This window comes from Ctenopharyngodon idella, chromosome 5 (genome assembly GCF_019924925.1).
Source record: "Ctenopharyngodon idella isolate HZGC_01 chromosome 5, HZGC01, whole genome shotgun sequence".
NCBI lineage: Eukaryota > Metazoa > Chordata > Actinopteri > Cypriniformes > Xenocyprididae > Ctenopharyngodon > Ctenopharyngodon idella.
Genome location: NC_067224.1, coordinates 19,385,745 through 19,457,833, shown reverse-complemented (window position 1 = coordinate 19,457,833; position 72,089 = coordinate 19,385,745). Strand labels below are relative to the sequence as shown.

At 38.5% G+C, this 72,089-nt stretch overlaps 3 protein-coding genes across 6 annotated transcripts; 2 read left to right on the top strand and 1 right to left on the bottom strand.

Moving 5' to 3' along the window:
* The first annotated feature begins 2,925 nt into the window (after window positions 1-2,925).
* On the top strand, window positions 2,926-7,563 carry aqp3a (aquaporin 3a). Its single transcript, XM_051895442.1, has 6 exons — window positions 2,926-3,161; window positions 5,465-5,591; window positions 5,731-5,868; window positions 5,960-6,084; window positions 6,272-6,489; window positions 6,638-7,563. The coding sequence occupies exons 1-6, from the start codon at window positions 3,054-3,056 to the stop codon at window positions 6,810-6,812; spliced, it is 891 nt and encodes a 296-aa protein (XP_051751402.1). The 5' UTR covers window positions 2,926-3,053; the 3' UTR covers window positions 6,813-7,563.
* Window positions 7,564-17,187: 9,624 nt separating this feature from the next.
* si:dkey-245n4.2 (uncharacterized) lies at window positions 17,188-21,323 on the bottom strand. Of its 2 annotated transcripts, XM_051895674.1 has the most exons (6): window positions 21,080-21,323; window positions 20,913-20,978; window positions 19,835-20,338; window positions 19,059-19,187; window positions 18,643-18,733; window positions 17,188-18,412 (listed from the first exon to the last, which is right to left on the bottom strand). In XM_051895674.1, the coding sequence occupies exons 2-6, from the start codon at window positions 20,968-20,970 to the stop codon at window positions 18,205-18,207; spliced, it is 990 nt and encodes a 329-aa protein (XP_051751634.1). In that variant the 5' UTR covers window positions 20,971-20,978; window positions 21,080-21,323; the 3' UTR covers window positions 17,188-18,204. The 2 variants fall into 2 exon arrangements, with proteins under 2 accessions (XP_051751634.1, XP_051751633.1); XM_051895673.1 differs by having other exon boundaries at window positions 20,913-21,323.
* Window positions 21,324-30,626: 9,303 nt separating this feature from the next.
* wdr54 (WD repeat domain 54) lies at window positions 30,627-35,158 on the top strand. Of its 3 annotated transcripts, none has more exons than XM_051895463.1 (10): window positions 30,627-30,738; window positions 31,180-31,432; window positions 31,591-31,653; window positions 31,724-31,790; window positions 31,925-31,981; window positions 32,108-32,235; window positions 32,382-32,482; window positions 33,136-33,298; window positions 33,964-34,038; window positions 34,264-35,158. In XM_051895463.1, the coding sequence occupies exons 2-10, from the start codon at window positions 31,199-31,201 to the stop codon at window positions 34,393-34,395; spliced, it is 1,020 nt and encodes a 339-aa protein (XP_051751423.1). In that variant the 5' UTR covers window positions 30,627-30,738; window positions 31,180-31,198; the 3' UTR covers window positions 34,396-35,158. The 3 variants fall into 3 exon arrangements, 2 of the variants coding, with proteins under 2 accessions (XP_051751423.1, XP_051751424.1); XM_051895464.1 differs by having other exon boundaries at window positions 30,683-30,964; XR_007930428.1 differs by having other exon boundaries at window positions 30,682-31,432; window positions 33,503-34,038; window positions 34,264-34,410.
* The last annotated feature ends 36,931 nt before the right edge of the window (window positions 35,159-72,089 follow it).

Genomic DNA, 72,089 nt, shown 5'->3' with positions numbered 1-72,089 from the left:
GCGTTCAGTGATAAAGCCCTCTTCTGTGTGGACTGCACGAGCGCCAAGAGAGCACAGTAGCATGCCACTGATAACCGGCTACATCAACGAACGCTCAGCATAATTTCAAAAACAACACCTTCCAGCGCCAGATCAAATCTTATTTAACGAATGAAATTAATGCTTTGCTAGTCAACTGGAGATGTTTCATGTGTATTAGGTAGCCTACCATTGCGTAACCATGTCTTGAACATTGGGGGGGGATCAGTTCTGTGGAGTTCCGCCTCTTTTTGGGCGATTTCACTCTGGCCGAGATTTGCCCCGAGTGCTCCCATAGACTTCCATTCAAAAAACTTTTTTCTCGAACTGCAGGCACTGCAATGCATTCTCTATGTGTTCCGGGAGGGCTAGCACTAACATGCTTTCGTCATCATACGTAACCTTAACTTGTGCAGCGATTGGTGGGAACGTCTCTATTTATAATCTTTAAGCTAAAGTGACATCTAGTAATTTCCTCAGTGCATAACTTACATTTCACAGACATTTTCTCCATCTGTAAATGTTAGAAAGTCGAGAAAATATTTCCATTTTGCTGTCCAGGAGACAGGAGTGGAAGCACAAACTTCCGTGAACGAGCGCCGCCGTGCGCATGCGCGCCAAACAGACGGAGCGCAATAATTCTGACTAAAATATACATTTAACTAAAATATTTGTTGTTGATTATTTGTTTTTGTTTGCGAACATAAATGTGCCATATGTAGAATTTCGAACCTACACCTAAGTGTATTTTTATGATAGCAGTAACTGTAAAGTGATTATTGTAGGGTAATCATAATAGACTAAAAATTAGTCTGTGCTTTTTTTATTTTCAGTTTTAGTTTAGTGAATGTAACTTCTGCTTTAAAAAGCATTATTTTGTTTTTAGATTGTAGAGTCACAATGTTAGAATGTAGGCCTCATGTAATTTGACCCCTTTTTTGTGCATAATATAACATACATGGTTACATTCATGTTTGTTTTATAGCCTTCAATACGAACATTGTTTGTAGGAAAATATTGGGCAGGATATGAAATAAAAAAAAAAATTAATTAAAAATTTTTTAATTAAATACAGATTTTATATCGCCCAGCCCTAAGGCATGCTTTTAATACTGAGTTTTCCATGTTTTAGATAAGCAGTAGTGATACATTACATCACATTATTTAACAATTCTGCATCTCTAAATCTTTTTTTTCTTTTTTCTTTTTCTTTGTGCCAAAAAAAATTTAGCACCAGCCGCCACTTATGGTGGTTATGGCCCTGTTAGGTACATCCATGCCACAAGATGTTTCAAAAAGTGGTAGGGACAATATCGACCCTGGTGAAAAGTGGTGGGGACGTGTCCCACCCGCAAATTACGCCTATGATAGCAACGTTAGGTTCCAGGCGTGCTTTCCTTTAGAATTATCGACAGGTAGAAAAACTGAGGAATTTGGTTTAAAAATAAAGTAAGATCAAGACACTCACGTTACGTAGAGGTGTGTTAAAAATGCTTGGTTAAATAAATGTGTAATGTTGTTATGAATATTTCACTGAAATTTCAATCAAGACAAGAAAGAGAACAAACAGGGCAATGTCTTAAGAAACTGTTAGCGCCTTCACGATAAAGTTCCAGATGGTTAATACTGTTTTACATTTTAATTGTCATTAAAAATGAATTTGATTATTGCTGTAATGTATGTTTTAATTCATACACGAAGCCAGAGGGAGCCCTCGTGCAGAAAGTACAAGGTAGACTCATAAAAGTGAGACTCATCATCTCAGGTATTTTCATAAGAATAAAGTAGGCTATATTGAGAATGCAATGCTAATCGAAATAGCCTTGATCACAGAATACTACAAAATAGTGTATGTTTGCCTCATTCTGTAATAAGAAGCCTTTTTTTTTTTCTTCAAATGTTGTTTTATATTTTATTCTGTGTGTTACTCTTAATGAAGAAAAAATAAAATATGGCAATATTTAAGCTGTTATTGCAATAGTTTATAAATCCAAAAAGTGTTTAGAAAAAAACTTAGGGCTTTAAAGAACAGTTAATGAACAAAGCTCTAGAGCCAGCAGCAAAGGAAAGAGATAAAATGTATGCAAAACTCGTTAATTTAAGAATTGCACATGAACAGTAAACTATGTGGCCTCACTGTGACCCCTGCTTTTAAAAAATCCTAGATCCGCCACTGAGTATACTGCTCTTTCTATTTTTTTCTTATTTAAAAAATACCATTTATTCAGAAATCACCTACATTATAGTCTATGCAACCAGGTATTTGACTGTGCCAAATCAGTATTTGATTAAATCAGTATAAATGATTAGTAATAGTGCAATTTTGCCATTCAAATAAACAGCCTCTGTCACAATCAATCAAGAAATTATGTAATAAGAATTCTCGTGTTTCAGAATATTAATGGCCTTATTGTAAAAAAACAAAACAATTATATGTTTCAAAATAATGATGATTTAGATTAATTTAGTGCCTAATCAGCTTCATTGGTAACTGAATTTTTTTTATGAATCATATACTACTAAGCAAGTGACCCTGCCCATTCCTGGAGCCAGAGCCATAGTCATGCTTTTTGTTAACACAAAATGAAACTCTTCTCCTTCCACTGGCCCTTTAGAGATTAGTCAAATATACTTCTAAAATTTCACACCCGGGCCCAATTTTAAACCAAAAGCCTTAATAGAAGGTGATGAAGTTTCAGAAGATTTCAAAAATACAAAGATGTGAGAGAAAGGAAAAAAAAAAAAAAAGAAGAACCTGTTCTATAATAGAGAGGAACAGCACAGGAATGCAATGTGAAGGGGTGTGAGTGCATAAGTTAATAGTACTGGGAGGGTTTGAGGGAGTTAATGTGGTGTATAGGTGAGTGTGTGTGAAATAAGGAAGTATGTAAGGGGGCAGGCTGGAGCATGAAGGGCTGGTCCTGATCCAGCGTGGCTATAAGAGCAGAGCCCTGGCCTTCACTTGAGTATACATCTCTGAGGACATACTGGTTGTTTCACACAGTCAAAGAAAGACATCCACACCCGGCTGAAAGATGGGTTGGCAGAAGGCTATGCTGGATAAGCTTGCACACACTTTCCAGATCCGCAACAAGCTGCTGCGCCAGGGATTGGCTGAATGCTTGGGAACTCTCATCCTGGTGGTGGGTATTTCTTCCTAATCATAATTTAGACACTTAATCACAACATTAGTTTTAATAGCATCAAAGCTGAGGTCAGAAGAACTTAATACAAATGCAGTTTGTCATATGGTCTGAAACAGTGAGTTTATGTCTCACATAACCTGTAATAAAAGAAATAAGTTTGGTTTGTAGTGTAATGTTGCTACAGTAGAGCATCAGCTGTGGAATTGCTCAATTGCACACTCTTGCACTTCTTCTCACTCAGATTGATGACAGAGTCAGGCTGTAATGAGTACTTTGGCACTTGCAAGAACTCACATTTTCCATAAGCAAATAACTGAATGATAGATTCATGCAAATTAGCATATAAATCTGTACTATAGATCTTACATTAGCATGTTTTAGTCTCCTGCAGCTGGTCTTCAATCCAAGAGATAGTTCAAAAAGTACCCAAAAATGAAAATTCTTTTCAAATTGTATTTTTTTTTTCTATTCGAAGAAAGTCATTGGGGTTGTTTTCAATCCCATTGTGTGAACAAAAACATTTAAAAACAATTGAATCATACATGATGAACCTATAAAGGAAGTTTACTGCATTGTCTATTATTGAAAGTATGTATGAATGTCAAATATGTCCTGAGGAACTATTCTTAAAGGAAGTAATTTGCAAATAGATACGAAAAAAATGGTAGATAGAATCCTGTTCGTGAGAAAAACAAACACTCTTGACATGCATGATAAACAGAAAAAAGCATACTTGAACATCCTCTCTAATTTAGTGGCAATTTTCTCTGTGACAAACAGCGCACATAGCATTTAGTAAGGCAGCTTGCATCAGGAAAGAAGCGCATACCAAAGCTTTCGATAAATAGCACTTGTGTCATCACTTCCATTATAAAACCACAATCCACGCGTGAGAGATAACATAATATGCTGAGGTTTAATGAATCATCTTAAGGCATTGAGCCAATATCATCAGAGTGCATTTGCCACACGAACAACAAGGATTCATTTTGAAATATACTTTAGTCCATTTTTTCATATTCTAAACATATAAAATCTATATTTTGGATACATTTGATATTAATGCAACCATATTTAGTGTTTAGATAATTAGATATTAACCAAGATGAAAAAAAAAGGCTTATTAACAGATACCTGACAATTTCCCACCAATTTTCTACACAGTCACGGAAATGTTGTCAAACATTGTGCTAAACAGGATGTCTGATTAAAGCATCGCACGCGGCAGACTAGAGCGAAGAATCAGCTGCTGTAAGAGATCAGGGGTGTGTGTGCATGACAGTCATAGGAGGGGTATGAAATTTGACTCTTGTTAAAGAGAATATTGACACCAAACTGCTGCTACAAAATGGTCTCAGGACAATTATGTGATTTTACAAGCACTTCAGTAAAAACTAATTTCAAGAAGTACACTCACAGTTTGCTTTTAAGGTGTGTGGCCCTGATTATATGAGAGATAATACTTGAATAGAGAGGTCATAAGATAACTGAAACACTCAACAGGTGTGATGTTTGCTGTGTGGCAAAAGGTGTTCGATGTGCAAGCTACTTTGAACACAGTCTTTGTCTGTGAAGGTCAGTGTTGTGATATTGACTTTATCAGCAAACGCTCTTCCCAGAGCAGAAACAGGAACCATTTGTCTTTGGTCACACAATGCTGTGGAAAAAAGGTGAAATAAAATGAATAACACAAGGAAATGTATAAGCATTTTGTGGTTACTGAAAACAAAAGGAAATATTTTGGGGGCCATGCTTAGGTCATAAATTGGTTTTGTGAGATGCCATATTTAGGCTTGTGTTGACATTGTTGCTGAGATTTTACGCTCACGAAAGCTCTTCAACGCTCCATGGCAATTACTTGACTTTAGAAAAGCCATAGAGTGACCTGATAATTCAATATAATGTCACAGGTATTTAGGGTCACACTGAGGTAACCTTTAAAATGAAAACTTCAGCCACAAGTCTGAACAGATTCTTATAATTGCTCTTTGTCAGAAGGGACTTGTAATGACCTGTCTGAGATGTTCTATGTGAAGATGTGCAGCCCAAAGTCACTATAGATTTGTAGTGTTCCAACAAAAGGGAATACTACTTATTTTATTTTTAGCAGAGTTTGAAACTGCAACCTGCTATTCTCATCACCAGTGTAAAGTATATGTTGTGGCTCACAATTTAAATGCTGTGAAAGGCCTAGATGGTAAAATGATTTTTCCTAGTGCTGAAAGAAATGGCACGCTTGAAACAATGTGTGGTTTCTCAAACAGTAATTAACGCATGTTCTTTTTTCACATCATTCACAGATGTTTGGCTGTGGTGCAGTGGCCCAAGTGGTACTAAGTGAAGGATCTCACGGACTCTTTCTCACTGTAAACCTTGCTTTTGGGTTTGCCGCTACCCTTGGAATCTTGGTTTGCGGCCAGGTGTCAGGTAGGCAAACTCCTCTAAAATTGCATCTTAAGCTGTTGTTACGCACGGCTATAAAAACAAGACCTAGTTTTTATAAAAGATTTTTTGTGGATGAACTTATTGGATGAAAGAATTTTTTTTTTTTTTTTTCCATCTTTAGGCGGACATTTAAATCCAGCAGTTACATTTGCTCTTTGCCTCTTGGGACGAGAACAGTGGAGAAAGTTTCCTGTGTACTTTCTGTTCCAAACACTTGGATCCTTCTTGGGTGCCGCAATTATCTTTGCTGAATACCATGGTACATGTTACATAGTATTAATGTTCTTTCTTGTCAAAAGTGTATATTATGTTTCTCCTTTTTGACATTTTTTTTTTAAATTTTATTTTAGATGCAATGTATGATTATGCTGGAGAATCAAATGAGTTGATTGTAATTGGGCCAAAAGCCACTGCTGGGATTTTTGCTACTTACCCAAGCCCGCATCTCACCATCTTAAATGGATTTTTTGACCAGGTCAGTAACTGCAAGCTTACCAGCTTGTGATTAACTTAAATGAATAATAAAATCTCTCATTAAACCATCAAACACATGCTCTGTATATACCCCATTTTTATTGATGTTAATAACAATTATTAAAGGTATTATATGTAATATATTTTAGATTTTTGTATATAAATTATAAATATAACCATCTCTCCAGGTGATAGGCACATCATCTCTGATTGTCTGCATCCTGGCCATTGTGGACCCCTACAACAACCCGATTCCCCAAGGTCTTGAGGCCTTCACGGTGGGATTTAGCGTTCTTGTCATTGGCCTCTCCATGGGCTTCAATTCTGGTTATGCAGTTAACCCAGCTAGAGATTTCGGGCCTCGTCTTTTCACCGCCATTGCTGGATGGGGTGGTGAAGTCTTCACGTAAGTGTATACATTTAATTCCCGTGACATGAACATATTATGTACATATTATGAACATATTATTATTAACATATTATGTGCAACGCTTTCAAGTTTTTCCATTCTGTCAGTAAAAAGTAATGAGTGTTTCTATTTTGGTTTGCAACAGTGCCAGGGATTGTTGGTTTTTGGTGCCCATCTTCGCCCCCTTCATCGGATCCGTTATTGGTGTGCTTGTGTACCAGCTGATGGTGGGGTGGCATGTGGAGGGAGAGGCACGGGACAAGAAGAATAAATCTAGGGAAGAGTCTTTGAAACTTAATGATGTCACCAGCAAGGAGTGATCTGCGTGATTTCCATCAGCCCTCCGCACCATAAATCCACATAAGCTTTCTGCTTATGAGTCTCTGGGTTCAATAAATATGTCTTGTACCGCACAAGACTCCCTCTTCTGTTTCAGAGGGGGTTCTGATAGTCTTGCAGAGCATCAAATGGACTTTAAATGCTGAAAATGTCTAGATACCAAACTTTTCTTAATTGTTCCATCAGACATTTTTTTATATACTTTTTTGATTCTTATTTTTTTCTTCACACATTCTCCAGATTCCTCCATTAAGGGAAAGAGGCGTTTCTTTAGCAACACGAATTATATTAATTCACTGTTTTGAAAAGTTAGTAAAAATGTAGTGTAGCAACTATCAATATACAATATTTCACTTTTTTTACTACTATTATCCAAATATGTTGACTTTCATGTTAAGAAGTTGAGCTAGTTGAGCAGTTCTACCAAAAACAGCTACAGTACTTATCTTCTTCTTTTTTTTTCTCTTTTTATTATGTAAATATTTTTTATTCTCATCTTCATTTAAAGAATTTTAAAGATTTTTTCTTATTACATTTTAGGGATTACAACTTAACATGTACGCATTTCAAGAAACTTTACAGTCGATAGTAATCCTGACAATTGCATGACATTGCAGTCTTTAGGCTTGTATTGTCATCCTCTCATGTATCTGTTCGTAACCATTTTAATTTTGTGATTCAATGTTTTGAAGCAATTGGTTGTTATCTTAATAAAGTTTTTTTTTTAAAGAAGCCTCACAATGTGATGTTTTTTCATTTTTATTTTGTTTAATTTGAAACCACCCTTTGTCTTTGTACAGGATGTGCACATTCATGTACTCTTCCTGAGGTTGTTGGTGTTAATCAGTAGTAGGATTCAAAACATGTCAAAGCCAATCAATATCAAAGATATCTCCAGATGAATGTAACAAGTAATTAAGGCCTTATGAAACAATAGGTGTGGACATCTGGAGGCTTAAATATAAGCATGAGAGAGTAAGAATATTACCAGTCTCTCTCAGATTCACATTAATTCATATTAAGGCTACTGGGAAAACACCTGGGTGTGTGCATGTTCAAATATAATACATTCCACCTTCAAGAAAGAAAACAAACTTAAGTGAATTAATACAATTGCTTCAACCAAGCCACAACATGTCAGGTTAAAGTTCTCAGAACTCACTTCTAATAATTATTATCTCTGATTTATTTCCCAGAACCCTACAAAAATAGTTGCTAACAACACAGTGTTGTTGACAGAGCAATAACTCACTTTTGTTACATTTCTAAAACCAATTACAAAACAAAGGAAGACCAGCCTTCTATACACTTAAATCAGTGCAATAACTGAAGCTTGTTGATTGATGCGTTACGGTGTGGTTGAAGGAATGTCAAGGACTCAGACACAGAGTTCTATGGGCTTTTTATTTAATTTAAAAAACAAAACAAAAACAAATAAAAACTACCCCGTAGGGGAAAACACACAATGCAAGGCAGGGTAGGACACGGCAGGGCAACGCTGAATACACTGGGCAATACTGAACTAAAATGTGTTTTAATATCACTATTAATAAAGATAGTATGATCATTATATAATATCAATCTTTAAATGCAAGATATTTAAAGTGTACCTAAAGTACTTGCAATAGTTCCTTTTTAGTATAATCAAATATACTTAAAGGGTTAGTTCACCCAAAAATGAAAATTCTGTCATTAATTACTCACCCTCATGTCGTTCCAAACCCATAAGACCTTCGTTCATCTTCAGAACACAAATTAAGATATTTTTTGATAAAATCCGATGGCTCAGTGAGGCCTGCATTCGATTCATAAAGCTCTGAAGCAGTGTTTTGAAATCAGCCCATCACTATATTGTTGAAAAGTCGTTATTTTGTTTTTTTGGCACACAAAAAGTATTCTCGTCGCTTTATAATATTAAGGTTTTTAAATCTCCCATAGAAAGCAAAAAAATTACCACATTCAAGGTACAGAAAACTAGTAAAGACATCGTTAAAATTGTAAATGTGACTACAGTGGTTCAACCTAATTTTATGAAGCGACGAGAATACCTTTTGTGCGCAAAAACAAAACAAAAAATAACGACTTTATTCAACTATTTCTTCTCTACCCTGTCATTATCCTACGCTGTTTACATTGCAGTAGACACATTGCAACGCTTCCGGGTTCTACGTCAGATTCAGTGTTTATGTTCTGAAGATGAACGAAGGTCTTGCTGGTTTGGGACGACATGAGGGTGAGTAATTAATGACAGAAATTTCATTTTTGGATGAACTAACCCTAAAGTATATCTTTAGTTGGATCTCAGCACTACTTCCAGATAACTAAAGTGAAACACTTTCAAGTAAAAAAAAGCCCAAGCTTTACTCACCCTCAAGCCATCCTAGGTGTATATGACTTTCTTCTGTCTGATGAACACAATCAGAGAAATATTAATAAATATCCTGATGTATCCAAGCTTTATAATGGCAGTGAACAGGATCAAAAAGTATGAGCTGAAGAAAGTGTCTTCATTCACACCCATCCATCATAAATGTGTACTCCACACGGCTCTGGGGGGTTAATAAAGGCCTTCTAAAACGAAGCAATACGTTTGTGTAAACAAAAAAAAAAAATCCATATTTAACAAGTTATGAAGTAAATTATCTAGCTTCCGCCAGACTGCCTTCCGTATTCAACTTAGGAAGAAAGTGCAACGCCTCTCTCAGTTCAAAAAACTTACGCTACGTCCTACTCCTTCCCTGTTCAACTGACAGAAAAAGTGTAACTGACACAACGCCAGTTCCGTTTTTTCGTAACTTGAATACGGAAGGCGGTCTGGCGGAAGCTAAATATTTTACTTTATAACTTGTTGAATAAGGATTTTTTTTTTTTTTTTACACAAATGCATTGATTCACTTCAGAAGGCCTTTATTAACCCCCCGGAGCCGTGTGGAGTATGTTTATGATGGATGGATGTGGATGGATGCAGATTCTTCAGCTTTATACTCGTTGGTATCGCTCACTGCCATTATAAAGCTTGGATGCATCAGGATAGTTATTAACATATCTCCGATTGTGTTCATCTGAAAGAAAAAAGTCATATACACCTAGGATGGCTTGAGAGTGAGTAAAGCTTGGGGTAATTTTCATTTGAAAGTGAACTAATCCTTTAAGTACAAAATTAGTTGTTCCAGTTTAGCATACTTTAAGTATATCAATTTAGTATACCAAAAGTACAGTTGCAGCATATTTATATTAAAGGGTTGGTGCAATGCTATTTCATGCATTCTGACTTATTTACACTGCTAAAGAGTTGCATTCTCATGCTAAACATGGCCAAAGTTTCAAAACACAAGTTGGACGTATGACGGAGTATTTCGGTGCCAAATATACTACTTCCAGTTGTGGACATGTTTAGCCGAATTTTTTTTTTTTGAGTATGGCCTTTATCACATAATAAGAGCGGAAGCACTTCTCCGTGCAAACACACACACCACCCAGAACAAGAGCAAGAGCACGGCCATCAACGCGCTTCATTCGGGATACGGAAGCCGAGAGATTTTTCAACAATGACTGTGTCCCAATTCAGGAGCTGCATCCTTCGAAGGCTGCATACATCATCGAGGCAGTCGCATTTAAGAAAAATAAGCGTTAGATTGCAAAGTAAGAAAGAAATTACAGTATTTTACACCTCACAATAAATATCAGTCAATTCTATTACGGTTACTTTTCTTAAATATGACATCTTTAATGACGTATGCAGCCTTCAATTGCAACCTCCGGAGGACGCAGCCTCCGGAAATGAGACGCAGCTCCTGTCACCAAAGGAGTGTGTTTTTTGTTTTTATGTGAGGAAAAGATTACCCTTTTCAACTTCCCAACGAACCCAGCATTGAGGGAACAGTGGATGAAGTTTGTTTTTCCAGGGCAGCAACGAAGTTGTGCACGTACAGTATGTTTGTTTGTTCCTGGAATTTCGGTGATGAATGCTTTGTAAACAAGTCCCAGTTCGGCCCTGGATTTGCAGATTGCGGGTGGTGAGTAAAACTGCATCAAATGTCTGTGTTTTTTTGGCAATCGGTGCACAAGTGCATAAAATGTAAAGAACACAAACGTTTTTGTTCCCTTTTTATTTATAATGATGTCACAGCTTGCAGACGATATCTACGTAAAAGCTGCGCATGCTCGTGACTCTTTAGCTCTGCCCACGGCACTGACGGCAAGCACACCTCCAGGAGCTCGGCTTTTTTTGGAAAGACTCAGTACAGTGTATCTATCTTTTATAAAAATGATAAAACTAAAGCCTTTTTGGAGATATGAAGGATGCACTACTAGGTACTCAAGATTAACATGAGATTGGCAGAAACTGTGTGTGATAGCCCCCTTTAAGTAGATAAATATGTAAATGAGTTTGTAGTATAGGTACTTAGCATAAAATAAATGTATTTCAAATACATTTTGGTATATTTATTTTTCACTAGGGCTGTCACCTTTAATCAGTTAAATGCATCCTTGCTGAGTAAAAGTATACATTTCTTTTTTAAAAACGGTATGTAAACCTGAATTTTATTAATCATCCATATGATTCCTTGACATGTACATTCTGCAAGTTAGATATATCAGGAAATCTTCTCAGCTAGCTCATATTGCACACCTTTACAAAACCCTCTCTTTTCAGTAAATATGACTCCCTTAGCCATTGCATCCTTTTTCTCCTTTGGGTACATGCAGACTGTTTCTCTGTGTCTGATGCACTTTCAGAACCTGGACTAATTTTTCAGCGAAGAAGATCACACGACAGCTCCTATCCTAATTTCCACTCAAACAAGTTTGAGAAACAAGTTTAACAAATACCAAGACAAAACCCATGCCCTGTTTAGACTCTATAAAGCTTAGTGCACTGGTATCCAGCGCTGGCTTGGAGCCCACACACCTGCATGGAGGTCTCCGAACACATATTTCATTTTAGGTACGGCGCCCCTAAACATGCGTTTAGGTAATGCATGCCAACTTTAATGAGGTGTGAAATCTGCAGTAATTTCAGGGCTTTTGCTCTGTTTAAATTGCTTTATGAACATTTGGCTTGATAACACAAAGTATTGTCCTTGGGTGTGGGGTTCTTACGTAAACAGGAATCTGCTGAGCAATTACAGCATGTGTCCTTGTCCAAATCAATTTCCTGTGTACAAAATTTGAGCGACAGAGCCACACATTTCCCATGATGGCTGGCATGGAAAATGCAAAGAGAAGGAATTCGTTTTTTGGTTTCTAGTTCATCTTCTAAACAATAAATTACCTTCTTTGTGTAGCACTTAAGACTGTTTAGTAACCTGAGAAGTCAGACAGTGTAGACTTCAACTAAGAATGCAAGTGGTTTTAATAAAAAACCCTATGGGATGACGCCTCTTCTTTTTTCCCTCCGGAGAAACCTGTAATGTACGTGAAAGTCCTCTTGAAAGACTTCACGGCTGTAGCTATAAACACTGGCCTCAGTACCACATGTGATGTCCAAAAGAACATGTCTTTTCATCTTTACACTGAGCAATATGTGCATAGTTTGTAGATTTATGATTTTTTTTTTTTTTTTTTTTACCTTAGCCAAAACTGTGTTGTTTTGGAGCATATCTCCACAATATTCTCAAACAAACATGATCTGTCTGGTCAAAATGTGCAAGTCATGATTTAGTCGCACTCTTTGAGGTCCACAAGTACTTGTAAAGGACATTCCCAAGTTTACTATGTTGTTTCCTTTTTTCTGATGCACCAAAAGTGCCTGAAGACATGCTTTTTAAAGGGTCACTGCTTCTTTTGCTGGGAGCTAAAACATCACAGCACCCAGATACCTTTAAGATGCTGCCAACCCATATGCTGCCCACATGTGGAAAAACAAGCTGAGAGGAATCCATACTGATGACACATTTTTTCAGATGTTTTTCAAAGAAATTGCGATCGGATCGTAAAACCTGTACCTGATTTTAAATTTCTTGTGTTTTGTTTATAGTGCTCTAGCTGATTAAAACATAGATACATAGATAATATAGCACACTTTAACAAATCGTGATCAAAATTATGTGAATTGTACCACATTCTGTGTAGGATGATTTAAAACATGACTAAATGACTTAAATTTTTTACCTTACAACAACAACAACAAAATCTCTTTTTCTTTTCCAGTGCATAAAAATAACTTGTTAATATGCCCATGATTAATTTTTTTATCCTCTGATAACACAACAGTTATTTTTACACATGAGGTGCTTTGGTGTAAGGTGAAAAGAGTGAAACAAAAAGAAATGCTAACTGTTCATATCCCTTTTCCTCCACAAGACATGGTTTATCTGTTACAAATATGACCATCTTTCATAGTTTAAATGAACTACAAGACCTCTGTTGTCAGCAATGTTGATCTGACTATCATATGTCAGTCTTACATTGGCTTTTCAGATTCTGTGTCCTCAAAATTGTTCTAATGTGACAGTGCACCGCACAATGCTCTTTTTCATGTATGACCTTTTGTGCTCATCCTGTCAAACAATAACGTATTGTTTTAGAGTTCCTGTAAAAAAATAAATAATAAAAAAATGATGAGAGAGAGAGAGAGAGAGAGAGAGAGAGAGAGAGAATTGAGAAACCACAAATCAAATCTCTTCTTAAGAGACACAGTATTATGATTTTACATTCCGTACAAAACAGAGCATCATTTAGAAGTTCTGCACAGTGTTTTGTCTATTTGACCTTCGTTCAGGGACTTAAGCCTCATTAAACAGATCTTCTGTTAGGAATCATCTCATTTATCTGATCCTCCCTCGTTTCTTCAGCTCCCTGATGCATTTTAAAGAAGCAAAATACGTGCAGTTGGTGCACATGACCATTACGACTAATTTCCATAACTGCATGCTTGTGAGAGGACAGAAAAGGTTGTGATCAGAGATACAAATACACAACCAATGGAAAGAGGACGGCAGAAACCAATCATGCTCAATCATGCATCAGGGTGGGGACATCCTCTGTTATCCTGATAGATATCCTATGGGAGAGCCTCTGCTTATACAAAGACAATTACAAGCATTTTCTATGTATATGATACCTATACTGCATGTGTGAGAACAGAACTTGTGCTCCATACTGTATGTTTTGAACTCTTCAACATATTTGGAAGGAAACAGATGAAAGATTGTTATGGATACTGTTATTTCAGGGACAGTTGTCACAGGGACTAAAATACTCAGATTGTAGCTGTTGCCTTTTGGTTTATTTGCATAGCACACAATGATAACAGAACAATGCAGATGTAAGATACATTCAATGGAATAAAATGCTGGTCATTTTAAGTTGTCTTATCTCTGGAACGTATCTGACACTGTTATTATGCCACAGTGACCTGGCTACTATCCAAAGATATCTATATTATCAAATAATGATAATGATTAACCACATACACACACACCTACACACACACACACACACACACAAACACACACACACACACACACACACACACACACACACACACACACACAGGTTTGTTTTGCTGTCAAAGTGAGGACATTCCATAGGCGTAATGGTTTTTATACTGTACAAACTGTATATTTTATCCGCCTACACTACCCCTAAACCTACCCTTCACAGAAAACATTCTGCATTTTTACATTTTTAATAAAACATTTTTTAGTATTTATTTATTATTATTATTATTTTCAAAGCTATTTTAAATATGAGGACTCATGAAATGTCCTCATATTTCATGTTTACGTCATAATACCAGTGTAATACCCATGTCATTATACAAATTTGTGTCCTCATAAATCACAAAAACACACACACACACACACACACACACATTTTTTGCAAAACACACCTATCGCACCCCATCACTTGCACAGACATGTCTTCCACTTCTTTGTGGTTACCTTTTCCTCTTATCTTGTTTATAAGTTATATGAATGTTGCCAATATGCTTAAATGCAAAACAAAACCATACAACTAAAACCAGTCCCAGAGTACCACAGCATTACGATGGAATGCAAATGTGTATTTCTTCTGGAGTACTGTAGGTGAAAACTGTTAAACGAATGTATCACACTATAGGCTGTATCTCTGTCATCTGTGCTACAATGGCCTCAAATCCTTTAAGAGGTATTTATTTGCAAAAACAAGAAAATAACAATAGAAAAAATAGTTATAAAATACTGTAAATAAAACTGTAAAATTTTTATTGTATCTTTTGTAGATATATAGGGTGAATTTAGTATGATTGGGACACTTTTTGCCATCGAGATGAAATGGAAAAAGTGTCCCTGAATTCACCCTATATATATATATATATATATATATATATATATATATATATATATATATATATATATATATATTGTACATACGGTATGTGGTATGCTTCAAATTCAAATTTTACACACACACACACACACACACACACACACACACACACACACACACACACACACACACACACACACAGAGAGAGAGAGAGAGAGAGATGTCTGGTTTCTATGTTTTATGGGGACTTTCTATAGACATAATAGTTATTATACTCTTTAAGCAGTATATTCTATCCCCTAGCCCTAATCCTTCCCCTAAACTTACCCATCACAGAAAACGTTCTGCATTTTTACATTATTTACTATGATTTATAAGCTGTTTTCCTCATGGGGACCAAAAAAAATGTCCCCACAAGGTCAAAAATGATTGGTATTACTATCTTTTTGGGACATAATGTATAGCACACACACATATTAAATATTTATTAAATATTTTATATGCATGTTGTGAAGTTGTGACTGGAGTGTAAAACTAATCTTCCACATTGTATCATTGTATTGTGTTAATTGTATCATTTATCATGATGCAATGAAACATATAGAATTGTGTGGACATCACTTTTTGTGTGGTCATACCAATCTTGCACTCATTACTCCCAGCCTATAATTCAATAAATGATGTGGCAAATATTATTACATGTTATTTTGTGGGTTTTAGTGAAAATGGCCAGATGGAAGCAGCCATCCTCTACAACCAAGGAGGATATTGCTGAAATGGCTAAAGTCCATTCAGTTTTGGATATTGCTCAGCACAATGTGACTACCAGAATATAAAGTGCTGTGGCTGGTCAAGGAAGACTAGTGGACTGGTAAAGGAAAACAGGAGGATGGAAATCACCTGAATGTGGGGCCACCTCAAAACTGCTTCTAAAGACCTGGATGAGACCTCCAACCTCCAATTTCATCTTGAACTGTAAGCCAATGGCTACAAGAGGCTGGATTGAGAGGTTGGGGACACATGTCTGCAACAGGTGTTGGGAGGATGTACAATGTTGCTGGCATTTTGAAAATGGACCAATACTTGGGAATCCTGCTGAACACAATGTAGCCAAGTATGGAGGATCTGTATTTTCCAACATGATAACAATCCCAAACACACTGCGCATACAACAAATGTTGTGCACAATAAAATTGTTCATGCTCAGCATTTTGAAATCAAAAGTGGCCTCCTCAGTCACCTGACTTTAAAGCCATTGAAAACCTTTGGGAAATTATAAACCTGAATTGTGATAAGTCATGCAGGTCTTCCAATGAAGCTTAACTTTGGGAAGAGCTTAAGGAGGATTGGAAAGAAGTAAAGCACGACACATGCGCAAAGTTTAGCGAGTCAGTGCCCATGGGAATGGCTGCTGTAATAAAAAACAACAAAATATTAACTGATTACATTGTAGTCACTATGCTTTATTTCCTGTGAACTTTTTGTTTTTCTATTTTTGAATAATACAACAAAACTCATATTTAATTATGTTCTGGAGCTTGCCTTTTTGCCAAAAATTTTAATACCTCAACCAAGTTTAGTGTATATTTCTTCCCAATATACATTACTCCTCATACTTTGATTGTTTAATTGAACCTGAAGTGTCATTAAAAGAAAATATTGTGCAAATATCCCCTCAAATTAACTATCCCCTATCATATTAACACTGATTTATTTATTTAATCAAGTACATGTAGGCCTATACTGTATATGACTATTATTTAGACTAAAAGTGTGAACAAAAATATCACCTACTTTTCAAAGCAGGAAGTGAGAATGTGCAATATCGTGTTTCTGGCTTTACCATATGTGTTTCTGGCTTAAATTTTCATGCTTGCATGTCAACCTCACATTTACTTCTCTCTCCTCCAAATACGTATGCTTTACACCCTAACAACACACTTGCACAGACATGTTTTCCATTTCTCCGCTGTTGTCCTCGGCAGAAGAGCTGTACAAAGCAGTTTGTCAAAAGAAACAGGTAAAGTTAGTCTGATAATAAATCTGGCAAAACAGTTAAGGTGGTGCCCTTCCACCCCTTCAGTACAAGTTACAACAAAGTGTGCATGTCAAGAATACTTTATTGGAAATGTTAAATGTAACTATATTACATGTGATTTACATTTGATATTTAATAATATTATTTTTATACAAAAGGTTTTCTTATATTTTACATTAATTTCTAATCACATTAATAACAACCGTCTTCAGGATAAAAAACTATTTCAGTTAGGCTTATACAATTCAAAAATAATCTACACAACTGCTAAAAAAAACTGCTGAACACAACACTTGAGGCTTTCTTCAATGCCAAATCAGTAAACGTATTATTGTTTTCCAAGAAAGAACATTCCTATTTTACACGCACATACCCAGATGCAGATTAGATAAGCAATCATTGTTGATTATACAGTATATTTTTTGTCAAGTTTGATCAGTATTTGACCTGAAGTTACCTTATATCTTTTTGGCAAGGTACAGATTATTTCCTTTGATCAGAACCCAACCTCAATTTTTCAGAATTCAACAGAGGGATGGCATTCTGCTTGCAGAAGCACAGTAAACCCAGCAGATGTCTATGATTTTTTTTAAAAGATGTTGGATATGAAAGGGATAACGTACAGTCAGATAGTCATTATACCGAAATAAATCGTAAAACTGAAAAAAGCACATGAAATATTGATTTGATTTTGAATGATTTTAAGTGAGAAGACAGAAACCGCAGAGCATCCAAGAACACTTAGAGTCCGGTTGCATAAGCCGCTAAGACTAGTTTTACAAGTTAGTCATAATTTTTTCTCTTTAAATCTTTTTATAACTTTTATGCAACTGGCCCCTGATCAGTATGTTGCTGTTAAAGTTGTGATAATTTCTTGAAATAACTAATCCACTGCTACACAACAAAGTTGGCAGTTGGCAGTGATTCCTTGGACAGTGGTCATTATCAAGAAATATTTGCAGAATCAGAATCAAGAATTCAATGTAATAAGTTAATAAAGCCATCAATTCAATTCTGTCAGTTTTCTTAGGCATAATACATAAGTTACTCTCACTAATTTCTTCTATATATAATGCCGTTTAGTCAGTTAGATATGTTTCAAACAGTGGGGTGATTGTTCCATCTTTCCATTCAACAAGGATCTCGCCTCGCTGGATAGAGGGGGACTGAGCAGGTTTCATAGGGTGTCGGGTTAGAGGGGCTCTCTCACTAGGCACCGGAGAACCTGGCTGACTGGCTTCTCCTGTCGGAGTGTACGATTTCAGCACCACAACAGTCTTCTTCCTCCTGAGCGTGAAGATAAGAAATAGATCAGCCACTCACAAAGGAGGAAATCTTGTTATTGAGCCTTTCCTTGTTATGAAACTAATTTCAATGCGGATGTTCACATAGATCAGTTTCATAACACGAAAAACAGATCATTTCCTTCTCTACTTCATGTGTAAAATTAAATGCTGGCATTCAGAGTTACAAGATCTTGAAGGTTTATTTTTTACCAAAAATGAGAATAATCTTACCTGTTCTGGTAAATGTTAAGAGTAAGGATCACAAGCCCAAGTAACAGGGCAAAACTGCTTAGAAGCAACATTGTCATTTTCCAGCCTGTTCCTGTTATTAAAAAAAAAAAAACATTATAGAACATCACCAACTAATATTCTTCCTTTTTACCCATTACCAATTAGCCATTTTCTGTATTTTTACTCATTTTCTGTCATTAAAATTCAGTAATCTTTCGTTGGCTCATGACCAAAGGCATGACACTGTGTTTACGGTTTCCTCTCCTCTACTGCCCTCATGTGGACATAAAGCAAATGAACTATTCCAGGAGGAAATGTAATGTTTTGAATATTTGATTGTTTATAGCCTATTTCCTGACCGAAAAGCATTTAACTGCTAAAACGAATCAAACTTACTGAAACAGAAGAGAACTTACCATAGTCTGTTGTAAAAACATTAACAGAAGGTCCCCCAGGCTCTACGCTACTTTGAGGTTCAGCCAATACCTCTGAAGTCCGTGTTGCTTCAGTGGACTTTATTTGGGAGGTCTGGCCATTATTCCCAGCTAAAATAAAGAAATAAAATTTATACAAATTATGCAATATAGCATAGTCATTATTGAAAGCAAAACAGACAATGTACACAGGGATCCCGCCCTTTTTGACCAATCAATTTCCAGTCGTTTATGACTGCTGCATAAGTATATATTTTTTTTTTTAAATACAGAGATTTTTGGGAAGGAATTCCATTTTGTATGTCAGATACCAATCCTTAGAATTAAGATATGTAAATAATTCATTTTAATTAATAAAATGAATAACTTATTTGTGTCAGCCTGAGATTTGAATGTGGCTCATTTGAGAATTCTGCTTTCTGAACCTTCTAACCAAAAAATCTCTATGATATTTTATTACACTTCCATGACTTTTCCATGCCTGGAATTCACAATTTCTATATTCTGTGATATTTCTAGGTTTTCCAATACTGTGGGGATCCTGGTACAAATTTAGTATGACAAGATGAGAAAGTAATGCACATGACAGAAAATGCAGGTATGACAGGAGTAACCTTCAAGAGACGCTCGGCAGAATTCTGTGGAGTTTTAAATGAAGAAGCGGATGAGATGTCATTAATTAAATTGATGGGATGACGAAATGCAACACGAAACACAGACCTATCTTTATGAAAGAACTCCTAATCTAACTCTCTTACAATGCCAATAGCGAATTTGAGTGAGGATTCGGGGTCCAGTTGAAAGTGTTTGCTGAGACTCTTGCAACACATTCTGGCCGTGATGTGTGCTGTCAGTCTCCTCGCATACCGTTTGATTAGCCATTGTCCTCCACTTGCTGCCTTTCCCACGATCTTTAGAAAGGAAGACCTTGGAGGAATCGTGACGTACGCTCAGATGCAGACCCTTGCCGTGTAATGTCAGGAGACCCTTTTTAGAGCAGCTCCAGGTCTGGCCCTCGCGATCCTCCTCCTCAGAGCTGCAAGCTTGTAGCCAAACACTCTCTTGCTCATGGATCTGGGGTGCAGTTAGACACCCTCCGGTCTGCGGGTTGCTGAGAGAGCGTGTCTCTGGGTTCCAGTGCCACTCTTGCAGAGCTAAATCTGCCCTGCACTCTTGCAGGGTTAACCTGCTGCTGACTTGACCTTCATTTACCTGTACACACTTTCTCAGCTCTTCATTCCTGATCATGAGTCCTGTAACTTCTACAAGGGGAAAGAGATATTATTGTAGCATATAATACATAAGTTAGGGTAACATATATTATAGGCACAAATTCATATTGCAAATATGGACAGTATATGATCTTTAATAATGCATCAAAAACCTCACATACAGTATCTGCTGCTAATAGCACTACAAAAAACTTGAGATAGATGATCTGTGCATAACAACAGTCTTGACAAAGTTAAAAAAAAAAAAACACCCTTCCCTGTAGCCTAATTTGTCTTAAAGTGTGAGTAGTCTGGGCTTTATTACAGAAACATCCTCAGAATCCTATCCTATCTGTTTAGTAACCATCGTATTTCATGAAATATAACTTTTTAAAATCTTAAGTCAAGAATTAAGAGAGGAAGTTTCTGAAATACAGCCAAGTTAGCGACTCGAGTCTAGGCTGTAGCCTATTTGATGACAACATTGTTTATCAACAAATGAAATTTGTTCTTTTAAACACTAAAATATAGATAAAGATATCTTTTATTTCAATTTAAAAACTGAAGTAAAGATATCTGGTTGATATTTAGTATATATATATGCTACATATCACATGCTCGTTACCTTCAAAAACAAGTGTTGTGAGAACAAACGTGCAGAATCCTCTCCAAATGGCATCCATCACCGCGGCTATGTGGCGCAATAACAACACTAATTATAAAATATAAGACTTCCAGATTACAGTTATGACCTGTTCTGATACAAATCGCGAATCAAGTAATAATTCGCACCGCTCCTGATATCCCCCTAAAGCAAAGCAGAAAGTGAAGAGCGACAATGTTGATCCACCCGATAGTTGACACTGTAGCACAACAAATTTTCACTTGAGAGAGGACTGGAAATTTATGGCGCATGAAGCACAAGCGTTCAAAGAGTGAGTGTAGAATACTAATTAACAAAAGACGATGAAAGGCAATTAAGTGCTCTGCTATGTTGGGGGAAAGACAGTAAACTTAACTAAGGAAACACGACAACAACCAACCATACATGATCATGAAACTCGAGTTTGCAAATTAATGTAAAAGACGTGTATTTTCAACATCATCAAACAATAATAGTGAGGAAAACTTAACTGTAATTTACAGAAGATGTACAAAGAGAATGACCATTTTATGAGGCTCAGCAATTTGAATGACATTCCATTCAAGCTGAGATGACAGAGCTTCTGTTCCCGTTGCTGTGTTGTTGCTAAGTTGGTGTCGACAGTCAGGCGGTATTTAAAAAGAATGGGAGAGCGAGCAAAAACACTTACAGAACGTTTCCACCTGTTTGTGTTTCTAGAGCCGACAAAATAAAATAATGCTACAAAATTCTACTTTTCTAGACTACAAACTGTGCGTTAAAAAGTTTGCGTAGTCACTTCAAAATGAAAAGGAAATTACTTTTACTATAAAAGCATATGCTCTACCTGGAGATGATTTATTTTTGTACAACTTCTATTATTATTTGCTAACAAAATAAATTATGGCTGACAGCAAGTAGAGCATTTCTGCAATGGCATGATGCTGCATCCACACCATTTCAGTATAAGTCCAATACAACTGTCATACCAGTATATTTGTCTATTCTGAGAGTGGAACAAAACTTTAAAGGGATAGTTTACTCAAAAAAAGGGGAAAATTCTGTCATTAATTACTCACCTTAATGTCGTTCCAAACCCGTAAGACTTTCGTTCATCTTCGAAAAACAAATGAAGATCATTTTTGGTGAACTCTGAGAGCTTTCTGTCCCTCCATAGACAGCTACGCAACAACCACTTTGACGCTTAAAAAAGTTCATAAAGAGAGCATAAAACTAATCCATATAAATTGAGCATTTAAGTCCAAATTTCTGAAGAGACACAATTGCTTTATATGATAAAAAGACTGAATTTAGGCTTTTATTCATATAAAATTTCATCAACTCACATCAGCTGTGGTAAACGGAAGCTCAAGCATGTTTGCTTGATGCGTGCGAGAACCAATGAGGTTCATTCTTGTGTGTTACGCAGCACTCTGAGCTACCGCAAGAGATTTGTCCTCGCGCGTCATTCAGGTTCGGTTGAGCTTTTGTTTGTTTGCTGATCAATGTTTGTATGTGAATAAAAGCCTAAATTAAATCCGTCCATTATATAAAGCGATGTAAATAAAAGCCTAAATTAAATCCGACCATCATATAAAGCGATCATATCTCTTTAGAAAATTTGGACTAAATCACTTATTTTATATGGATTAGTTTTCCGATCTCTTTATGAACTTTTTGAAGCATCAAATTTGCAATTGCGTATAGCTGTCTATAGAGGGACAGAAAGCTCACAGATTTAATCAAAAATATTTTCATTTGTGTTCTGAAGATGAACGAAAGTCTTACGGGTTTGGAATGACATGAGGGTGAGTAATTAATGACAGAATTTTTATTTTTGGGTGAACTAACCCTTTAAATTAAGGGTAACACTTTAGAATAATTAGTTCCCTTTCGATACTACACTACATACTGCGTTGTCTGCCTTTTTAAGCCGACTTCTGAGGCGCGGGGTCTTTAATAAAACGAACCAATGGCGGCGCGGCAAGACCGCGCGAGCCATTGGCGAGCGAGCCCACACTTGAGCCCGCCAAAATGGGCGGGGTCTCGGGCTATATAAGCGGCCATCTCGCCTTGGCAAACTGATTAATTCTCCTTCAGCGACGCAGATCCAGGCGCACCGTTGACACGGGGGACAGGGGGGTCAGGACCCCCGCAGTTTTGAAAAGACAGAAATCGACCCCCCCTACTTTTGATAAGGGCTGCTTCAATCAGTCACACTATATCATCTTTTAGCTTTGTCAATCAAGCCAAACCGTCCATTCAGAAACCGAGAAATTTGACACATTAAGGTAAGGAGGCTGATCTCTCAGGTTGACGCGCGAGCTGGCTTGACTGAAGTTTTCGTGAGGATTTATAGTTTATGGACTGTTTTGATTTCGGTAATTACATCTAGAAAGGTAAAAGCATTGATGGCATTGATAAAAGAAATATCTGAAAGCGAAACAAAAGTGATTATTGCCTCGACCAGCGTCGCAGTGGGGAGGACGCACGAGAGGAGACCTGCGCGTTTAATTGGTATGAATATACTGTAATACTGCATTTACAATGCTTATCGGTGGCGTGCACTTTGATCGCGAAAGTGAAAGTGCCCTTTGTGGTCGCATCGCGGTGCCCCCGCGTTCCCGGAATGCGATTTCTACCACGAGAGATATCTGGGCTTTAGCTTACAGTTTGGTCCCCCCCACTTTGAAAATGTCTCCTGCGCCCCTGCGCAGATCATATCTCTTCGTTGATCCCGAGACTTGAAGCCACCTTCTTCCTGCAAGCAGCTGGAATTTGCCGCTGATCAGCTCGCCGCTCTGCAGCAGCAAGATCAGCTCGCCTCTCCTCTGCTCGCCGTTCTCAAGCAGTTCGCCGTTCTCGAGCAGCTCGCCGCTCTCGATCAGCTTTATTTTCACTTTCAGCTGGCCGCTCTGCCAGCTCGCCGCCCAGCTCGCCGCTCTCGTGCAGCCCTGATCAGCGCACCGCCTCGTCAGCAGCTGGATCAGTTCACCGCTCTCAAGCAGCTCTGTCCTCCACACCACTCTCAAGCAGCCTGGTCAGCGCTTCGCACCCGAGCCGCCCACAGCGCCGAGCACGTGCTTACGGTGTTCTTCCTTCTACAGCCGCAGTTGGAAGCTGAAAAAGCATTTTTCTTTAAGCAAATTTCCTGCGGCATTGCACCACGATTGTGGCAGGTGCAGAGCCCCTCTGCACTCTGATGACGGGCACAGTGAGTGCGTCCAATGTCTGGGCAAGTCCCACGCAGAAGCCGCGCTCACTGGATCAACCTGCTCTCATTGCGAGAGTATGAGTCTCGCCTCTCTGCGCTCGCGGATAGGGTTTTTTTCAGAACGTGACTCCGCCCATCGTGCCATCCCATCCGAGCCTGTGACAGTGGCGCAGAGGATCTCAGCGCTCGGATGAAAGTGAGCTCACGTCGGCTCAGGTCCCGCGTGCCTCACTTTCTCCACAGAGAGAGACTTCCCCCATCCACTTCTCCCGCCCGGACCAGCGCCCCTCTGCCATCGCGAGCGACCTGGTCTCGTTCAGGGGATCTGACAACGAGCCGCTGGATGACAGTATGTCCCTAGTGGCCTTGGATGCTGAGGATTGGCGGGACTCACATCTCGACTCCGCCCCCGTGCCATCTCTTGAGCTGATCGAGCCAAGAGAGCGAGCTTCACATCAACCACCTGGAAATGATAGCGGTGTATCTAGCTCTCCAATCCTTCCTCCCTCTCTTGGCGGGACACCACATCCTGGTCAGATCAGACAATATGACAGTGGTGTCCCTCATAAATCGCCAGGGAGGGCTTTCATCTAAGCCCCTCTTCACTCTAGCGAGATCCATCCTAGAGTGGGCCCAGCACAGCCTGCTTTCACTCAGAGCAGCGCATATTCAGGGCATACTGAACAAAAGGGGCGGACATGTTGTCCTGGAGCAACCTTCCCTCGGAGGAATGGTTGCTCCACCCCCTCACGGTTCAGGAAATTTGGGATGTCTTCGGGAAGGCAGAGGTCGACCTCTTCCCCTCAGAAGACAACTTTAATTGCCCAATTTTTTTTTCAAAGACCAAGGATGCGCTGGCCCACGACTGGCCCAGCCTCCTCCTGTACGCTTTTCCCCCGGTCGCTCTGATTCCCCAGGTCATCAGACGAATCAGGGAAGGTGCCCACAAAGTCTTCCTGGTGGCTCCCCTATGGAGGAGCCAACCATGGTTCTCAGACCTGTCTCAGCTGGCGTCCATGGAGCCATGGCCAGTTCCCCTGAGACGAGACATCCTCTCCCAAGCGGGAGGGACGATTTGGCACCCAAAACCCGAGCTGTGGGATCTCCATGTATGGCTTCTAGACGGGAGCCTTCAGACCTTCCTGAAGATGTCCTGAACACTATCTCACAAGCTAGAGCTCCGTCAACGAGACATCTCTACTCCCTAAAATGGTCAGTCTTTGCTGCCTGGTGTACAGCCCGGGACAAGGACCCATTTACTTGTGACATATCTTTGATATTGACTTTCCTTCAGGACTTAATGGATAGGGGCCGTTCTCCCTCTACCCTTAAAGTCTATGTAGCAGCCATAGCGGCCTCCCATGCTCCTGTAGCGGGACAGTCGATAGGGAAAAACAACCTTGTTGTTCGTTTCCTAAAAGGGGCTAGGAGGCTGAACCCTCCCCGCCCCCACACAGTTCCCACATGGGACCTGTCTGTGGTTCTCAGGGGCCTTAAGGGCCCTCCCTTTGAACCGCTCCAGACTGTCGACTTATGTCCTCTGATGCTAAAAACCGCCTTATTGCTAGCCTTAGCATCTGTAAAGCGAGTCGGAGATTTACAGGCACTCTCCGTGAGCCCCTCCTGTCTTGAGTTCGGGCCTAAAGTTGTCCTGAAACCGAGACATGGATATGTCCCGAAAGTCCTATCCACACCCTTTAGGCCACAAATGGTCATTCTCTCTGCACTTCCTCCTTCCCAGGATGATCAGGAGTTGAACCAACTCTGTCCAGTCAGGGCCCTGAGGACTTACATCGATTGTTCCACCTCTTTTCGTCAGTCAAAACAACTCTTTGTCTGCTTCGGTGGTCGTACGAAAGGTCTTCCGGTCACAAAGCCCAAGTTATCCAGATGGATAGTCGATGCTATAGCGCTCGCTTACTCATCTTTGGGCCTACAATGCCCCATAGGTGTTAGAGCACACTCCACAAGGGGCATGGCCTCTTCTTGGGCATGGTCCACTAGCGTGTCCATTGCGGAAATTTGTGAGGCGGCCAGCTGGGCCTCGCCATCCACCTTTGTCAGACGTCCCCGCATTACAGACGCAGGTTCTCTCTGCATAAGCCTCACTAATGTGATCAGCTTATGAGTACTCATTTATGGCCCTGACCAAAGTCCAGGTAATAACATATTTTTTTTCCCTTTCCCTGTATATGCTCTAGGCCTCAAGGGAGCTCCTAGAATATATAGAAATGGGAGGATGGCTATAGTGTCCCCAAGTCCCCTATCTAATCCGGGATATGTTACGCTATGTGCATCCGTGCGAGCCCTCCTCATTGCTCCGCTCGGATGCTCTGTTGTTCCCCCTTCATAGCACGGCGTGATTGTATAATCCCTGTTGTGTCTTGCCTAAAAAGGCAGTATGTAGTGTAGTATCAAAAGGGAACGTACTCGGTTACTAATGTAACCTCAGTTCCCTTAGATACGGAACGGTGTACTGTGTAATTTGCCGTGCTATTCGTAGGATGCCTCATGCCATGGCTTCATCAAATTAAATCAGTTTGCCAAGGCAAGACGGCCGCTTATATAGCCCAAGACCCCGCCCATTTTGGCGAGCTCGAGCAGGCTCTCTCACCATTGGCTCACGCGGCCCTGCCGTGCCTCCATTGCTTCGTTTTATTAAACTCCACGAACCAATGGTCATGCAGTTTTACTGCGTGATTAAAAAAGGCTTCAGAATCGCTGAAAACAGGAGTTTCCTCGTTGCGTCTTGCCTAAAAAGGCAGACGACGCAGTACTCCGTTCCGTATCTAAGGGAACCGAGATTACATTAGTAACCGAGTACGTTTTTTACTTACTGCATAACTAATAAGTAATTATTGAAGAACTAATAGGTAATTCTTCATTAACACTTAAGTCACTACTGTTAACTACTAAGGAAGATGTGTTAACTAATCAGTATGTAATAGAATTTTATGATTATGTTAAGTAACAGTTAGCTTATCAATAACTAATGAATCCTGTCATATCTCCTGAAGAACTACTATTAATTATCTACTAATTAATGTTCAAGAAAAATAACTATGAAGTAACTATAATGAACAAATACAATTACATTGAGTTGTGACCCTTTCTTTACTAATGTTATCAGTAGTAGTATTATGAAAAAGCAATATTAATAAAATACAATACATTTTATAGAGGTTTTTGCCTGTGTGGTAAATTATTGTTTTGAGTGTGTTCTGTAAGAAATCAACTTCGGAAAGGAACCCAACCTCCACTCTAAATGCCTTGCCATAGCCAACTTACCTCAGATTAGCTTTTATATTTCATACAGTAGCCTACTGTAAGTGTGTCTGTTTTCCTCAGCATATCACATTACCATTGACTAAATTCCAGTATGTAAGGCAATGACTGAAGGAAAGTGAAAATACAGGTAACCCATTAGTAATTAATAAAGAATTATCAAGTAATTCTGCAGGAATTACTTAGAACCTGAAACAGTATTCTAAAGTGAAATAACATGGAACCCATTAGTAATTAATAAAGAATTATTAGATAATTCTGCAGGAATTAGCCTAGAACTTGAAACTATTTTAAGGCGAAAATACAGGGAACCCATTAGTAATTAATAAAGAATTATTAGATAATTCTGCAGTAATTACTTAGAACGTTAAACAGTATTCTAAAGTGAAGACTTAGGGAACTCATTAGTAATTAATAAATAATTACCACATAATTCTGACTCAAATCAAACGTACACTCTGAAAAAAATATAATAATCTAAAAACCTTTGTAAAATACACGACACAACCTATAGTTCACACAATCTCCTTTATTTCAGATGAGAACATTTCTTAATACAGCATATTTTATTCCGTTTTAACATGTATACAATACTTACATTTAAACTTGTTTAACAACATTTTAGAATCAAAAGTTAAAACATTTAAAAGCAATTCAAGTGTAATCACCCTGCTGAAAAAACCAGCATATGCTGGTTAAGGTAGGTTTTGGAGCCGGTATGCTGGTTTGAGCTGGTTTATGCTGGTCCTATGCTGGTTTTATGATAGTTGGGATAGTTTTATGATTGGTTTTATGATTGGTTGGATAGTTATGGCAAGGCAGTGGGGGTGGGGTTCCTTTCCGAACAATAGTGATGAGTATTTTTAAGAGTGCAGCATATTATGCAGCATATCAATGCATATTTAATTTCCAAAATAATAATAAGTGGTGGACTGTGACAAAGTAGTACAAAGTAGTTGTAATTTTACTCAAGTAACTTTGAAAATGAATCATTTTCTGTTCATTAGTAGTTACTTCATAGTTATTTTTCTTGAACATTAATTAGTAGATATTAATAGTAGTTCTTCAGAAGATATGACAGAATTGATTAGTTAATGATAAACTAACTGTTACTTAACATAATCATAAAATTCTATTACATACTGATTAGTTAACACATCTTCCTTAGTAGTTAACAGTGACTTAAGTGTTAATGAAGAATTACCTATTAGTTCTTCAGTAATTCCTTATTAGTTATGCAGTAAGTAAGAAACAGTATTCTAAAGTGTTACCAAATTAAGAATTGTGTGACAAGTTGTCTTACTAATCGTTTACACTGCCGTAGCCTTACAAATCCTGCAGATGATGAGTTTTCTTGATGAATGTTCTTAAAGAATCTGAGTTAATTGAGACCATTTCAGATTGAGGTCAGCGACTGTAATTTGGGAGTTTTCTGCCTGCAACTTGGCCATTGTAAAGCCTCTGTTTATCACATTGTCATCTCTGCCTTCCCTCCCTCTGATGCCCATCTCATTATGGGGCTCATGCTAACTACCTTCACAAACCCCATAACCACAACCTCTCTGCAGGCCTCTTGTACACCAAGTCATTCATTTGTTCCTTTCACTTGCTGTCTTCAAATTCATACATATACTTTGGTGAGCAACTGAGGTTATTGTGTGTTTTGTTACATACTGTAGTTGTATTACTGCTAACATTTTCTATTTTTATTCAAGGAAATTTCAGATTTTACATTTGATATTTTGGTTTAGGAAAATGCTTTGCTTTTCACTGAGAGGATTAAAGAAAAAACATTCTGCTCAGGTCTTTCAGAAGGAGGAACCTTTGTACCTCCCACAGAATGCTAACAATTAGATCTTTCACAACTAAATATCAAAAGAGATTTTGATATCTGTATTATGTAGGAGGGTTACAGGCAGCTTCTTGTTTGTCAATGTGCTACAAAAAGTGAAATGGGGATAATCTTTATTTTTTTATTGGCAAACAAAACAAAACAAAACAACAACAAAACCAAATAATATGTGGTTTTGTTCATTTGAAAAACCCAATCTGTATATTAAGAAAAAAATCACCAGAAACAACAATAATATAATATTTTATAAAAACGTAAAAGCACTTGTTTTGTATTTTGGGGTAGGGATTTTATTTACACAATTCATTTTTATATAATATTATAAAATATAAAAACACATTTTGTATCTTCACTTAAAAAAAAAAAAAATCTAATTCACAAGAGGCAGATTGGTGCCAATTCTTTTGGTAGCTCTTCACTCAATTTTCTTCCACAGCACAGAAAATGTACAGCGTGTTGTAAAACAGTGCCATAGGCCAACGAGGTGTCTTCTGTCTACATTTGGGAGCTCTGGCTTGTTCCTGCACACAGTTCCAACCATGGTCAATTTTCTCTGAAGAAGCTCTGTGCAAAGGGCATACGGTGTGAAGAAATAGTTGGATGTTATTGTGTGTCCCTGGAGAGCAGTTGTCACATGGTGTACAATATATGTCAGCCCTGATTTCTGCCCTAGCAATTTTCCTTTGTAAACTTGCATATTCCAGGCATAGCTTCTACTGGCATGACAGACTGCCAAGATTTTATTTCAATATTTGATAGGTTTACTTGTATTATATATTAACCGCAGTCTTTCCACCCATTTTTTTCCATCTGTCACTAACAGTTTGTTTTCTCGCCTGGCAGATATTTCTTTGTCATCAAATCGGATGACCCTTGATAATTTTTTTTTAACTTGCACAGTGGTATGGTGGCCCGAAACATCACTCTCCCTGATTTACCATAAACTAGTTGTGGCTTCATTGTGAGATTTGTAGACACCAGCAAACATGAGCAGACCGATACTTGTGTATCAGTCCAGTCTGCATCCATATCCTTGTCATGTCAACCATCTTTTGAATCTTTTAAATTTTATTGAAAAATAATTTGATGACTTAAATGGTCATGAACACACCACATTTTAGCACTGCTGTTTCAGAGCATTTGTTACAACAGGTAACCTACAACAGACAGTTATCATTATATTTTACAAAATATTGTTTAGCAGGGTAATTATATATTAATTATAAATCTAATATTTTCCCCCAAAAAATATAATCTATGAAACGATTCAAATGATAGCATTTGTTTGAAACAATATATGGAAATTTTTTAAATTTGTTTGTTGAACATGAACATACAGTGATATAAGCATACAGAACATAGAGAGAGAGAGAGAGAGAGAACCGTGCGTCACTCCGTGCACCGCAGATAATTGTGACGTTCTACACACGTACACATGTCTGCTCCGTCACTATGGCTGCAAGAGACGCGAAATGGTGGTGAGACCTTGCTTGAATACAATTAGACAAAAATATTCATTATACCTCTTATCTGACATCGACTGGTCTAATAACAGGGGGAACGGCGTATGTTATTTCCATACGAGAAGCCATTTTATGTTGTATTTTCACTGAAAAGAAGAGGATTAGCAGGAGAACCCATCAGTTGCCTTCATTCAGGCTTGGTAGCTGTTAGAATTATGTATGCATCACGCCCGATTACATGGTAAATAATAATGCCTGCGGTTAATTGAATGTCAGTGTGTTGTTACTGGAAAAGAAGACGTATTTTATATTCCATATCTTACCGCGTTAAACCAGTCTGGACATACCGCTAAAATCCGATTTAGTGTTGGTACAGCACCGCATTCTCTGCCTCAATAAACTCAGGATTACCGCACAATTGTCCATTTTGTTTGAACTGATTTCAACGTATTTCAGAAAGAACATCCTCCAAATAATGTCGAAAATGTACCACAAAGAGAAAAGCATTCCAATAAAGAGCAGCGCGTCCGCGCTCTACAACAACCTGAGCGTCCTGCGCATCGCGCCGCGCTGCCTCACCTATTTCACGGTGGTCCACGCCAACGTGGTAAACATGGTCAGCGCCTCCTGGGACGGGCTGAACTATTCCCACCGACAGCTGCAGTCTAAAGAAGGCAACGTGGCCACCAGCTCCTCACTTATCATGCAGGTAAGACTAAAGTACCGTTTGAGTACAGTTTTGCTTACTATGTTTTAATGCTGTCACTATTTTAACACCACAAATTAGTAAACTGACAGTATTTTTTACTTTTGATTGTTTTAACATTTAACCCAATATCATATAAAACACTATTTTTTGTCTGACAGGCAGCCTGGTGTGTCCTGCCCTCAAGAGATCTTCTTGTTCTCACTTCTCAGAAAGGAATCCAGGTGGGTGAAGTGTTATGCCATGCTCTTTAAGTGCATGGGAAACATGACTTAAACTATGTTTATTCATCAGATGTATGAATCAGATGGATCCATTATGGTCTATTGGCATGCCCTGGACACACCAGAGACCCCCACAGGTCAGTGCACACCTCTGTCTCTGTAAATGGGTTTATTCTTTTTCTTTTATTAACTTAAAGAAAGAACTGTGTGAAATTTGTTGTGACTGACTGCGTACTTCATAAAACTGAAATAATCTGTTGTAATTTCCCAGCTAAAGCAGTGTTTGCCCGAGGGATTGCAGCGGTGCGGGAAAAACACATTTGTGTAGGCAAGTGGCTTCATCTGTCAGCTGTGGATATATATTAAATATCTGTCTGTTCTAAGTAAGCCATTTATGTATTTCCTTATTATGCATACTAAAAGAGCCCCTTTCCATTCCTCGCACTTTTTTCAGGGGTCTCCTCTGGCTCAGTGCTGGTGTTTGACGTTCCCAGTAAAGGCAGTAACATCACCCTGTCTGAGGTTTTGGAGGAACACAAAGAGGCCATTACAGACATGGCCTCTGAGTGCTCAGGCAGTCTGGTATTAACTTATAGTAACTTTCCTGTTATATTTGTAAACCATATAGCAAATGCTATTTTATGTGTTTTATTTGTTATGTTTGGTTCAGTTGATTTAAATTACTGGTGGCTCAAATGTTTTAATATTCAATTGGCCTCTTTTTGCAGGAGTGCATTGCTGATTTAGTTAGCGCTGATGACTCTGGCCTCCTCTGTGTGTGGAAATCAGGAGAGGATTTTCAACTGCTCAACAAGATCCCTGGTTTTGAGTATGTTAGAAAGTAACAAGAGACAATGGGATTCATTCATGAAACTTTCGTAAATATATGAGTATATTCTAAATAATTTGAATGTAAAGTGGACCTTCCCAAAAAAAACCTCTCCTCTGGAAACCTGAGATTTGATAGTTAATTGAATTGCTATTGAATTCCAATAATTTATAAACAGGTAGTGCATATAAGCTAATTTTTAATTACTGCCCATGAATTACAACTGTATGAATTATGTGTACAGGAATCCTGTGGGATCTTTTGGACTCTCTTCTTAGGTTTGGCTCCAGTATATTGCATAGATGCAAAATAATTAATTAATTAGCCATATTTTTAACAAAAGCGATTCAGTAAGTGTTAAGCTTGCTGACAAATGCTGGTGCTCAGCTTTACATATAACCAATTGAATAATTACTACTAATTAAACTAATTAATTTTGTAATTATATTTTGTTTTGGTAAGTGTTATCAAAATGCAGTGTCATCAGTTTTCCTAAAAGAACAGAAAACGCACCATTTCACGAATCCGAAAACTTACATCAGAACAATTACACCAAAACGTTTCATGAAAGAGGCTCACTATAAACATACCAGTATATTATACAAGAATATTATAGTACATATATTTTTGAAATGTGTATCTTCCTCTTTCAGCACAAGTTGTTCTTCAGTAAAACTGTGGAAGGGCACAGTCATTGCCGGCTATGGGACGGGACAGATCCGTCTGTATGAGGCAGTCACGGGTATACTGCATGCAGAGGTCAATGCCCATGCACGCTGGATCTACTCACTGGACATTGCCCCATTCACTGGCCTGGTGAGAGAAAAAATGTATACTGTCTGAATAACTTACAATTAATGCATGGATCAGCACATACAGTATGTGCACTCTGAGTCTAATCTTATTATTTACATCTGTTTTGAGCAGAAATAGGCTTAATTAAGAAGTTTTCCTAATCAGATGTGTTCTTAAAATGGTAAATGGCTCTCATATACTGATCTCTATACCTGCTTCTGGCAGGTCACGTCAGTCAAGCTCACATCAGCTGACTCCCAGATGACTCACGTCTACCTATAGGAATACAACGCCTATCACGGCATCAATATATAAGCTCCTCTGTATTATCAGTAGATATCACATTTCTCAGGAGCTAATTACCCTCCTCCATCCCCAGATCCTCCTCTCGTCAGTCAGGATTTGGCCTTCTGATTCCCCTTGAATCAGACTAGTTCTTGAAAAATGTGTACATGTTAAATTATTGACATGAATGATATCTGCACATTTATGTTGGTTATGTTCTGTTACCCTAAGGGGGGTTATTGCTGCTCTCCCTGCTCTTATCCATGCTAGGCTGCATGGATGCGCAGGGAGTTCTTGTTCAGAACAGAACCATACCGCTAATCCAAACTTTATGCAATTATCAGTCATATTTGACAATAGTGGTCCTGACAGGAATTGTTTTCCTTTGTTTAATGCAAAAGCTGCTCTCTGCAGCAGAAGACTCTTGGGTTAGAGTGTGGCATCTGAGCTTGACCCCAGAGACTAACAGTGTAGAGGTAAAATCCTTCACAGACACATACACTACCATTCAAAATTTCAGCTTTTATTTGTAAGATTTTTTTTATTCAGCAAGATGCATTAAATTGATCAAAAGTTACAGTAAATAAATTTATGTTAATGTTATTTCTATTTCAAATAAATGCTGTTTTTTTGTTTGTTTTTTTCACTTTATGCGTGTTCAGCTGATTTCAAACGTACTTCGCTTTTTCTGCCCTTTCTAGATTGAGCACATGTACAATGAGTGTGTGACTGACACACAGATCTGTGGAGCCAAGTTCTGTGATGGGGACGGCTACGCATTTGCAGTGACCGGCTATGACTTGAGTGAGATCATCCGCTACACGCAAGCCTAGTCAGGAAAACATCATGCATTCCCATTGGTCATGTGAGGATCACCTGCAGCAGGAAGGTCATGTCTTGACAAAATATCGGTGAATAAATTGGTGTGCATGATAGGCAGGGTCAGGGTAGAGTGAATATTTTCTTAACTGTATAGATACTACCTGAAATTGCCTAAAAAGCCCCACTTGAACACCAGGTGTCTGTGTTAAGTATGTCTACATGACTGACGGTTGTACTACTGACTACAAAAATACACTTTTGTGCTCTGATATTGAGGTAAACTGTAAAACAAGAGAACATACAGATCCCCTTCTAATCTGGATAGAGAAGTATCAATATAAACAAATGTTAGAAGTGGTAGTTCTGTTGGTGTTTTGCTCCTCAAATAATTTGTTTAGTAAATGTACTTCCTAAAGTGTTACTGAACATTTTCTTTTACCTCAATGAAAAACTTGGGGTCTGCAATTGAATCAAATGACATGTAATCATATTTGTGGTTCAGAAAACAGAAATTATCAAAATAGTTTTTATTTAATATGTTATATTATAAATATTAAATACTGCAGAGACTATTTTTTCCAAAGGGAATTATAATGTTCTTTATATTTGTCTTATAGCCTTAGAAATAATCACATTGTATCTAGATAGTTATTTCAGCTTGATGTTAAAGCAAATATTTTATACTTTGTGTCGTTGTTTTGTTATTTTCTGTTTCATTGTAAGTAATTGTCAGTGACAATTCAGCAAACTATTAAAAAATAAATGTTTCACTCATTTACTGTGGCTTTTATTGCAATTAGAAATGTGTACCAGTAGATGGCAATAGATCTTATATCTTTAATGTTTTTTAAAACATTTTGAACATTTGTAACATTTAAGATCATAATTAAAATATTTAACTCAAGCATATTGATTCATAAAAAAAAAAATAAAAAAAAACATATCACAGACCTTAAGGTACTAATATGTACCTTTTAGGAGTAAAAAAGGTACAAAGATGTCCTTTTAAGGGTACTGCCCCAGCAACAAGCTGTTGTACCCCTAAGGGTACAATTTTAACACATTTTTTTATGTGTGCAGAACATATCCAGCACACATTCTTTTTCAAAATGTAAAACATATCAACCATAAGTTGGGGTAAGAGTCATGTGTGCAATGGGTTTTTATTGTCTTCAGTGGCATCTCTGTGAAATCTTAAGGCATGAAGTGACCTCAAAACTTGATTAACTTTATGACATTTTACATGTTTTTGAAATTTTTTTTAACAAGAGCAAATTTGTATTTAAGCAGCCTTTTCTTCCCCGACTATGTTAATATATTCATCACTATTAACTTCAGTCCCTTTGTGTCTCTCTGTTTGCCTTTAAAAGACAGAGAGGAAGACTTTGATTGTCAGACATGTCCTTCATGAACCTGCCATGAGGCCCTGATGAGTCCTTGTCCTTGATTTACACCCTGTTATCATACTGTAATGTTTTGTTGTCATTACATCATTCATCTGTGTAAGTTTCTCTTTTTTAGGTCAAAGCAGAGAGGAATGTGCATTATCACGTCAAGCTGTTTTATCAGTGATCTGTTGAAATATATTTTATGCTCATTTGACTGTATTTCCCCCATAATATTTGTGCCCATAATTCTGTTGTTCCCTCATAGTATTATGCACACATGACCTCCCTTGCCAGCTTGTTATTGATAAAACACCCCATGCTCTCTTATGTAAGACTTTTACCTTTGTCCTATGAATGACACTGTGTGTGCCCCATATCTGTTATTAAGAGAGAGTGAATATCAATGACACATAGGGACAGACCTAATGGACTGAGAATAGAGCGCTGACCATCAGATTTGATGGTGGACAGAGAGGAAGAGAGTCCAGAAAGCGTCGATGAGACATCCATTGGCTGTGGGTTTAATGGAATTATGTAACGCTGCCGTGCGGCGTTGGAGCACAGTGAGATGTGTTTAAGGTCAGGGATCTGTGGTAATAAACACTATGGCTGGTTTACAGGATGTGTAAAATTCAATAATGCTCTCCAGACACATCAGATCTGTGGCCTCCAGGGGATTGCAGTGTTTTTAGATGGGGACCGCCAGTCTGGGTGGCACAATGCAATTCCAGTGGACACAGGAAGCTTGTTTATTTTTACACTTCTGTGCTTTCTATGCATGTTGTGATGATTCTTCAACTATGAGCACTTTTATGTCCAAGGGATTGATTTTTATTTTTTCAGATATCTTTATGTATAGATTTGTATTGTACACTTGATTCAGAACCAGAAAAATCAACAAGAGAATGTTGCTGTGCTTCATTTCCATTCAAGCTCTGATTTTGTCAAATTATGCAAAAAATATGTTATTGTAACATGTACTGTATGTTCTGTTTTGGTTTAGTTTTCACTGTTTCCTGTTTTGGATTGCCTGTGTTCATTGTTCACTTTGCTTATTAGTTTCCATGTTTGGTAATTGGTTCCATGCACTTGTTTCTGTTCATCTTGTATATTTAAAGGATTAGTTCAACTTAAGCATTAAAGTTTCCTGATAATTTACTCACCACCATGTCATCCAGGATGTTTATGTCTTTCTTCGGTCGAAAAGAAAGTAAGGTTTTTGAGGAAAACATTCCGGGATTTTTCTTCATATAGCGGACTTCACCAGGGTACAACGGTTTGAAGGTCCAAAATGCAGTTTCAGTGCAGCTTCAAAGGGCTCTACACGATCCTAGTCAAGGAATAAGGGTCTTGTCTAGTGAAACCATCGGTCATTTTCTAAAAAAAAAAAACAGAAAATGATATACTTTTTAACCACAAATGTTTGTCTTGCACTGCTCTGCGATGCGCCACGCATTACGTAATCACGTTGGAAAGGTCATGCGGTAGGGCAAAAAACTTCTCATTTTCTCCTCCAATTTCAAAATCGTACGACATCATTGTTTTACCTTTTTTTTTGTAAAGGGCATTTGACTCAGTATTTGCACATTCACTTTGTAAACCTTTCCAAAGTGATTACGTAATACGTGGCACATTGCAGAGCTGTGCAAAACGAGCATTTGTGGTTAAAAAGTTTTTTTTTAAAGAAAATGACTGATTGTTTTGCTAGACAAGGCCCTTATTCCTCGGCTGGGATTGTGTAGAGCCCTTTGAAGCTGAACTGAAACTGCAATTCAATCCATTGTACCCTGTTGAAGTCCACTATATGGAGAAAACCCTGTAACGTTTTCCTCAAAAAGCTTAATTTCTTTTCGACTGAAGAAAGAAAGACATAAACATCTTGGATGCCATGGGGGTGAGTGAATTATCAGAAAATTTTTATTCTGAAGTGAACTAATCCTTAAGCCATTAATTCTCCCCAGTGTTTTGTCTTGCGTTAATGTTGCGTGTTTGATTAGTGTTTATTATTGCTGTATTCTCCTGAGTGTCTATATATAGTGAATATATATTGAATTCTTTGTCGTAGTGTTTACTGACCAGCAAAATGTGACAGTTATATTGTGTACAGTATTATATTGTAATCTTAATAGATAAAATACTTTGACATTTTTTTGGGCCTCTTCATTTTTAATCAAAATGTCATACCTTGATCTTCTGTGATGTATTCAGGACTTCTCCAATCATTTAGTCCTCTTAAACCCCATCCTTTCCTACAACCGATGGCAAGCTCTCATTTAGTTCTGCCTCCATCTAATTATCAACCAATGGATGGAACCAATTCCTTACTTTTTTTCTTCTTCTCTTTTTCTTTAATCCGTTTCACTTGGCTGTGCCTCACAATAAAGAAGAAAAGATCTGTTGCTACTTCAGTTTCATCTTGACTTCAAATGTGTTTTATATTTTCTAAAATCCCACAGGGTCAGAAGTGCCCATTAGTTGAAGAAACACTATAATAAATGAGGGACTATCATACTCATTTTTACTTGACAGCTACACACAGACACATCGTTTTATCTTTAATTAGCCCTTGGGATTTAAATAAACATGCATTAGTTGTTTGCTGGCTTTCGTACTTTGTATTAGCCAATGGAGACCATAAGAGGCTCTTTAGTCTGACTGGAATAGGTTTTAATACAAGATGTTACATGTTTATTCATGCAAATGAGATGGAGAGAGGGTTTCGAGGACGGTACAGACGCAAGTGACCACAATCATAATACTCTGCAGACGCACGTCTTTTTATTCATGAAGAAGAGATTGAACTGGCTTTGAATTGTGGAGAATAATCTGTCCATATAAAACATGACAGTTTATTCACTTTCTGTCCTGCCTGTTTGTCATAGCCGAACCTAGTGACCCGGCTTTGATGTTCAGCAAACAAAAGCTGCTGGACGCATCCCATTAACGTGAATGATTAATTTGGAGACATTTAGATGGAACATGCAGCACTCGCTCTCCCTTCCAAAACTTCGAAAAATCTACCAGCCTTAGCGCTGAGCCTGCTGGGAAAGCTTGGCCACACAGGGATTGACAAAGTAATTCCTCACCAGTCTGGAGCTCAGGAAAAAACAGACACAAAGAGGAAATTAGGGAAAAGTGTCTCCTGAAATTAGTTCATATAAATAGACTGGAATCAGCAAGAGGGGGAAGAGAGATCAGACACACAGACAAATACTGGATGAGAGAGATTGGCCGGAGACAGGGAAGGATAGAAAGTGCAGTGAGAAAGAGGTTGACACCATGCTGATGATTCATCTGGTCATCTGGAGAGTGAGACGTGTGCACACTCCACCCGCTCCAACAGCTGCTCCCATCTGCTCTGCTGGGTGCTTTGTTTAAGAAAAGGAAACAGAGAGGGTGAGCTGTTTTAAAGATATGTCCTACCTTTTGTCTGCACCCAAAAAAAACCCAAAACATCTTAGTCATAGAGTTTCATGGTCACACCTCGAGTCTGACTTTATCACGTAGCCTATTTCATTATGAATCAGACAGACAGTGGCTACCGAAGCTTGTTATGATCAATCAGCTCTCAAAACTCATGCTTGAAATAAAACAATCAAATTTAACGAAATAGGACTAGAAAATATTGTTACTTTCCTTTATATTTTTCTCAGCATTTTATTTTAATATTGTTACAGATATCATACAAGACATAATTGATGATCAGAAACAATACTAATGTAGTCACGTGAACTCTAAAGTAATTTTCATTATAATCTTCTCATGAATTATTTGTCATAAACTGACTATGTGGCAGCTCTGATGATGACCGGATGTAATTTCAGGAAATTCAAAACAACTTCTTGTTTCAAAATGAGCCGTCCGATGATGCACAGTGACCAGTGTTGGGGAAGGTTACTTTTAAAAGTAATGCACTACAATATTGCATTACTCCCTAAAAAGTAACTAATTGAACCTTCGCCAGGAGTTTGATTGACAGGCGATCTAACCAATCATAACGCCAAATCTGCCATTTTGTCCGACAAAGCAGTCAGGGGAGTTAGTAGATTAACGTAGGTGGACTTGAACTTGAAAAATGGTGTGTACTGACGTCTTTCCGCGATTGAAACAACATTCCTTATGATGTTCTTTCCTGTTTATTTAATGATAAATGAACTAGGAAGAGATGATCGGTCCACGAGTCGCTTGAACTGAGGAGCTACAGAGATCTGTCACGACACATTAAAGAGCCACAAAACGGTATTTATTGTTTAAATTTCTTTAAAAATGACAAAATTTCAAATTTGAGACTTTGTTTCATATCAAAAGTAACCTTCTCTGCCTTTGTCAGTGTCCTCTTTTCTCCACAATGTATTTTTCACTGTGTGAGCATGATGTGTGGCGAGAGATCGGCATGGCTTGTCGGACATAGCAACAGTAATTGTCAATTGTGTTACTTAGTTACTTTTATGTAAAGTAATGCGTTACATTACTTTCGCGTTACTTTTTCTCATCTGGGCTGGGCTGTTTGTTTGTTTGTTTTTAGAACAACAAAAAAGTTATATTTTTGGCAAATGTAAAGGCCCACCAAAGGTGAAATGAATAAGCTTCAGACTGAAAGAAATGCAAATTCATGCCTGTACAATAGAGGGCGCAGTTCAAACAAACAAGCCTTTCAGCTGTGCTGCCATTCTGGAATACAGAAGAATAGGATGCAGGAGAAGTAGTAAATGATTAAATGTATACTGGCATTTAGTCTAGAAATAGTCTAGAATAACCATTATGTTAACACAGCACACCCAACTCCTCTGCACTTACTCCCGATTTCTCTCAACATGGGGACAGGAGAGGTGTCAGTCAAAAAATGGGAAAACAAAGTAACTCAGATATTTTGTTGTAAATTTAAAAGTAATGCGTTACTTTACTAGTTACTGGTTAGTAATCTGATTACGTTACTCACGTTACTTGTAATGTGTTATCCTCAACACTGACAGTGACCCCAAAAAGAATATGAACACTTTTAGTAATTTTTCCCCCATTTTTTAATTTTTTTTTTATAAATTTAATTTCATTAGATATAAAATATCAAACCAAGTAGCACCTGCTATTTATTTATTTATTTATGTCTGTCAATGTGATTTCTACACAGGTAACCATAGGTGTAAACCACTTGTCAGTATCATACCTGAGAAATCAAGGCAGACAGTGAATATTCCACATTTATTAACCTCACCAGTCCCTCTTTCCCATTGTAGCTAATATTAAAAGGTTTGTTCACCCAAAAATGAAAATAATGTCATTTATTACTCACCCTCATGTCGTTCCACACCCGTAAGACCTTCATTCATCTTCGGAACACAAATTAATATATTTTTGATTAAATCCGATGGCTCAGTGAGGCCTGCATTTCCAGCAATGACATTTCCTCTCTCAAGATCCATAAAGGTACTAAAAACAGTTCATGCGAGTTCAGTAGTTCTACCTTAATATTATAAAGCAACGAGAATATTTTTGTGCGCCAAAAAAACAAAATAATGAGTTTTCAACAATATAGTGATGGGCTGATTTCAAAACACTGCTTCGGAGCTTTGCGAATCGAATCAGTGATTCGGATCTCCTATCAAACGGCTAAACTGCTGAAATCACGTGACTTTGGCGTTCCGAGTCACTGATTCGATTCGCAAAGCTCCGAAGCAGTGTTTTGAAATCGGCCCATCACTATATTGTTGAAAAGTCGTTATTTTGTTTTTTGGCACACAAAAATATTCTTGTCGCTTTATAATATTAAGGTAGAACCACTGAACTCTCATGAACTGATTTAAATATGTTTTTAGTACCTTTATGGATCTTGAGAGAGGAAATGTCATTGTTTTGAATGCAGGCCTCACTGAGCCATCGGATTTAATCAAAAATATCTTAATTTGTGTTCTGAAGATGAACGAAGGTCTTACGGGTGTGGAACGACATGAGGGTGAGTAATAAATGACATTATTTTCATTTTTGGGTGAATTAACTCTTTAATTGTCTGACTCAAGAAACATCCTGGTAGCGTTGCCAGGCATCATGAGGTCAGTTTTAACAGACTTCAAAATTTCTGTTACATAGTATTTAAATGTTAGATATTCAAATAAATTACATACCTTGCATGAGAAATAATCACGGCTTTTTAGATCTTAGCTACTGTCATGCATGCTAATATTCCAATGTCTATGTTTCATCTGGTCATCCTTAAGCTCAGCTAGAGACAAGCATGGAGCAATGCCCGCTGGTTTATCTCAAAGCTTCATTAAAGAGGTAATTGTGTATAAAGATTAAATGTGTTTATTGTCATCAGGCTGAATTTGCACCTCAATTATCAGAAATGGACATCCTGAGCCAGGTGTAATCAAATGGCACAGCAGGATATGGCACAAGGGCGTGAGTTTGGCTCAGAGAAGTGAACAGACAGCCTGAAGGCTTGGCACTAGCAGGCAGGCATCAGAGATCAACACGTTAGCAGGGGCAGAGCACTTGACGATGGAGTGCTGTGTGTTTGATTGCTGGGGGCGCGTAGGGGGACTCGACCATGACCTCACACATTGACCCTGAAAAGTGAGATAACACACAAGTAGCATGTGTAAGTGTGTTTGTTTGTGTGTGAGAGAGTATGGTCTACAGGCTGGAAACAGTTAAAAATGTTCCAGAATAACGTTTGGAAACTGGTTCTAAAAAAAAATACCGGTATGGTGAATAATCAGGTCTCATGCTCAGTCGATTGTTCAGCTGATGAAATATCATAAGACATAATCTTCAATAAAACACATTTGAAAGTTGAGTTGTGAAAATTTCATGTGATCTAGGACCTGTACAGCACATGACAATATAAAGACTGTTAGTCTATCCTTCACAGCCTTATTTTCATGCTTGTAAAATTCATTTTAATGCTTGTAAAATTCATTTTATCTACTCTGACTAAAGTCTATTGTCAGAGTTTCCTGAGGTGCTTCTCAATTGGAAGGCTGTGACCTACAGTAGTAAGGCTGCATATCTCAGATGCCATCATCGAGCTCTGTCGAAGGATGTCTCAATTTGAAGGATCCTTTGAAGACAGCCTTTTTCACGTCCTTCATTCGGCTTATTGAAGGATGCATCAAGTGTATCCTTCACATCCTACAATCACCCACAATCCTTTGAACACATTCTAATTCATAAAAAAGAATTAGCAGAAAATGAATTGGCACTGAGCTCATCCAATTTCACTATGTAATGGAATACAAGTAATGATTTTGGAGATGAAGGCATTGTTTTTGTTGTTGTTGTTGTTGTTGTTGTAAATGAATCACATAATGCTAAACTATGTGTGATGTAAACCACTGGGAGACCACAGACAGTTGTAATTACCTGTACTGCATTAATAGAAAGTCAGGTAATATAAAGATTTTTAATATATAATGTATTTTAAATTAAAATTTTATAATTTTGATAGTATTTTCGCACCATGACATTTGTGACGTAGCCACGAGCACTTACTAGAATCATTCTAGTGGATAATGCTGAGGAGGACTCTAGCCTACAAGCCTCCGAAAGACTGGACTAGGAAGGATGCAGCCTCACTAGAAGGAAGCCTTCCATTTGAGAAGCACCCCGTACTCCTTTTCGGTGATGCCGCGAACTGATTGTGCAGCGTAAGCAATGTAATCCGATTACTAAACTAACGAGACAATTCTTTTTAGCGTGCCAGAAATGTACAGCGGGAAAATTGTAGTAGCCCGATTCGTGAACGAATTACTGTTGTGTCAATCGAAAACATCCAGCCCAACTAGTCTGATTTACAAAGGAATCATTAGAATGAGTCGGTTCTTTAGTGAATCAAACTGTTGACACCTGATAGGTAGGCTACTGACTGGTTGTTCATATGACATCTAAAGATACACAGCATTTTGTCAGAAGTATTGTGTAAACATTAGTGAATGAAATATGTTACCACATTGTTTAATATTTTTATAGTTAAGGCCAATTATTGGATTGCATTTGACACCTCTATAAATACTGTAAGTCATTAAATGTCTCTGTAAACACAACTTTTGCAAAAATTGTTTTAAATATATTTGTTATTGAAATGACCTCATCATTTGGCAATGGAATTGCATTTCACCTCCAAATATTACTTAAAAAGTACAAAAAGAATCATTCATGGAACTGTTAAGGAAATGGAATCGTTGAGAGGAATTCGGAATCAATAAATTCTTTATTATTCTCATACCTATTCACATTTTCAGTTCAAACAACAAAGTATGTTCTCAGGCTTGAATGCAGCACTACACCCTTTTGAACTTAATGTTTTAGTTAGATATTTAGTTAGATAGTCACTTCATGATTATGTCAACTAATAATGTTTGCAAAGCAGCAAGGTCTTTCCAGGGAGTTCCTGGTATGTTTTTCACAGAGTGTTAAGACCTGGTTTCATATGTCAAGTTTTAAAGTCAATATATTTTGATCTGTATCACATGGGAAACCGGTGACTTCATGGCACAATCAAACATACACTTAAGATTTAGATCTAGAGCAGTTACATGTAATCAACCATAACAGACTTCAATAACAAGTGTAGTTTTTGATGAAATTTCAAAATTTGTCCAAAAAGCAGGGCTAGTATTTGTTGACTCAGGAACAGGACTTTGACATAGCAGTGTAAGCAATATTTTCTTGTCTCAATAGTTCATGCAAAGATGTTTGTTATTTTTTCTTATCAGCGTGCTTGTGCAAACATTCACTCACTGGCTAAAAATAACAGAACATTGTACAGATATTGCCTCAAAGGATGTAGATTTGGCCAATGTTTTAGCATGCATATTAAAAAATTAAAAAACAACGACAGCCCCAGTGAACTGGCTGCAGGCCACAACAGAGATATATCAATTACATAATATATAATTACCATGAGCAAACATGGGAGTACTGTGGGTTATTTTCTTCTGTGTGTGTGTATGTGAGTATTTGTATGCTCCAGCTGTGCTGTCACTCAAGGAAACCCACTACACTCGTAACACACACTGTGGCCTTTGCCCTCAGAGAGGATCTAAATTTGCTGTGCTGAGCAGAAATTTAACCTAGTCATAATTACGTGCACACTAAAACACAAACCTGACCCCAATCCTCTCAGCCCCCCTAAAGACTCTATAGGCTTGAACTCAGATCTTTAGTCTGTTTTTCCATCCAATATACAACACAAAACACTGCAAATACAAATTATGTCAGCACTGATACACATGAAGTCAGATTTAAACTTGAGCACATTACCAGTTAGTGTTTACTATTCCAGACATCACAGTCACAAGATCCTAGAGGCCGTGACATCGGCATGCCCTGTAAATAGAACACCTATACAGGGAATTCTCCTCTCGACTGGGTTTATATAGGAGACTGGGTTGATGGACCGTGTGGCCTCCAGATGGGCACTCAGACCTGGACAGCGTGATCAGAGGTGAACAAATGCAGAAATCTAAATGGAGCAGAAAGACAAACATGGCAGTCTGTTCATTTAGTCTTTCCAGACAGTTAATGAGGATGGACACAAAATGAAAGTGGTCAAATGAAGTGCACAATTTAAGCCTTAAAAAGTGTAGGAGGTTGGCTTTAATGGTAAACTTTTGTCTTATATCATATATTCTCTGGGATTTTCTGCTGGCAGCACAAGTAGATTCTATCAGTGAACTAAAGTTAGTGAATAATCCACACATCAGAGAGATGCATTCACTATGCATTCTCTTTTCATATTTGAAAACACAATGCTATAATATAATATAATATAATATAATATAATATAATATAATATAATATAATATAATATAATATAATATAATATAATATAATACAATATAATATAATATAATATAATATAATATAATAAATATAATATAATATAATATAATATACAATGGCAACAAAATAATGAGTGAGTCATTGAATAAATAATTCAGTTCATTCATTCATTCAAACATCATTGTGTTGCTTGGAAACGCACAATGGCCGATTTTGACTTTGTTTGGATTTTTTTCTTTCATTGGCGGCAAGAAAATATAAAAAGAAACAGCCAATATTGTTTAAACTGTAAGTAGCTACTGGCTTACTAAACTGTTGTAGCCAATAAAAGCAATCCCACGTTATAATCATTTGAAATCATGCTGTTGGTCTGAATAGACTCTTTTCATAAACTACGCTTCCATGATGATTAACGTCATATATCTAGTTTTTATAGGGAAAGACTGGGGATGGTTGTAACATTTTTGACATTTCTGTGTGTATCTTGGAGTCCTTTATGCCAGTGTGTTCAAAAACTAGTTACAAGTGTCAGCTGTTAAATGACATATCTGTTATCTTTGCAGCACAAACAGAAAATGTGTGATTTAGTTTCAAACCGGGTAGTGAAATGTCACAATTCACCCAAAAGTCTGGGTTAGTTGTAACAGACCCTGGGGTGAGATGTAACATTATGAAATAAGGATTATAACAAAAAATCAGTTTTAAAAACTTTTTATTCACTCAGACATTTTAACATAATTGGTGTGTGCGTGTGTGTAACAAAAATGAATAAAATGAGCAAATGCTCATTTTACATCCCTCAATTTGTCTTTCTCTTCCAAGACTTAGGCCAGGGGTGTCCAATCCTGCTCCTGGAGAGCCACCATCCTGCAGAGTTCAGCAACAACCCCAAATTAAACACACCTGAACCAGCTAATCAAGGTCTACTAGGCATACTGAAAACTTCGAGTCAGATGTGTTGAGGCAAGTTGGAACTAAACTTTACAGAACAGTGGCCCTCCAGGACACCCCTGACCTAGGCATACTGAAATAATAATAATAATAAAAAAAAAACATAAATACAACTAAAAGTTTACTTGGGGTAGGCTGTAGCATGCTTTATTGATTTTACAACTATCCCAGGGTCTTGTAGCCATTGAACTATCTCACCTTACAGATAACAGACAAAACATTGGCACTAACAACATGCATGTAAAATATCTACACAGACACACAATAAACATAATTTAACTTTGATGAGTTTAATTACAAAGCAGGAATTGCCATAACAAAAATAGATGAAGTAAAAAAAAGTTACTTTCCTATATCAAAATTAGTTTTTCTCCTCTAAAATCTGCTGTGTCTGCCACAGGTCTCTACTCTCCCACATGTGAAATTAAGGACTAAACTGAGCATGTGTGAAGTGAATCAGGTGATTTGTAACTTGCTCCTGATTGGAGAAATTGGAAGTGTTACAATTAGCCCGTGTTACAACCATCCCCAGTCTCCCCCTATTTCCATAAAAAAAATAATGTGCATTTATAAGACTTTTTGTTATATTATCCTGGCATTTTTAATTTAGCTGCTTATGGAGTGACTGTAGCCTACATTTGACTTCTTGGATGTTGAATTGTTTCTTTTGTTGTTATCTTTTTGTAGGCCAAAAAACGGAAACGAGTTAGCATTTTTGTATCATCGTCCTGAAGTCAATGGCTGTGTCTGAAATCACCCCCTATACCCTTAAATAGAGCACTACTTGAGGGGACAGCCATTTGTAGTGGTTCCGAAACCATAGTGGACGTTATCGAGTGCATTTATTCAGTCCCATAATGCCATTAATCATAAATCCCATAATCACTAGTTCGCTTTCACTGCCTCAATGTGTTTATAAACTCAAACTTTCAGGAAAAATGTTTTTAAATGTAGACTGAAAGAGTTGTCAGAAGCTTATGATGGTGATATTGCAGTCATGCAACATGGGTGTTCGTTTATAGCCTAGGTTTAGCTTTTGAGTTCTACTGATTGTATTTACACAAAATTTCATACAGTTCATACAAAATTTCATAAATGTTGTGTTCTTTGAAGATTATCATGATGAACAAAAGTTGTAAGAAGAATCATAAACTTCTTTTAGTTGCAGACCTAATTTTTTCCAATAATCCAAAAGCCTTTGGAAAAAAATTCTATTGGGTTTTGGCAAAGGAACCAGGGTTTTGCCAACTTCCGGTGTTGTGCCGAATTTCGACCCCCTGCCAAATTATTACCCCCCTCGTTGAAGTCGCTACCTGATTGCTTAATCTTAACCCCACCCCTAATCCTAATCCCTCCTCCACACCTACTCCTAAACCTACCAATACTAGGGGATAATAATCTGGCAGGGGGTCAAAATTCGGCACTACACCGGGTTGGCCTACTAAAAGTAGGTAAACTCCTTTGACCCTCAAATTTTAGAGGAAGACACTAACTTATAAGGGAGATTAGGAAGTAAACGTGCAATGTTAATAATCTTGAGTGGGCATGATATGAAGATGTCAGAGCAGAGTTAGCTCTACTTGTCCCTGTTTCCATGACAACCCCACAGTGCTGCTCGGAGGTGTGGCGCTGCTCGAAGTGTGGTATGTGCCAAAGCCTACTGCTTATCCCTCGTTCGCTAAGTTTCTATTCATAGTGCTCGATGGTGAGCCATGCTGAGGATGGGCATGTGGCGGGTACAGTTGGGCTATGCAGACCAGCCCAGATCAGACCGTATCATGCTGATTTTAGAGAAACGCAGGGTAGAACGCGAGGGGGGTTGGAAGAGCGCAGGTGTGTGGATAGGCTGCCTGCAAAACCTCAATTCTCAGCAGCTCAGTTCAAGTCTAAGTATCACCTGCTAACAGTGATGGGCTTTAGTGACACAGTTTTCACTAGGATATTTGTATTGAAATATTCATTTTAGTCATGAACAAATATGATCTGTTTCATTTTGACTGTGCTTTGCATTTATTGAAGAAAGGTTTATGCCCACCTTTACATTTCAGTCTATACCTTGACATAATTAATTGCAATTTGCACTGCAAAAAAATATATTTTGAAGTTGTAAATAAAATAAAATTTCACATTTAATTAAATGCTACTTGCCTTTTTCTTTAATTAAATGTGAAATTTACTACCAATTTCAGAATGAAAATTGTTTTAATATAAATCCTACACCATTTTGTTTTGTGTGTGTGCTGATTTTTTATTGTTATTTTGTTTTATTATGATTATTATTAATATTTGTATTATTTGTAATAAATAATAAAATAAATATTTGTATTATTTTATTAATATTATTAGTATTCTTTTATTATTTGTAATTTTTTATTATGTATAACTATCATGAAATGCATTTACGGCTCAGTGATCTCGACTCTGTCTGTGACGGGACCCAAAAGTCCAGTCTCACACAGTGAGGAGAGCTCAGCTAGAACCGTCACTGGACAGTTTTTTTTTTTTTTTTTTTTTTTTTGAGCAGAGTGGTTGGGCCTGGGGACAGAATCTATGTAAATAACAGCTTTTGTGGGTGATTGTTCAAGCTCAATTGGCACCTCTGTAATGGGCTTTTGTAAAGTGGATCAGTGAGGAGAATGGCACAGCTCTATGCCACAGAAAACAAGCCATTGTGGGCTCTGCCTGTTCAGTGCCAGGGACACAGAGAGTTGCTGAGAGAAATTGATCTGGCCGGACTTAACCCCTAGTCTTTCATGTGTCTATGGCTTTGGCCAGAATTAGCTTTGTTAGATTCAGCCTACGCAAGGTCTTTCCGACCCAATGATCAGCACTTTACCCCCCTGGGAGAAGGGAGAGAGGCAGTGGACTGCACCGAAGCCACCTTTATTCCCCATTGTGCCCATGCACGGGTACATCAATAGTGTTGGGTAGAAGCCTGAGCAAAAGAAAAAAAAACTGCTGGGAAAGACACTTTAGAATAAAAACCCAGGGGGAATCAGCAACAGCTTGTTGTTGTATAGGCTGCCTATACATAGACAACACCCTAAACAAACAATATTACCAGTTAATGTAAAAAAAAGAGTGTTTGGATTAATGAGTGCTTCCATTGCTATTTATGATACACTGTTTGGATTTAGAAAACACTGCAGAACCTATGAGTTGGTACAATACTTAATCATTTCGAGATAATAAGATGAAGACAGATTTTTCAAATGCTCCAGGGACACTTCATATCTTAACTGAGAGGGACGAGTCTGGACACATCCTACTGGCCTACTTCAGACAGCACTTTGTGGAACAGAGTAGCAAGCATGAGGGAGCTTTTTTCTTGGAACAGATCCCAGGATGTCTGAAAACCCTGGTGAAATCGCCAATTGCCACAAGGTTAAATAAACTGGGTCGTTTAGTTTGGACAGCGACTGGTATTTTAAATAACCCTACCTGAAAATACCTCCTGGTCTATATACGTTTGTCCTAACTCCATTCACACCAAGCTCAAACGACACTCTTAAAAACAACGGCTCCAAAAGGGGGTTTTACAGCGATGCCAAAGAAGAACCTTTTTTTTTTTCCCTAAAGAACTTTTTAGTGAACAGATCTTAAAAGAACCACTTTTTAAAAATCGAAAGAATCTTTTTGCACTATAAAGAACTTTTTGTGGAATGGAAAGGTTACATGGATGTCAAAGTTTCTTCTAGCATCGATGCCAATAAAGAACCTTTATTTTTAAGAGTGTAGTGGGTGAAAATATCCTGAGCTTCAAATATGGACACTGATTACCAAACTTTATAGACCTTATTCACAGCAGCGCCATCTTTGATTTTTAACGGGAATGAAAGCGAGGCTGTGAGTGATCGACACAGATCTCTTCAGTGAGTTGTACTATTATTTAATGTGTTTTTGGATTGTTCTGCTGACGAAACATTGCAGAGTTATCTTCCATCGGAATAATGATCCAAAACAAACATCTAAACCAACACAAAAATGTGTCACTGAGCACAAAATGAAGCTTCTGCCATGGCCATCCCAGTCCCCTGACCTGAACCCTAAAGAAAATGAGTGGAATGAACTGAAGAGAAGCACCACCAACATGCAGCTGGGAATCTGAAGGATCTGGAGAGATTCTGTATGAAGGATTGGTCTCTGATCTCTTGTCAGGTGTTCTCCAAACTCATCAGGCATTTTAGAAGAAGACTTAGAGCTGTTATCTTGGGAAAAGGACATTGCAATAATTGGGTGCCAATAATTGTGGCCAACGTGAACTAGAGAAAAACATTTATTTCATAATGAGCATTTCCCCCCATTTTCAATTGTTTAACTTCAATGATAGGTTAGAATTTTGTGATTTTTTTTAATGAAAGATCAAAAGGATAAACAATGCAGATTTATTTTCATAGCCGCCTTTGCTCATTTTTACTATGGGTGCCAATAATTGTGGAGGGCACTGTATATGTATCATTCCAAACAGAAATTAATTAAACAGTTTTTTATTTGGAGCTACTGTTTTTAAAGAATTAAATTAAAACCAATATACAGCCCTATATAATATCATAACAAATTGAGACCATACATAAAAAATGCATTATGAAAAATATTTGGTACAAAATTTTTCTGATACAAAAAAAGCTTTAACAAAGATCTGTTTTAAAAAGTTAGGGTTAAAAACATTAAAGGGATAATTTACCCCCCAAAAATGAAAACTCTTTCATCATTTACTCACTCTCATGTTGTTCCTGTATGACTTTCTATCTTCTGTGGAACATAAAAAAAAAAAATATTTAGAAAAAATGTCAATTTTTTTTTTTTTTTTTTTTTTTTTTTTTTTTTACCATACAGTGGAAGTCAATGGAAACCAAAACTGTTTGGTTACCAATAGATTTCTTCAGAATTTCTTCTTTTGTGTTCCACAGAATAAATAAAGTCATACGGGTCTTGAATGACATGAGGGTAAATGAACAATAACCAAATAGTTTTAGTTTTCATTTACTACCATAGTAGGAAAAATAAATACTATGGTAGTCAATGGGGGGCGAAGAACAAAGAACAAAGAAATTCATACAGGTTTGGAACAACTTGAGGGTGAGTAAATGATGACAGAATTTTCATTTTTGGGTAAATTATCCGTTTAAGGGAAGTTCGACTAGAATCCAATACTACAGTTTGCAAGTGGCAAAAGACTGTCCTAACTAATAATACATGGCTTTTACTGTTGAATAGCCTGATATGTTTCTGCCACACTGTTCATCTGTCATTCAGACTCAGCAAAACCAGTGTGCGACATAATTATTCAGAAAAACTCAAAGGATGTTACTTAAGAAGAAGAAGAATTATCAGGTCACTTCTCAGAAAGTTCTAAGATCAATGAACAGTAAACAGCATCACCTAATGATGCTCATTCATTATGGAACAGTGTACTGTTTTGTAAACAGAAGGGAAAATCTTGCTTGTCAGTGCTGTGACAGAATCTTTTATTAAAACAAAAAAAAAGTTTGGAAACATTTTGGGACTTTCTGAGCTGTTAGTTATTAGCATGATAGTATGATTTCACATCTTTAAAAAGCATCTTTTAGTACAGATTAAGGAATTCTCCCTTTATTTTTGTTTGTACGGGGTTTCCCAATTTTAATTTTTGTTTAACTTTTTTATTATTCATATATGCCACAGTTTAACATTTTGTATTGATGAGCAAATATTTTTCCAAGAGTGTTTATTCAAGTTTAAGTTTTGCTTAAGAATGGATCAGTCTCAGTCTCATGTGGGAGTGAAATTTCATGTATTCGCTGAAATTTGCTGAAATGTTCTAGAATAACAAACCCTGCTGAATGTGCCCCAGGTGTGTTTGTAATGAGATGGAGCTGCATGTGTGTCACTGATGTAGGCCATATGTGAAGCGTCCTGACAGGTCCAGCAGAGCCAACCACACAGAGGTGAGCCTACTGCACAGTTTAACATGCTTTATTCTCACTAGTGAGTGTGTCCCCTGTGGGTCTGTACTATGTCAGTACTGTTTTGTAAAATGCAAAACATTTTGTGAAAGATAACAAAGATACAAAAGGTATTACTCATGAATATCCCTGTCAGTTTTCACAAAAGCAGATAATGTATTCTCTATTTATTTTCTATTTTATTTTATTTTCTCTATTTATCTCTATCTATAAAAAAAACTGATTTGTTGCACAATGATTGTCTTATAATAGAACACTGCTTCTCCTTTGCTGAAAGATATGAGACATTGTGACTAGTCAGCAGACTAAAATGGGAAGTGTGGCAAGCCATTGTAATACTTTCTGTGTAAGACATTAAGTTAAACCATCAATATTCAAGAAGAAAACCATTACTAAAATTAAATAAATTTAGAGTTAGAGTGAAATAAAATCCTTAGCAATGTTTTGTTTATCCTCTTTTTCATATTTTGATAATAACAATTATATTTATATTTTAAATATTTACATTCCTTTTATTTATTTTGTACTTGTACTGAAAATATTTACCTTCATGCATTCTTTGAGAGGAAGTCACTGATTATATGGAAATAAATTCATTGACAGTAATGTTTACCTTATTATTAATAGCATTTACTTAATCACATTACCGTGAATCCATTAGCTCTTAGCTAAATATAACAATTCACATCTATTTTTAGAACACATTTAAACACACGTCCCATTCCATCACTTGCACAACTTTAACCTTTGAGTGGCATGCGCCGTGGACTGTCCACGCGCTGTAGCACGCGCAGTAGACAGAAGCTCTCGCGCTCCACTTTATGAATGGATGGGAGTGGCGCTGTAGTGTCAGTGTCAGTGTCGTCACGCTGTTAATAGGAGCTGGCGTTCGTCAGTGGACTTCACAGGACAGCAAGTGGACAGCATATGACAGCAGCCAGAGCGAGACAGAGTCGGGCATTAGGGGGAAAAGGCGACTGGAGGCGATACGGTGAGCACGCGACTGTGACAGACAGGGGCAGTTCACATGTTACAGGGTGGGAGGATGGGATAGGGGAGACAAAGGAATAGCAGGCATGTAGTTTTTTTGGCCGCTCATAGACTACTTGGACGCGTTTACGAACTGAATTATAAGAAAAGTTACATTCCTTGTTATCACGCTGATGGTCTCACACGATTCGCAGCGACTTTTTGATTCGCGGGATTCATTTTTATCCCAAAACCAATTGAGAGAGCTGCTTTATTTGGTCTTTTTTTGTGTGTTTGGTATACGTTGCTATGACTGGATATCCCGAAGTGCATTCCTACAGAGTTGTGGCAAAGTAGAGAGACAATTGTACGAATCTCTTTTCAAAGGCGTGACAGAATCAAAAGGGCGAGACAGAAAAAACTCGCATCAGCACCACGCGAGCACACTTCGTCTCGTCTGTCTGGGAGAGACTCCGAACCAAAGCCCTTCGTTACAGGATCTCAGAACTGTTTGTCTGCATCTGCTGTCCCTCCCAAGAGTTTTGGGCTGTCCCAGCTCAATGACTAACTCCCTTTTCTTTTATCTTTATGGAAGAAGGACACAAAACTGTAGGCTACGGTTTAGTAAGTAGAAGGCAGTGAGCACTTGACTGAAGCGCGTACGGCGTAACCCGAAAGATTCACGAGGCGAAATCACATTAAAGGTAAGTAAGGTTTTTATTTTTGGTACAAACACAAAACTTTTTTTTTTTTTTTTTTTTTTTTTTTTTAAATAAGTTTTAATGTTTTGTCGCCTGTACTATTTAGTGTGATTCACTGTTTTTATCCCATATGTGTATTAGTTTGCAGAACAGAGTTTTTCTCAGTTTTTAAAATATCATTTCTTGTCTTGACTGCATGAAGTCAATATGACGACAAGATTCGCATTATTTTGCTTTGAAACACTGCAACCTATTACAATTGTTCTGAAATTCAGTTTAATTGTTGCCTTAAATTTTCAAAGGAAAAATCAAAGTGGTGCCAGGTGACAACCTGCAGTTGTGTTCTTAGCACTTTTTCAACCACATGAAATTAATCAACGATAAAGAAAATTGAGTTGAATTCCGAAAATACAGAAAAATTGAATAGAAATTAAGTTATTATGACAATTAATGATTGTCAGAAGGTGCTGTAAACATAACGATGAAAACACCCATTTGCAGTGTAAAAAAGGACGACCATAAGTGTACATTTGTGAAACTTTTACATTTTAGTCATTTCTTCGTGAGTTTACTGTCCGCTATGGGGACTGTTCATTTGTTAATATACTAGGGCTGCAGATGCCTAGACCATATTTCCTAGAAAAATATTGCTGGCGCGAATGATGCCCATTAAATATGTTTAAATATAGGCAGCTCAATAAGTTTTGAGATACAGCCAGTGTTTTGTAAACAGACAAGAAGTCTCCTGAGTAATCTATATAGGGGTTTAGGATTCCACTCAGGGTGTTTAAGTAGGGTTCCCTAAAGGGGGTCAGTGGGTCATGGCAGCCCAACTATATCTAATATTAATTTTCTAACAATCTGTTAAACATTATAATGTAGTTCATGGGTTATAAGAGTCCGTCTAGAAGTCATTGGCGCTGTAAAGATTGAAAACTCCTCCTCAGCTAGAGGAACACGTAATGCACGTTTACAATTACAGAAATCTCAGACCTTCCCTTCTGAATGAATGTACATGGCACTTTATTTTGCTTCCACATTTCACACAGCTGAGTAAACACTGACTGTCCGGTCATAATCCACACCGCACCCTCACTGCTGTGTTAATAATGAACGCATGATAATAATGATAATGATACTTGTTGTGGGAAACACCCAATAAGTATATTTACATTTGAAAAGATACAAGACCAGTTAGAGAAGGAAACTCTGTGTCATTTCACTTTGATTTGTGAATTAATAACTTTTTATGCCATGATGCATATCTAAGACTGAGTTAATGGAACTTGCCATGACAAATGTTTAAACTCAGATTCATATATGCAAACTTGACACACAATGAGAACAATAACTACATGATTACTGGCAGTTGAAAACAGTTAAGGGCACAATTGCATATTTTTCCACCCATTTGTTATCTGTCATGGAATTAAAACAAATGTTTTTTGGGTGAGGCAGATTGTGGAACATGTGTCCACCCTTTCTTTCTTTCTTTCTTTCTTTCTTTCTTTCTTTCTTTCTTTCTTTCTCACTCTCTCGTTCTTTCTCTCTCTACTCCATCTCCAAGAGATTGTTGTTGGTGACTTGAGCTTTCCAGCATGCTTGCACTCCAAACATTCCAGGGCTCTCGAGCACCAAGGATCTGGCCAGCTCCACACAGCTGGGAGCTATATAAGACCTGGGGCCAGTGTATTGAGCAACATCTTTAACTTGGTCTTGCAGTCCCTATGGCCTGATACAAGAAGGGGGAGGTGGGGGCGTTCCGCATTCCACTTTCTCTACCGGAGCAAAGCGCCATCCAGATCCCAGTAGGAATACATAGAGAGGTAGAAATTCCTGTGTGCAGATAGATGAACATGCCACAACACATGACAGGATGAGTGAAGCATGCACACATAGAATTCACAGACAAGTGCTGTTCATTCTTGGCGACTGTCAGCAACTGACCTCTGCGCGCATGCATATACAAACATGGGGGAAAACAAACATGCATCTTTTCCCCAAAGCATGTGATGTCCGTCTGTGCTGGAGCAATGCAGTTTAGAGAGACGGTCATTGTACAGTGTTCTGTCTCCCTCTGTGATTTTGGCTGCTCTCACAGTTGTTTTTGAAAGGGGAGAGTCCGTGTGCAAAGAAAGTTGAGGCCAGGACAGCGGGCCGATAGCGAGAGAAAAGAGTGGGAGAGGGAACGGGAGGAGAAAGAAGAGAGTAGATCCTTGGGAAGAGTCGCATGGGGTTGCAGGGAAAAGGATCGTGGCTGAATAAGGCGCAGCTTCATACAAAAACACAAAAAGAGGATTTGAAAAGGAGAGCGAGAATGAAAGACAGTTACAGCAAAACAGCTCATTTTATGTCTTATAACAGGGGGTAGGAAAAAGGGGGAATATTAGAAAAACAAACTGTAAGTTTTAGTAATGCAGTGAGAATGAGTGGAGAGTAAGTGGACTTTTTAAATAGTTTCGCATAACTAAACTTTTGACTTGCGGTAAAAGTCTGGTCCCTGTTGTAGCTTATTCTGGCCAAGAACCGCCCACTAGACAGGAAGAGACCATCTGACCAACATGACCAGCACAGCTTGTTTTGTTTTTATGTGCAGGGTTATCTATATTTATGCAATTTGGTAAACACTTTTATTCAAAGCAACTTACATTGCATTCAAGGTATACATTTTTTTAGTTCATCCATTCCCTGGAAATCAAACCTGTGACCCTGGCATTCCTAGCACTGTGCTTTACTGTTTGAGCTACAGAAATGATGAAATAGATTATGCCAAAATAATGAATGCAAATAGTGCTGCGGCAGGTTACACCGAAAATACTGAAAAAAAAAAATAGCAGAAAATGAGTACAGACACCGTCATCAACATTTTTCATTCAGAGTTTTTTCATATCTAAACTAAGTACTGATTATGTCACAAACAATTATCATATTTGCTTATGTATCAAGTTTACTTGTTACTAAGTGTTTCAAACATGCCTCCACCACTTTTTGCCAGGGTCGATATTGTCCCCACCCCTTTTTGAAACATCTCGTGGTACAGATGTATCTAATACAAATTAAACATCTTGACTAGCAGAGTATTCATTTTGTTTGTTTGTGTTAAATAATAGGTGATCTGGCGCTGGAAAGTGTTGAAATCATTCTGAGTGCTTGTTGCCGCTGTTATCAGTGGCGGTGGCTTGTGCACAGACGAGTCCTTCGATCTATCGCTAACCGTTGTGGAGACTCTCTGTTCGTTCCATTGAAATCACAAAACAAAATGCACACAAACGTGTCCCTGCTCTTGATATACAATCACTGATGCACATCTTTGGTTTTAATGAGAAAAAAAAAATATACAAGGGCAGATTAGAACCCAGAACCTCTGGGATGCTTAACAAACATTCTACCACCAGACCATTAAGACACATGAGCAATAATACTGGATCTATGTATATGCTAACAACATATAGTAGATGTAAGGATGGAACGATCAAATTAAAGAGTTGTGTTCGTCAATAAATTAAACTCAATGTACTATTAAAACTGTTGATTTCTGAACATTGTAATGTTATTTTTTTCTGGTTTCAAGTAAAACTTAAATGATACGTCCTGTGTGCTTTTGGAACAGGTTCATTTAGGCAGTGTTTGCCATTTTCCAACTTCTATTTACTTTTGTTTTACGCTTTATCAGTCTTTGTCATCTTCTCCTTGTCTTTATCAAATGGATTGATGGATTCATTACAATCCTGGAAGCACTCCTAATAAGAGCTGCACTCCTGACAGTTTATTTATTTATTAAAATCTCCAGAATCATTTAAAAATGGTACCTCATTGCTTTGCTTGTGAAACCTTCAGTGGCGTTAGCATGTTTCATGCACACAGACACTAGAACATGAGTGACAGTGCTAAGAGACGTGAGGACAGGCAGGTGTTATGCAGGAATTGCTCAGTGATAAGGTCCACTGGCCTCCCCCTTTTCCTCACCCTGTCTCCTCCCTGTCCTAGTCCAGCTTCTCTCGCCTACTCTCCGTCAGTTTGTTCATGTGTGTATGCTTCGAGATCAATGGAGACTGCAGATAGGGTTGCACATTGCACAACTATTGACACACTTTTGGGGCGCATGAACTCAGTCACCCAAGGCTGCTTGTCACTACAGGAGTCATTGCCTCCTGAAGTTAGAAGTTTTTCATGACAGTATTGTTTTAAAATTTGACAAAGTTTGTATTTTTTCATACAATTACAGACTACCCTTATAAAAAGTATACTTCAATTTAATTTGATTAAGTATACTTAAGTAAAGTTTATTTGTAAGTATGCTTTATGTAGTAAGTATACTAATATCAATGTAGTATACTTGTAAGTGTACTATTTCAGTACTACTTGAGACTAAATTGGCCCACTTTTTAGTGTATAAAAGTATACTTTTAAGTATACTTTAAGTGTAACAGTAGTAAACTGAGTAACTTCACAACCAGTTTACTATATATTTTTTTATTGTTTTCCCCCATGTTTTTACTATATATACTTTACTTATTTGATATTAATATTACTACTTATTTACTACTCATACGTTTACTACTTATGTATTATATTTACACTAAGTATACTACTGTGTTATGTATTAATTTTTTTATACTAGAAATATATCTTTAACTGTACTTTAGATTTGAAGTAAATTCCTATATACACTACAAGTGGACTACACGAAAATGCACATATTCAGAATTAGGAACATATCGTCTCGGTTATGTATATAACCTTAGTTCCCTGAATAGGGAACGAGACGCTGCGTAGTTGCTATGGGAACGCCTCTGCGTGATGTCGCCATGAAGCACGTATGAAATCTGTCCAGTCAGGAGACGGAACGTCATAGGCGGGTGACGTCCCTGACCAGGAACTATAAAGCCAGCCCGAAAACACTCTCATTCAGCTTCTGAAATACTGAAGCAAGTCGCTTACGGGCATGACCGGAGTATGGCAGGGCGACGCAGCGTCTCGTTCCCTATTCAGGGAACTAAGGTTATATACATAACCGAGACGTTCCCTTTCAAGGGAACTTGCGCTGCGTAGTCGCTATGGGAACGAAATCCCAACGTCGCCATATGAGCAAGTGACCGTTCGTGTGAGGCCTCGGCGCTCAACTCACAGTAACACCTGCGCCCTGGAGTGGAGCCGAGGTCTAATTCATAAAACCTCACAAATGTATGCGGTGAGGACCAGCCTGCCGCATCACAAACGTCATTTAGGGAAACCTCTGAGATTAAAGCCTTAGAGGCAGCCATACTCCTGGTCGAATGAGCCCGGACGGCCAAAGGTGAAGGCTGTCCAACTGACTCATAAGCAAGTGAGATGGCCTCGACCACCCACTTGATCATTCTCTGCTTGGATGCAGGGAGACCCTTCCTAGGTGCTCCGAAACATACAAATAGCTGATCCGCTTTTCTCCACATGGCAGCTCTGTGGACATATGCATCCAGCGCCCTCACTGGGCACAGCAGATTTAGCTTTTCCTGGTCCGAGGACGTAAAAGGAGGAGGACAGAAGGCCTGCAGCACAATATGTCTCACAGGATTAGTGAGGACCTTAGGTATGTAACCCGGTCTGGGGTGAAGGAAAGCCTTGACATTACCAGGCGCAAATTCGAGGCACGATGGAGATACCGACAGGGCCTAAATGTCTCCAATTCTCTAGAGAGACGTAATAGTGAGCAGAAACGCTGTCTTAAGTGTTAGAAATTTTTCTGGCACCTCCTCGATGGGCTCGAAGGGGGCCATAGAAAGGCCTTGCAACACAATGGCCAAATCCCAAGCCGGTACTCTCGTGCGAACTGCGGGTCTCAACCTCAAAGTGCCACGGAGGAAACGAGTGATAAGTGGGTGTCTCCCCAAAGATACCCCACTCAAAGGAGCGTGGTAAGCAGCTAAGGCCGCCACGTACACCTTCAGTGTGGAGGGGGATAACCCTGAAGAAAATCTATCCTGCAGGAACTCCAGTACTGCGCTAACTGGGCAGTTAACTGGATCCCACTGGTGATTTTCACACCAAGAAGTGAATAGTAGAGTTTCCTCGTGAAGGGAGCTCTGGATTGGAGAATGGTCTCAACAACCTCGGTTGAGAGACCGGAACCTATGAGCTGTGCCCCCTCAGAGGCCATGCCCACAGCTTCCATAGCTCCGGGCAGGGGTGCAATATCAGACCGCCCGCTTGAGAGAGAAGGTCCCTCCTGATCGGAATCTCCATGGGAGACCCGTCGAGAAGGGATACCTGGTCCGAAAACCATACTCGAGCCGGCCAGAACGGGGCTATTAACAGCAGACGGGCCCCGTCCCGGGGTACTCTCTCCAGAACTCCCGGGAGCAACGCAATCGGGGGAAAAGCGTACAGCGGCAGCCTCGGCCACGGCTGTACCATAGCACCCAGCCCAAGAGGTGCTGGGTTTGACATCGAGAACCACAGTGGACAGTGAGTCGTCTCTCGAGACGCAAACAGATCCACTTGGGCTTCGCCGTAGTTCTCCCATAAAAGCTTCACTATATCTGGGTGAAGTCTCCATTCCCCGGGCCTCGGCCCCTGCTTCGACAGGATGTCTGCTCCCACATTCAGGTACCCCGGAATATATACTGCTCTGAGGGAGAGCAGTTTCTCTTGGGACCACAGGAGGATCTGATTCGCCAGCTTGTATAGTGGGCGTGATCTCAGACCCCCCTGATGATTCAAATAAGAGACCACCAACGTGTTGTCTGATCGTACTAACACATGATGATCCCTTGGTTTTGAGCCACCACTGCAGTGGTCTCATGTTCAGCAGGCCAAAAGGTATCACGTTGGACGCTGCTGCCATAAGACCTAACAGTCTCTGGAACTGATGGACAGTGAGTGACTGGCCTAGCTTTATGTCTGAGACAGTTGAGAGAATTGATGTTATGCGAGCCGGAGATAGACGGGCGCGCATAATCACCAAATCCCACACCACGCCTAGATAAGTGGTCCTCTGAGCTCGAGAAAGTACACTTTTCTTTGAGTTTAGTCTCAACCCCAGCCTTCTCATGTAAGCAAGAACAACATCTCGATGTTGAACCGCCATCTGCTCTGATTGAGCCAGGATCAACCAATCGTCTATGTAGTTTAGAATGCGGATGCCTTGTATACGCAAGGGCATCAGAGCCGCGTCTACACACTTGGTGAAGGTGCAAGGTGACAATGCTAGGCCGAAGGGAAGAACCCCGATATTGGTATGCTTCGCCCCTGAAAGCAAACCTTAGGAACTTCCTGTGTTGCAGGAGGATTGATACATGGAAGTATGCGTCTTTTAGATCTATCGTGACAAACCAGTCCTCGGATCTGATTTGTGACACGATGTGTTTGACTGTCAGCATTTTGAACTTGAGCTTCGCTACTGTTCGATTCAACTGGCGCACATCTAGAATTGGAAGCAATCCCCCTTCTTTCTTTGGCACAATGAAATAGCGGCTGTAAAACCCTGACTCCCTGCTGGGAGGAGGAACCCTTTCTATAGCCTCCTTTCGCAAGAGAGTCTCTACTTCTTGTGCCATTACCAGAGCCTGCTCGGGGCCCACCATAGTGGGCAGGACCCCGTTGAATCGGGGTGGGCGTGTTCTGAACTGAATCGCATACCCCTTTTCTATTGTGTGCAGTACCCACTGAGATACTTTTGACAGATTTTTCCACTCTGACAAAAAATCTACTAAGGGAACCAGTCTCTCGAGGCTGGCCTCTGGTGGAAGCTCCCCCCTGAGGGCACCGAAGACACACAGGCACCGTTGAGAGAGGTGGGCCCGTCTCTAACCCCGCTGCTACATCCATTTGCGAACCCCAGGACATGAGACACCGTCCTGCCTCAGCAGAAGTTTTGAATAGGCGACCTCTAGTGGTGAAAATTTTTGAAAAAGTTTTGTTTTGTTTGATGGGTAGTTAGGCCATGTCTTGCTCTTCCACAAAAGTATTTCCCTGTACTTGTTGTAACAGTTGCTAATGACAGTGTTGTATTTCCAGAAATGCATTCAGTTTAAAAAAACCCTGTCAGCGGAAATTGTTGTCATTAGTTTTAGATGATCGATATGATCCTTTAATTGCAGCCTGCGTTCTATATGTGGTTTTGGACCTTTGGGACCTGATTTACTAAGATGTACAGTGGGTAGTAATTTGCTTGTGCAATCTGACAGATTGCATGTGCAAATTCTGAGTGTATCCAGGTGTTTTGCAAAGAATAATTGCACAAAAAACACAAAAGCAACATGTGAGCATAGATTAGATGCACCCATATTTAAATGAGGCCTTCTGCATGTGGTAATTGTGTGTGTGTATGTGTGTGTGTGTGTGTGTGTGTGTGTGTGTGTGTGTGTGTGTGTGTGTGTGTGTATGTGTGTGTGTGTGTGTGTTACAGACTGCTTGCATGTGAAGGAACAGACAGACAGTTTTAAACATTTTTGACTTTTCCAGACCAAGAGTCAAGACCAGTCTGATCCAGTCAGTGCAGCATATTTTCTTATTTATCAAATCACATAACAGTTGTTTTTGGATCAAGACACTGTGGCTTCAGTAAATGTCCATGTTTCCTTGACTGTTTGAGTTCACATTTCTCACATAACTTCCTGAGCCCAAAAGTTACTGCAGTGCAAAATGTGACTTATTTAAAAAAAATGTTTTCATAGGGCTCTCTTGGGTCAGTGTGGGTTTCATTAAATGAGAATTAAGCAGCCCTTTTAGCACACCTATGCTCTGTGTGTATACTGTATGTATTGTATCGGCGTGTATGTTTGTGTGAGAGCAAATGTCACACACACACAAACTCTAAAAACCCAGTTACCATGACATCTCTATCTTGTTTGACATTCTTTATTTCACAGCGGAAATACCTCATTTTGTGATGAGGTCACAATACATTTTCTGATTTACAGAGTGCAGGAAGAGACACACATGCACACAGTGTAAAATATAGAAACACATTAAATTTCAAATACTTCGCTGTTTGTATAGCAGATGCGAAGCAACCTGACTCGTTCTCCCGGCAGTGCCTGAAAACCGCATTCCAAAATAGCACTCCCAACTTGATCTGTGATCCCATAAAAATCATATACGGTAGTAGTAAGCCAGCACATAAAATGAGTCATGAGGAAAACCCTGTAGAGCAGGGAGTGGCCGGTGTGGCATTTTGTGCGGAACACCCACAACTCGAAACTTGCTAGCTTCTGTTGTAATTCCTCCCATAAAGAAGCACAAAACATAAGAAGACTCCCTTGTACAAAGACACACAATGCAACCTACTGTATGACTGCCATCCAGCACATAACAGATTGCTTTATTTGTTTCAGATGAAGTTTTCTGCATCTCACATGTACAAATGTATGGAAGTCATTGCCTGATCTAACAATATCAAACCTTGTGGCCTATTGCACAAGCTTTTCAAGCAATGATAAAAAAATGATAAAAACAATAACTATTTTTAAGTGTGACTTGACTTCAGGTTCCAAAAAGTGTTTTGAGGCCACTGTATATTTGCAATTACCAGGGTGGACAGTACTTGAGTAATTGCACTTCATTACTGTAATTGTAATTGGGGAGTGTCCAGGAAACCCGTTTACTGTCAAACAAACTTTTTTTTCTTTTTGAAATCCCATGTCTCTAGTGGCACAGAAACGACACATTCTAACTTTTACACAACTACATTTCCAAGGGGAGAAAATAAAACTTTTATTCCTTGTAATTTTATTTAGACCTTAAAATTATTCTGCAGGTTTTTATGACTAAAAAGTATATTCAAGGTTAAATACAATGTGCATCAAAGTTACTTCAAAGGGTTAGTTCGCCCAAAAATGAAAATCCTGTCATTAATTACTCACCCTCATGTCGTTCCACACCCGTAAGACCTTTGTTCATCGAAGTTTTGCGAATCTTTTGTTTCGAATCAGTGGTTCGAAGCGTGTATCAAACTGCCAAAGTCACGTGAACCATTGAAATTGCAAAACACTTATGACGTAAGGAAGCCTCGTTTACTGAAATCACACAAAAAGTATTCTCGTCACTTCATAACATTAAGGTTGAACCACTATAGTCACATGAACTCTTATAAATATAACTTTAGTTCCTTTCTGGGCATTGAAAGTGTTAATTATCTTGCTGTCAATGGAGGCCTCACTGAGCCATCGGATTTTATCAAAAATATCTTAATTTATGTTCTTTTTACTTTCGCTTAAATACAGTTTTATTTTTTACACAGAACCAATATTTTAATGCAGGTACATTTTCTCTGCACTCTTTTGACCCCTGGCAAGTACAGTTCCGTTACCCCAGTTTGTCTTGTCAGAAGAGCCGGTGGTTCGGTAATTTTGGTGGTTCGGTTCGGTAGTAATTTGAACTAACTTTAATGCTGAGTTAGTTCAAATTCACATGACAGGGTGTATACAGGCACCTTGCAGTGCAACTGTACCACTGTCCCTCCCAATCAATATGTGATCAGTACATTAGCATATGTCAGTGACAGTGGTACTGCTTTTTCTAGAACAAACAATTGATCATAGTGTTTTATTTTCACAGTAAACATATTACTATAAAACAATAAATCCTGAAAAAAGTTTTGGATGAAAAAGGCATGCAACTTTGCTATATTGTGATGGTAATGACATGTGATTGGTTACTGCTGGCCAATAAGAGCCTTTGTGACAGGCACAGGAATAACACTAATATAGATTTTTCCAGTGCTTTATGGAGATACTGTTTTAAGTGTTCAGCAGGGTGCCAGACAGTCAATTTGTTGGGTGTGCATGTGTTTGTGTCCATATTCTATTTTCATGTGCATGTGTTGTGAGTATTTGTCTTTGATTGTATTCTGTGTACTATAGCATTTCCTCTTTATTTGCTAACCATCTTTCTATTTTTGGGCCTAATTTTATTTATTTACTCTTCTAATCCCAGTTTTAAACAGTCTATGGAAATACATTCCAAAGCGATTACACTGACCTGTTCTCTCTAAAAACCCTTCGCCCAAAACAGAGAGAGAGAAATGAGGAGTGACTGAGAAAAATGTGAGACTATGAAACAAAATCACAGCAGCTTCAGTTTGTTTCCAGCAGGTTCAGCTACTATAGCAGAATAACAGCAGTGAAGTGTACTTCCTCATTTCCCCGGCGGTGAAAAGCCAGGTTCCAATTTGGCCTGCTGTGCTTTAGAGATGTATATTTTGGCATGTTAACATATTTAATTAGCCTGTTGTTCAAATCTGCCAGTCCTCCTGTACCCTGCAACATTTTAATGTCACGTTATACTAGTTTTCCTTTTGCTTGGAATACAAACTAGATAATTTCCGCTCTTTGTGTATTCATATTTTATGTATGTTGGCGTGCACTTGTAAACATCATGTGGCAACTTGATTCAGAGGAAAGTTTTACCTGTTCCACTGTCTCTATCAATGAAATATTCTTTGTTAAACACTTGTGACTGGTTAAGAACATTGCAGCATCCCTACAAATAGCACAATAGATCAAATAGCAGCACTGAGTAACTTCATTCCACAGATCAGAACAATGATTTATAGGCTAAACGAATAATTAATTTGGTTAATTATTTGCAAAAAAGTTCATTTTAATATATTTTCCTATATACAGCAAGTGCTAATCCCCTATGGATAAAACTAAATAAAACGGTTTGTCTGTTTATGACTGCAGCTTTATGGAAAGCAACAGTAAAGTTGTCTTCAAATGAATGTCATTTCAGAGGAGCAGTACTTTGACTTCAGGCTAATCACACAGTTCTTTAAGTTCAACTGGTAATGATGTCATTGACATGTTATGAGGCTTAAGCGGGGAAAAAGGATCTACAGCTCCTGAAAACTTGACTTGATATTCCTTTCATTATCTTTTGTGTGACAGCGTAAGTGTCATTTTTCAAAAACGTTCCCTCTGAGTCATAACGGTCATTATAGTTCCAAATTCCAAGCTATATGTGCAAAATTATATTAGTCAATTCATTCAAGCTGAAGTTTGGTTATCTTGAAGGAAGCTTGAGCTGTACTGCACTTGGCCCTGGTGTGATTAAACAGCTGAGTATAGGCTTAATTAGATTAGCCTCTTCATTTGAGCGGGTTCTGCTTAAAGACGTTCACATTTAACACATGAATCATATCCTAATAAGAGGGGCAGCACTACTGTCTCCTATTCTACTGTAAGATTAGATGTCTTGCTAATAGTAAAGATATGAACTACAGTACGCATGAGAATCACATCTGACTCACTCGATAAGCAGATAAGGCCTATAGTAGCTCAGAGTGCTTGTCAAAGTGTTTATCAGGTGGTTAGATATTAATTGATTGCAGATTTAGAGCAGAAGTGTCTGTCAGTGGCTTGAAGGTACTGATAACCCCTTCCTAATGAGGCCTGGTGAGTTAGTCTTGACTGAAGTCTAGAGCATGGCTAAGCTCACTTCATCTTCATTAAAGCAGCTTCATGTCACTGAACAATGTATCGAATCCACCTTAAAGCTGTCGTACTCTCTCCACTGTCATCTTTTCAAGCCTGTTGTTTGCAATAGAATAGAGAAGTGTACCTGCCGTCACACAAACAACAACACCACTGCGTTCTCTTGAGTGCTGGATGGAGTTGTGTTTGGGAGGTGGTTTTGCCATTGGACGTATCAAATGATATGTCCAATGGCAAACTTGGCAAACTGCCTCCACTTGACACACTGACTTAGGGATTGTGTTTGTAGTAGGGCTGCATATCGAAACAGATGTCTCAATTTGATTACGTTGCATTATAATGTCTTTATCAAAGAAATTCTTTCTTTGATAAAGCTGCAACTTATACAATGTTTCAGACTGATTCAAATTCAAGTGCTAATATGTATTTTGAAATATTCATTGACAACCATCTCATTAAAGTTGTATGTTAATGAATCGGGCCACACTGGTTGCACTGTATGGTTTTGATTCACTAAAAATAACTAGCTCATAAGAGTTGTTTGCTAATGAATCGGGCCACACTGGTCCCGCTGTACTGTATGTTTTTGATTCACTAAAAAGAACAGCCTCGTGATAGACGTTTGGTAATGAATCACATTGGTCACCCTGTATGTTTTTTAATTCATTAAAAACAAGCAGCTCATAAGAGTCATTTGTTCGTCAATCGTCAATCATATTTATATGTTCAGTGTTCAAAAGAAAAGCTACTACTGTATGAGAATGGACATGCTTTGGAAAAAGTTGACACCTAGCGTGCTGTACATAAATCAGAACAGTATGTAGGCCACATGTAGCCCACTGACAGCTGGCCTGAACTCACAGTGTTAACATACTTGGAGAGCTTGAAATTGTAGGTTGATAAGACAATGTGGCCTGTCCCAGTATTGTGGAGATAAAGTCTGTCTCACATTCTCCCCTCTTTGCCCCCCTCCATCAAGTCGCGATGAAACAGACGCAGCAACAGATCTTTTCTACTGTACATCAGACATACATCCGAGTGTAATGTTGTCACATTTCTGGCTGTATCAATCACATGATGAAGGGTATAAGAAATAATAATCTTTATTATGACAAAACTCAGGAAAAGCATAAACACTTGAAACAAACAATAACCAACAAAGGACTAAACTGAACAGGGAGTATATATGCAGGGATAATCACAGAAACAAACATGAACATAACAGAAACTAAACAGAAGGAAAACTTGAACTAAAGGAAAACAGAACAGAATATAAAAATAAGAGTCCAATACCGTGACAGTAGTCCCCCCCTCCTAGAAGGCGTGTCCTCACACGGTGATGGACAGGGATGAGGTGGAGTCAGTGGAGACAGACACCATGGTGGAGCTGACAGTGGGAGGACCCAGGGTGGAGCTTTTGGCTGAAGGGCTGGGAAGAACCAGGGAACCGACTGACGGAGATGGAACCAGGGTGTTTAGAGGAACTGGCGGAGCAGAGAGGCTGACAGATTAGGGTGACATCTGCTGCCCGGAAGTCCAAGGCGGAGCTGCTGGCTCACAGGGCCAAGGTGGAGACGTGGACTCAGCTGACTGGGGCAACGATGGAGCAAGCCAGGACGATGGGGAAATGGGAGGAAGGGAGGAGCCCGGTGGAGAGACGACCGACCGAGGTTGATCTGCAGGGACGAGGGAGCCCGGAGTAGTCCCAGGGCAGATGGGCCACAGTGAAGATGACGGAACACAGTGCCGGAGCGGAGCCGATGAGCTGACTGGCCAAGGTGGAGACATGGGCTTGGGGACTTAGTCTCACGCTGAGCTGGTGGAGGGGAAGCCCAAGGCGAAGTTGCAGAGCCGCACGAAGTTAGCAGAGCCGGTGGCAGAGCTGAGGACCTGGATGACACCAGCGAAGCAGACGGATCCAGGGTACTGGCCATGACCAGCGGAGAAGATGGGACCAGGAAGTCAGGCAGGAACATCAGAGGAGGAAGTTTGGGACCGGAGCATCCAAATACAGTGCCACTAGAAAGTTTGTGAACCCCTTGCAGAATCTGTGAAAATGTGAAAATTTTTAACAAAATAAAAGAGATAATACAAAATGCATGTTATTTTTTATTTAGTACTGTCCTGATTAAGATATTTTACATAAAAGATGTTTACATATAATTCACAAGACAAAAAAATAGCTGAATTTATTAAAATGACCCCATTCAAAAGTTTGTGAACTATTGATTCCTAATACTGTGTGTGGTTACCCGGATGATCTACGACTGTTTTTTTGTTTTGTGATGGTTGTTCATGAGTCCCTTGTTTGTTCTGAGCAGTTAAATTGCCCAGCGTTCTTCAGAAAAATCCTCCTGGTCCTGCAGATTCTTCAGATTTCAAGCATTTTTTGCATATTTGAACCCTTTCCAGCAGTGACTGTATGATTTTGAGATCCATCTTTTCACACTGAGGACAATTGAGGGACAATTGAGAAGGAAACACGATGCATTAAGAGCCAGGGGGTGAAAACTTTTTGAATTTAAGGATAAATTTAAGGTAAATTGTACTTAATTTGTCTCTGTGGAACATGTAGGTATCTTCTGTTGCTTCCAAAGGGCAGTACTAAATGAAGAAAATTGATATTCAAACAAAATAAGAAAAATTTGGACATCTTCATGCTGTTCAAAAGTTTTCACCCCTGACTCTTAATGCATCTTAATGCTTTTTTTAATAGTGGTGTTTGAGTCCCTCAATTGTCCTCAGTGTGAAAAGATGGATCTCAAAATTATACAGTCACTGCTGGAAAAGGTTCAAATATGCAAAAGATGCTGGAAATCTGAAGAATCTGCAGGACCTGGAGGATTTTTCTGAAGAACAGAGCTCAGTTTAACTGCTCAGAACAAACAAGGGACTCATGAAAAACCATCACAAAACAAAAAAAAATGTTGTATGTCGATGTCGTAGATCATCCAGGTAACCACACACAGTATTAAGAATCAATGGTTCACAAACTTTTGAACGGGGTCATTTTAATAAATTCAGCTATTTTTTGTCTTGTGAATTATATGTAAACATCTTTTATGTAAAATATCTTGATCAGGACAGTACTAAATAAAAAATAACATGCATTTTGTATTATCTCTTTTATTTTGTTAAAATTTTTCACATTTTCACAGATTCTACAAGGGGTTCACAAACTTTCAAGTGGCACTGTATCTGGACAGGACCAGTGAAGAAGGCGAGGATTCGAGGGTAGGGACTTGGGAACTGGATCTGTGGACCACAGATCTGTTAGGTTCAGGTCCGCTCCTGGCTCTGGGGTGGACTGAGTAGCATGCGTAGACTCCAGGACTGTGATGAGATCTGGCTCTAGTTCTAGGACGAGCTCAGTGGCACCCTCGGGCTTGCAGGCTGTGAGGGGGAGGCTGCCGTGCCAGAGCATTCAGCCCAAATACCCCAGTAAATTTCAGTGATCTGGGAGGAGAAGAAGGTGCAGCGCTGGTCAATCCATTCTAATTTTTCTTTACTCATTTTTGAGGGTTGGTTAGTACCTTAAACGTGATGGTTATTCTGTCACGTTTCTGGCTGTATCAATTGCACAATGAAGGGTATAAACAATAATCTTTATAATGATCCACAAAACTAAAGAGAAGTATAAACACGTGAAACAAACAATAACCGACAGGACTAAACTGAACGGAGTATATATGCAGGGAATAATCAGGAACTAAATAAGATCTAGCTGATGATAATTAATCACAGGAACAAACAGGGACATAACCTAAACTAAACAGAGCAGGAAAACATTAACTAAAGGAAAACAGAACAGAATATCAAAATAAGAGTCCAAGAATGTGACAAATGGATTATGCACTCAAAAATGGATGCAGATAAACGTGAGACTGCAGGGGCTGGGTTTAAGTGGACTAAATAATTGGAGAATTTCAGTATATGTCACCAGAGAGATGTTTTGATTTTGTTTTTATGAGGTCAAAAATAAAATAAAAATGAAACAAATTCACAAATTCTTCACAATAAAATCTATATGCATTCAGAAGATTAATAGGGTGAATTTCATTCTGACTTTGATTCCAGTGCCATATTAACAGGCTGCAGCATTCACTGCATGAATCAGCAGTAAAGTAAAGTTTTAATGATGAGCTTAGCAGAAAACACATTGTCACAAACACTTTCTAAATATGACTGAATTTATTTAATTGATTTTAGTAATTTATAGCTACACTTTAGGGTTTTGGTTCTGTGTATGTTATAATATAATTACTTTGAATATAAATGTGACTCCCCCTCCTCATGTATATTATTAGATCATGATGATCATGTTTGTACACACACTCACAATTTTGTATAGTAACCCAGAAATGATTTTATTCTCTGTATATCTACACTCATTGCCCTTTTCTCTCATTTTATCTTCATTGTTTTTCTAAACCTTATCTATGTTTGGATGTTCTGCACACAACCTCACAAGCCTCTCACATGGGCAACACCATGCCACTGTTTGTGGACTGATACCAGGAAACCTCCCCCTGTTCTCAGAATGTCAGTCTCATCTTTTTTCCTCCACATTATGCACTTACGGACTTGTTTGGAGACTTTGTGTCCATGGCGCTAAATCTTATCCCTTCTTTAACACAAACTATTAGTACCCATGACAGGGGTGTGCAGCATACAGTTCACTGTTCCCAGTCAAGATGACAGTTTGTCCGCTGGTATCGCTGTACTGATGTAGTACCGTCCTATGACTTCCTGTTTATGCTTTTTTATTTTATTTTATTTTTTTTTTTTTTTTTTGCGGCTCAAATTCATTGCATTTATGCTCCTTAAAAAGATTCCCCATTGTATAACAGGTCTGACCTACTTTGCCTAGTCTAAAGCTGAATATGTTTGCAGTAAAATGTGTTACGAATCCGGTTATGATAGCTGTATAAAGCACAGTTTGTAAGGGCCGGCTACTTGCATGAACAGTGGATGCATCATGTTAGCATCTTTATGCCAAGTAAGAGTACGTATGAGTTTGTTTGATAAAGAATGGAAAAAGACGTTTTAATGTGCATGTACACAAAATGTGTGTGCTTATGACCTGCGGTTAACATCCAAAATCCACAATAACAAACATAGCTTAACTCTGCAGGAGACACTTTATAATGTTTCCCAGGCTCACCCTTCATCCACCCAGCCTAATTTATGTTTCTGCCCTCCATTTCCTTTGCTTTGCACTCATAATGTCAGTATAAGAAGCCTGACTGTAAATTACAGGCTCAGACACTTTCACTAACCTCACCTCATAATACATCATTCCATGTAAACCCTTTCATAGAAAAATCCCACAATGCCTACATGTTCATAGCTCTGAGTTGCACGTCTCTCAGTCTCGGCTCTCCGTCTCTCACTCTCATTCCGGGTGCTCCAGAGGGGCCACAGGGGCATCACTTTCTCAGGGCCCACTGCTGCACTGGCACTGGCATGCCTGCTGAGTCCAGCTGGGTCTGAGATGGATGGCAGAAAAGGCTGTATTGACTGAAGTGTGGGAACAGGGGCTGTATGTGTTTCACTAA

What these genes read in the sequence shown, in the direction of transcription:
- si:dkey-245n4.2 (XM_051895673.1), bottom strand. Translation starts at nt 20,970, where the DNA reads ATGGATGCCATTTGGAGAGGATTCTGCACGTTTGTTCTCACAACACTT. An exon ending in CACAACACTTGTTTTTGAAG is followed by an intron (nt 20,339 to 20,912) that starts GTAACGAGCATG and finishes TTCCCCTTGTAG; the next exon opens with AAGTTACAGGACTCATGATC. An exon ending in CTTAACATTTACCAGAACAG is followed by an intron (nt 18,413 to 18,642) that starts GTAAGATTATTC and finishes CTTCACGCTCAG; the next exon opens with GAGGAAGAAGACTGTTGTGG.
- wdr54 (XM_051895463.1), top strand. Translation starts at nt 31,199, where the DNA reads ATGTCGAAAATGTACCACAAAGAGAAAAGCATTCCAATAAAGAGCAGC. An exon ending in CTTCTCAGAAAGGAATCCAG is followed by an intron (nt 31,654 to 31,723) that starts GTGGGTGAAGTG and finishes TTTATTCATCAG; the next exon opens with ATGTATGAATCAGATGGATC. An exon ending in TTGCCCCATTCACTGGCCTG is followed by an intron (nt 33,299 to 33,963) that starts GTGAGAGAAAAA and finishes TTAATGCAAAAG; the next exon opens with CTGCTCTCTGCAGCAGAAGA.
- aqp3a (XM_051895442.1), top strand. Translation starts at nt 3,054, where the DNA reads ATGGGTTGGCAGAAGGCTATGCTGGATAAGCTTGCACACACTTTCCAG. An exon ending in TAAATGGATTTTTTGACCAG is followed by an intron (nt 6,085 to 6,271) that starts GTCAGTAACTGC and finishes CCATCTCTCCAG; the next exon opens with GTGATAGGCACATCATCTCT. An exon ending in TGGGGTGGTGAAGTCTTCAC is followed by an intron (nt 6,490 to 6,637) that starts GTAAGTGTATAC and finishes GGTTTGCAACAG; the next exon opens with TGCCAGGGATTGTTGGTTTT.